The sequence below is a fragment of the Dipteris shenzhenensis genome, chromosome 7 (genome assembly GCF_047967505.1).
Source record: "Dipteris shenzhenensis isolate YYH24624 ecotype China chromosome 7, Dip_SZ_1.0, whole genome shotgun sequence".
Lineage (NCBI taxonomy): Eukaryota > Viridiplantae > Streptophyta > Polypodiopsida > Gleicheniales > Dipteridaceae > Dipteris > Dipteris shenzhenensis.
In genome coordinates, this window is record NC_141602.1 from 43,935,731 (window position 1) to 44,007,819 (window position 72,089).

Consider the following 72,089-nt stretch of genomic DNA (forward strand, 5'->3'; position numbering starts at 1 on the left):
CTCTCTTTCTCTTTTCTTATGTTCTCTTTGTTTTTGGGCATCCATCCAAAGCTCAGCGAGCTTGAGCTCCTTACACTTTCTGTCATGGCCTACATCGCCTCCAACGTATCCTTCGTTGATCATCAACCGTCTCTCAATCGAGCCATCCACTCTTCCATCCAAAATTGGCTCCGGATATCCCTTCCTCATTTGCATCACTAGCCATTTCTATCATTTCTCATATGAGTTTTGTATCCTCGATTGATACACCCTATCAATTCGTGCCTTGCATTTGCATCATAACACAAATTTCTCTATTGATTGTGTTCTTCTTAATTTGTTTGTTCAATTAGTACGCTTTGCATGAAGTGGACGCTATTTTACTATAGATTTTTACTTTCTATTGTGTGACATATACTACAATCGTGTAGCAAATACGAGCAGTATGCGCCCATATGCGCTATTTCCTAGTCCTTCTCCTTGGCATCCTTTTGATTGATGCAAGCTTTGCTGCAGTTGTGCGGCTTTATACATAAATATTCTATATCAAGAGATATTACTCTTAATGCGTCACAACTTTCAACTTTAAGCTCATCAACGGTTGTAACCGGATCAAGAGCTTCGTCTGTCGATTCATGGCGAATGATGATTTTCGATCGACCCGTTACTTAGTACTCTTTATAGGAACAGTGCCATTGGTTCCAGCTAGCACCTTGTATTTATCTTTCCTTGTGAAGTTTGTGCACTCAAAGCTTGACATTCCCGCTAACACCCTCAATATGTAAGTTGCTACCTCGTATAAGGTTTTTTCGCCATACATTTTGCACCCCGTCTACCTCCAGAATCCTCAAAAATTCCAGGAACTCATCAGCCTCGTGGGATCATAAGAACTTCCTCTCCCTCGTGTTCATCTAGACCTGCAGCGGCAGCAGCTCCTCTAATTTAGCCAACCCATCCATGCTTTTGGCCTTGGCTATCCACAGGTGGGCAGCCAGAGCCTGATATCGGAAACAATGAGTGTGTTGGTAGTAGATGATCCGGAATTGCAACACAGTTTCCAAGTCTTTGGGTGTGATATGTGAGCAACCAACAGAACGATTGTTCATATGGCCACTACGACAGTTGATGAAGACGATCGCTCCTCTTTACGAGTTGCACAAAGCTGAAGGAGCTCTGATCGTTGGCTTTTCTAGCCGAAAAAGCATTAGTTTTGTCTTGTGTCTGTTTGTTTGATGCCGTCGTTGGCTTCTCCATCATTCCATGGTTTTAAGGTCATCGAGGTGGTTGTACAAGTACGTGTAATGAGGAATGGTCAAACTATAAAAAATAAGGGGCGTCGAGCTTCAAAGAGCTGGGGCAAGGAATGTGCAGTTGTGTCCAGGAAAAGCTAGTGACGACGAGAGCGAACAATCTTCCAAGCTAAGGGAAGCATAGAGCCATTATTTGTCTGGCACCTCGTGAACTACAAATAGATGAAGTGGTAAAAAAGCTAAGAGGGTGCCTCCAATAAAAGAGGATTCACACCATTAGATCTTCACTAAAATCAAAGTCTATAATTATGACAAGTGGCTTCATAAGGGAAGAGAAAGGGAAAACTTCCTCTTAGGCTGCCTACCGTAACTAGACGACATCAGGAGGGAGTGTGAGCGGTGGCGGTGGCGGAGTGGTGCGACGAACTCCGGTGGCCGTCGCCGCGGCGCGACGGGGTTGGTGTAAACCCAAGCAAGAGGGAAGAGAGAGAGGCTCAAAGAAAATATCAATGAAAGAAAATTAGGGCAGCTACTAAAACCCTTCTAAAACCCTTTCAACAACAATCAGTCATCTCTCTCATTTTGTGTGTTTCTGAGACACCATCAGAGCACAGAGGGAGCTTCAGCCCTACTTCGCCATAGCCAATTTCTTCGAGTTTCCATATTTTCTTCACGATATCGTTTAGCAGCAAGCTTTTCCTTTCATCTCTCTCCCTTTCTTCGTTCATCGCTCTTCAGGAATTTCTCGCCACCAAACTCTCCTGAGGTTAGTGCGATTTTTGCATGGCTGCCTGAACTTTTTGGTAGCAGCGCCGAGTCCCCTCCTGGCTCGGGAGAGTTTGAGTAGTAGCGCGTTGCATCATAGCTGTGCATTCTTTTCGTTTTGACATGGTTGCGCGACAGGCCGGTGCATTGCAGAGAGGCACCCTGCGGCTGAAGCTGCGCTTGCTCTGCAAACGAGAAGAGTTGCCTTCCTTTCGGGTAGTTTCTGAAAGGAATTTAATCGCCTCTGAACAGCTTATCAGGAGCTGTTTCTCGGCAGCTCCTTACTTTCTCCTGTCGGCCCAACGAGAAGAGTGGACTGGAACGGTCCTGCCTTCGCAGCACAGCCGCATTTTGTTCCCTAGTCGATGATCTTGCTGTTGTATTGCATTTTGTTGTAGCTCCTTCACCTTAATCCCACAATGTCTCATCAGATTTTCGCTAGGTTTGCCGCCTTCTCCTGGCGTGCACTTGCTGCTCCTAGCTCTGCCAGTACAAGCTCTTTAAGGGTGGAGCGCTTGCGGACCGGTACTCTCTTTCGACTTGGAAGCCGCAGGCTGCTTTCATCCGGTGGTAAAAAGCGCACGGTTGATGCCCCACTCGATTACCTGAAAGGGGAAGACAGGCCGCGAGTTTATGCCGTCGGAACTGCACGCAGTAAAGCGCAGCGGATGGTCGTAATTTCATGCATTAGACAGCAGCGCACATACTACTCGGGAAGAGCAGCTGAATCGACCACGACAATTGTTGAGCGTGAGAATACTCAGAGGGAAAGAAGCGAGGGGACGCCAACTGATTTCGAAATGTCGAAAGAGCCGAGATACAGCAGAGCAATTGGTGGGGAGTCTTCTCGCTTCTCTAATAATTCTGTTAACCGCTGGACGCCAGCTGGGGAAAAGCTTCATGGCCGTATGTCAAACGGTTTCAGTGAAGCTCGAGCCTTTCACTCTGCCGTGGGTGATGATGAATCAGATGATACCGATGAGTATACCCTGGAGAAAGAGGAGTCGAAGAGCAAGTCTAAAAGTTCGGTTGCAATAAGGAAGAGGCGAGTGGCGACTGTCGAAGAATCCGACTCGGATGACGATTTGAGTACACGAAGAGTCAAAAGGGCGAGTGCTCCGAAAGAGAAGATGAAATCTTTGGGGATTACGCAAGGTTCGCGCATTGGAGCGAGTAGACGAGCAAGCATGGATGAAGGGAACACGTCCGATGATGATTTTGAGTATGAAGCCCCTGCAAGGAAAGCAATTCGTAAGGAAGCTTCTTCAGTGTCTGAATTAGAGAGTCTGAGAGACAGAAGAAGCGTTTTGAAGAGACAAATAAAAACACCAATCTCCAAAGAATATGATTCAGAACCTGATTCCGAGCCTGATTCTGAAGGACCTGAAGATGACGATTCCAGCCCTTCACATCTAACACAGACACGGTACTGCTAAGCCTCTCTCATCAGCTATTCTTAACGCCGATCTATTTATCTTTATTTCAAAGAAGCATATCGTGGTGCTGTAATTTTTCTTATGCTATTTCACTGTTTACTTGTGCTCCTTACATCCTCAAGTTTTACTGAGATTGATTGAAGTAGTATCTTTTTGCTAAAGTTTTGTGCTAGCATTGGGTGAATAATTTGTTGTACTCTCAGAACATGGTAGTTTCTTTGGGATAGTCTTTGGCATGCATGTATAGATTCATTGCAAGTACCTTGCAAGCTTGCCTGGCTAAATACTTAACCTCATGGTATGGAAATCCACTCATGTAGCATGGAACTCACACATTGCTTGTGTGTGTGTGTGTGTGAGAGAGAGAGAGAGAGAGAGAGAGAGAGAGATTCCTCTTGCTTAGAAACCATTGGAGGGCTACTCTTGTTAATGGGTTTGCTGTGCATGTGATCAATGCCCAATCCTTTCTCCTTCAAGCTATACTTAGGCTCGTAGAGTTCTGCCAACCTCATTGCTTCTTTAAGAGTGCTAGGATTGAGGGCTGTCACATCAGCAGCTATGCTGGGATGGAGTCCGTAAATGAATTTAAGTAGCCAACTTCTTTCGTCAATATCATGGACAAACATTGGATAATTTTTTATTTAGTTCCTCACAGAGCCTTGCTGAGATAGTTGATACCATTCACAAACAAGTTTATCTCTAGCAATAGAAGATAACAAATGTCTGAAACATTTGCTCCTTAAATTCCTAGACTTAATTCCCAACCAGAGAGAGAGTTTCTAGTTTTTTGAGAGATTTTGTTTCTTGACTTGCTTGTTTATTTTTGCTTAGTCACCTGCTTCATTTCTTCTTTATTTCTTGTTTTCATTCTCTTTTGTTTATTTGACGTATTTTAGTAAGCACTGGGTTTGCCCAAGAGACTCCGCGGGTCTTCAGAAACCCAGTATAGCTGCTTATGCTTGGGCACTGACGATGACATAAGTGTTGCTTTGCTTGCTAAGTATGTCTTCCTTTTGTTTTTCATAAAAGTTTTTGTTTACCTCTTTTTTTTATTCTCTTTCATTTTCTCTTTTATATTCTCTGTAGATTTTTGATCTTTAGAACAACAAAAAATCTAAATTTGTATGATTGGACTTATTCTAGTCTTACAAAGGTATACTAATTCCCAACCAGATGTTCAGATTAGGTATAGATGGAATAGAGTAGGTCAGATTAGATGGAAAAAATCAAAAGCCCCAAAATTTTAGGGAAATCATAACTTCTGATAGTGAAAAATGCACCTGCTGGAACCAATTTCGAGGCAGGATGCTCTCTCTCTCTCTCATGCGTTTGGGTTGGTGTATGTTTCTCTTTTTGTCCCTCTCTCCCTCTTTGTGCGCTAGCTTACTTACTATCTCTAGTTGCTTCCTTGAGTTTGTCAAGATGTAGTAGTGTTCACATGGTCTGAAAGTTATTTTGAGAATGCACTAGCCTTAAAAGCTCTTTTTAGTGTTTGTTATTGAGAACGTTGAAGTCACACCTATATGGAACATTTCCTAATCAGTCCATTAGTTTGCTTATCTATGATTTCCATTGGACCTTTGATCTTAACTAATTATTCCATACATGTAACTTAACCTAAGGAGATAGGTAATTGAAGAGCCCTTTATTTTTCAATTGACAAATTAATTTGACAAGAAGTAGAGGAAGCAAACCACAAAGCAATGGTTCAAAATTTTATGCGAAGAAGGGATTTGAACTCAAGACTTCTTCTACCTCTCAAGGGGTCCTATCACAAAGCAATGGTCCAGAAGTAGAAGAAGCTAATGACAAAGCAATGGTTCAAAATTTTATGCAAAGAAGGGATTTGAACTCAAGACTCCTTCTACCTCTCAAGGGGTCCTATCACTATGCTACATAGAGATGTTTAAAAAAATTGAATAAAAGGGACGATATAAATGATTACCCTCATAAAACAAGGCACATTTTACTCAAATAGGGGGAAAAGGATTGCCTCGTCAATGTCTCCTCCTGACTCTTCTCCTTATCCCTCCTCCCCTTGCCTTTCGACATCTCCCTTCGTCCCCTTTCAACTAGTTAATGAATTTATGATTTCCTTGGGGCTTTTTTGTAATTAGGAGGATTTATTGAGCTATGTGATGCAATTTGCAGCCACCTTTGCCCCATATGTGCCAAGCCCATTAGAGATTATAGGGATGGCTTAATTAGTCCACTTTCCCTGCATTACAGCTTTCAGACGGAAGCAATTGTCTTCCCTATCTTGAAACTAGCTCTAGTTTGCATGTCCTTTGTTGGTATTCCAAGCAACGGTCTTTGAAGATTTTGTAATTTTCTTTTGATACTTAGTCCTCAGAGCTTGCAAGAGTCTGGTGGTGATGGCTTATTTCATAAGTGATGATGGAGCTTTCCATTGTGGCTTTGCGTTGCTAGACTCTCTTACGTTCATATGACTTTTACATGTTGCTTCAATGGATTCCCTCCCTAGTTGCTTGCCCCCAAAATAGGGCATAATAACATTTCTTGAAAGTGGGACTCTAGTGGAAACTAAGTAAAGGATATGGCAATGGGGCACACTGCCAGACTATTCTCAAGAGTATGCTCACAGAGTTTTTTCAGCCGGACTGCACAGGTTATTCCTTTGTGGGCCTCCGGCAAAAGAGCTAGCGGCACGACATATTCGATAAAGAACAGACACACAGATCACACTTGGACACATCTCATCCATGTTCAGGGTTGGGCCGGATCGATAGGGGTCACCATAGCCCTAGTTTGATGTAGAGTCACTGCCAAGAGACCACACCAGCCAGTGCCCACAGATAGTCGACAATACTCTATCATTGACTTTATACTACCATTGTCCCATTGATTGCTGGGTACACCATGATCTTCTTCCTTGAGGGGGAGGCTCCTGCATCTGTGTTACTGAACCGGATTTTGTGTTGTACTTTGATGACACATGATGATAGTCGTGATGGGGAGGGTCACCTTGATGTTATGTTATGACCTTCATCTGTGATATTGAACCGGATTTTGGTTTGTATTTTGATGACACATGATGATAGTGGTAATGGGGATGGTCACCTTGATGTTATGTTATGACCCTGTTTTGATGGTCTTATGACTATGTAGTATGTAGCATGGGTGTTGATGCTCGTTTAGTAGCTGCATCCTTTCAGCTTGTTGTATCAGGTTTCTCATAGTCTCATAGATCCATTGGACTCTAAGACTTTAATAAACTCTCTCTCTCTCTCTCTCTCTCTCTCTGTCTCTCTGAAACGAAGCTAATGATCTTCAACACCTCATGTCTTGTAGTACATTGACGTTATTGAGATGAGCAGTGAAGATAGTGCAATCCTACACGTACTTGGGGGTAGTCTTCACAGGGCCAGTTTTCAAGATGGTTATGCGGATGAGCATGACTCACTCGTGAACAAGAACCTTTGGCGCGACTAGAGAGGCTGTGCTTTCAAGTGTACTTTTAGGACCCGTTGACAAAGGTTTGGCTTTTTGACACTCTAGTGAGGTTCACTGCCATGTATGTAGTATCTTTCTGGGGGAGTGACCTTTCGGCGACAGTGTGGAAGAGATTTGAGTAGTTACAAGTGATTATGGGTTCTAGGATGATCCGTATTAAGCCCTCCGTCCCACATCATATCGTACAACACAATTTACCTAGACACCTCTTTAGATTGATGCTATTTTTCAAACATTGATATTACTCCATAGAGTATGGGCCTTATCTCACTAGAACCTACCGAGGCTAGCACTAGAGTCATCCATACGATTACTAGGAAGCTGGGCTGATACATGATATGCACGTGTATCCACATGGCTTGCCAGTCACGGTAGCCAGACGGACTGGCTCCCTCCCTCCCTTTGAGTATAGCATGGATGAATAGCGCGAGTCAATCACTTGAGATGAGATTAAACATAATCACTTGAGATGAGATTAAACATATCATACAGTTTGTTTTCCTGCAACTCTATACATCTCGGGCTTGGGGAGGAACAAGAGCTTGCTACTGAGATCTAGTTCTATCATGATCATTTCGTGAGAGTATTGAAGGATGGACTCAACATTAGACCCGAATACCTTGAGATAGAGGAGTCTCACATGCATTGAGGATTGCCATTGGACAGATGCGGGTCTTGTTACATCAATTGGGGATGGAGATAGGGAGAGATGCATGCACATATGTAGAGAGTAACGGCTTTGGAGGTTATGCACACTAGAGACAGTTGAGACAGAGGAGCATTTCTTATGTGTTTGCCTCGCCTACTATGGACGTTATCGCTACCTCTTTTAGGAGCGGTATGGCTTTGGTCCACTCTTTTGATTGATCCACTTCCATGACCAGATCTACTTTGGGCTCTATTTGATCAAGATGCGGCGACACATAGTGACGTAGCTTCTTAGCTTTTCAGCTCTTGTTAAAAAAAAAAGATTTTGATCCATATAGCTTAGCATAGCATAGCACTTAGCAAGGACCCTAGCGCGCCCTTTGCTTCAGCTCTTTGAGGCTTGTATGAGTTTCTTTCCATTTGTTGTACTTTCTCATAGGCTCTTGAGGCCGCCCGCGGATGTTAATATTTATTTATTTCTTTTCTTTCTCTCTCTCTCTTCTAGAGAAAAGAAGTTTCTATCAATGCTTGAAGAAAACAATCATACAAATGAGTCAGTTGCGAGGCATTGATCGTGGAAGAACACTAAGATTAAAGAATTAGTTATCACCTAGCCTAGTTTCAAAAAACCCAGCCCATTGCCTAGAGAATCTCTAAGCAGTGGCCAACAACAAGCTTGAAGGACTATACATCCAATGAATGCCTTTCTTAGTGAATATATGTAAGGCACTTGTTCTCCTCAGCGGATGTTCAAGATCTCGAGTGGGTTAAGCTATGGGTGGGTAGTTGATCATTATTTATCATGGAACCCTTTATGTAGAATTGGATATACTCGTGACATTGTTGCAAACCATTATTACTAGGCCTCTCAAGAGCCAAACTAAACATTGCTTGTCATAGGTCTTTCTTTTGAATATTTTAGAGTCATACTTCACGAACACTTCAGAGGTTAGAGCATATCATTGGTTGCCTTCATATAAAAAAAAGAAGACTTCATTTATGAAGAATTATTGTATGTTCGAACACTTCAGAGGTTAGAGGACATCATTGGTCGCCTTCATATAAAAAAAAGAAGACTTCATTTATGAAGAATTATTGTATATTCTATCTAATACAAGTATGCCTAAAGGTTCCTATGTCTCAACTTGTAGTGAGGAGATAGTTTTTCAAATAAAACAAAGAGATTACTAATACTAAACTTGATTCAAGAATAGATTGAGAAATGATAGGGGAGTGATGCTACTCTTTCTGAAATAGTCACATGTGGAGACGGGGAGAATTAAAAAACCCATGCTTGTGACCAATACCGATCTTATGAAAGGAACTTTTGTTCTGCTTGTAGTGAGGAGAATAGGTTTTCAAATAAAATAGAGATATTACTTGTACTAAACTTGATTTAAGAATAGACTAAGAAATGATAGGGGAGTGATGCTACTCTTTTTGAAATAGTCACATGTGTGGAGACTATAAGAAAACTGGGAGAATGAAAAAACCCATGCTTTTGACCTATATTGATCTTATTAAATGAACTTTTTCTCCACTTGAGTGTGGTCGAAGTAGTGGGTGGGACATGGGGCCTTCCAAGAGTGTTATACGTGAGCATACAATTGCAGGTGGAGTGGAGACATCATTTTTGACGCAAACCTCATAGAGAGGTGCAAGGCAAGGATGCATGGGGTCACTCATGCGTTTTAATTCAATGATCTTGATGCTTGTGTATATTTTTCCTCGGTCTCGAAGAAATTGATAGCGAATGCTTTGTGTCGTGATTCTTGACTAAAGGAAGTTATAAGGTCTACAATAGTACCCACCATATAATATGTATACTTTTGGGCCTAGTATAAGTTCTAGAGTGTGTTTAGAGTCATTAAGGACCACAAAGACTCTGTTTATCATGCTTGGAATCAATATTGATTAAATGTATGCAAAGAGCTTGACATACCTCCGATTTTTGAGCTCTCTGCATACATTTAGTTGAATGGGCTACACAGAGAGCTTAACATACCTCCGATTTTTGAATAGAGTGCGGGTTTAATGACAATAGTCTAATCAAGTATGAAACGTTGCGGATGTAGTTGCTACTTATGCTCTTCAAAAAGTGAAATGTAAGGCTTACTTGGGTGCATAGGACCAACCTTTGGCTTAAGGAGTTTAAGCTCTAAGTGTCAACTAATTACCTTGGCAATGGAGTTTGCTTCAAGCAAGAGTTGGAGCACTAGTCTTGTCCAATAGAATGCTAAATTTGGGCTAGTCAACTCTCAAAAGATGCTCTCTTGTGATCAATGTGGAGGGTGCAAGAATGACTTAATATTTTGTTGGATCTTATCTTGGTAAAATGATCGTGTCCAAGTGGCAGAGTACCCTTATGGTGAGGCTACCTACATGCTCTTAGTCGTAGAGGGTGGTGGTGTGAAGAAACCTAGGAAGGATGTTTGATTGTTCTTTTTTGTTGCTCTTTCTTTGGGAGACCTTTTTGAACCTCGCATAGTTCAAAGAAACGTTTCAATACTTAGAAACGTGAAACGTTTCAAAACGTTTTGAAACGTTTCAAAAAATAGGGGGAGTTTCAAAAATTCAGTTTGTATATTTGGGTCTTAAAAAATGCAAATTTTATGCCCTGCATACAAATAGTATGCTGAAACTATGGAAACTAAGCTTAAAAATCACAAAATGCCTTCATACAATGCCTATAATGCCCAATGATTTTGTAAGTACTCTAGCCTGTAAGTTGTTACTAACTAGTTTTTACAAAAGACTAGAGAGAATTTAAATCTAGAGACTGAGCTATGAACTTTCAAAATTAGTAATATAGAGACTAAATCTAGATTACGAAGTTTAAATTTCAAACTTTTAACTAAAGTTTACTGAAATATTTATCTCTTTGATTTAGGTTAGTACAAGTAAAGGTACTCCACGTTTCATTGGTAATGAAACGTTTCGAAATGTGTTACAAGTTTCGAAACGTTTCGTTACCAATGAAACGCGTTTCATTGTGACTATGGAACCTCGTGAGGGTACTGGTTTAAACGGGCATTGAAGGAGTTTGATGGATAGCGACTTGGGTAGCATACATACTTCATTGGGTGCCAATCCTTGTTAATCCAGACAACTCAAATGCGACATCCTGTTGGGATACGGCAGCCTCATTACGGACACCCGCTAGAAGGAGAGGTTTAGTGGTTGAGGACTCATGTAGTAACTTCCCTACTACTTCAGTGCAGTGAAATAGTGTTGGAACATTGGACTGAAGAGAGAAGATATTTTTACAAGGGTTGGTGAGGGTTGGTTCTGGTGCGTCTGTTAAAAAGAGTCATCGTTGGATTTCCGATGGCTTTCTCCATTAGTCAATTAAATCATAAGACTGCTTTGCCATTTAATTTGAGCCTGTTTCTACTTATCTAAGAAGCATTGGCTTGTCCTATTATGAAGGGCCCAGCTTAACAGGTTCAAAGGGAGTTATTGTGGACATTGACAAAGCTGGCTGAATGAGATGCAGCTTTTTAAGTACAGGCTTTGCATGAAAGTTTGGAGATGATAGGGAGCTTAATCATCTCGCTCTTTGTCTAGAGATGATGGGCCAAACCATTTGAAATCGTAAAGCTTGTCATGAACATATGAATCCTGATATGTAGGTCCTTTGTAGGATTGTTGCTGAATTTAGCTTCTCATGAATATATGAATCCTCATACGTGGGTCCTTTGCTTTGGCCCTTGTGCTGAATTTAGTTGGGAACAGCTGTTTCTTCTTTCACCTTATTGGATGATCCTTTTCTGTAGCGAGTTGTAGGAATGCATTCTCTCATTTCAATTTCAAGGTGTCTAGTATGCTATTTTATTTTTTGCTTTTGTATCCATGTGTTTGTTCACATAACTTTTGTTTAAGCTGAGTGAACAGCCTGTTCAAATTGTCCTTTCAGTGGGGCAGAATGATTGTTTAATTGGGGAATTACGGGGGTTGAGTGTTGTGGTGATTTGACATTCAGCACCAGCAATCATCTATTTTGTAAGGGGAAGTCTTATAGTTGACAGGTTCTCTTTTGTGTGGAAGACACTTCTAGTGAATGATGTGATGACGCTTTTTCAGATAAGTGGGTCCTGTAGCTGCATGGTGTTTTGTAAAATGCTTTTCATGTCTGATTCATGTAGCTCTAATCCCAATATCTGTGACGCTCGAGTAATATGATTTTCCGGTCTTTGTGAATGTGCAGGTTTGACCAGTTCAAGATATCTCCGCTTTCAATCAAGGCATTGCATTCTGTACTGAAATACGAAAGAATGACTGAAGTCCAGGAGGCTACTTTTCCTGTGATACTGTCAGGTACTATAGTTCTTCTCTCAGTGCTTTTTTTCACCTAACTTCAAAGTTTCTTGAGTTGGATGAAAATTCCAAGACATTTAATATGAAACGTGGATTTACCTAGGCTGAGTTTGCTAGATTAATTGTGGGACATTTGTGGATAAAGCAGGGTTCCCTAGTCTGTCTTTTGCTAACTATAGAGGTACATGGTTTTGCGTTGAATATGGGGATGCTGGAAAATCCTTTGGAGTGGTGCGGTATGTGATTTTTTTCTTCAATCTGTGTTACAAATTCAACAGGACTAACGATGGGTCAATCCTGGATTTAATTGTAGGCCAAGATATACTGGCCAAAGCAAGGACTGGCACTGGGAAAACTATCGCTTTTCTGGTGAGAATGTATAACTGAATTATCGTTAGTAGGTTTTTGTGCACAATTGTTTTCCAGGGGAACAAGATTTGCTTACCCTGATTTCTTTTGTAGCTGCCAGCTATAGAAGCGATCTTGAAGGCATCCAGAGCGGAGTCTCGAAATCCAGTAAATGTTCTTATTGTATGCCCTACACGAGAGTTAGCACAGCAAGCTGCTGTGGAAGCCAAAACTCTGCTGACATACCATAAGAACCTTGGGGCACAAGTTGTATATGGAGGCAATCCAATTCGGACCGAACAGATGCAGCTAAGCAGAAATCCTTGCCAGGTATGTGCAGGCGAGTTTAATAAACATATCTTAGGAGTTTATGTCTTTGTGTTTTGTTGTTCTAAAAAGACGGATGACTTTATTGTATTATTCTTTTACTGGTCTTTTCCTCCTTAGGGACTCGGGAGATATTACTTGCTGAGTGTATTGGTTATATTTTGTTATTGAGGGATTTGAAGCTGTTTGGGGAGCTTAGGACCGTGTGTTTATAAAGTTGGAAATAGAAATATGATAGAGATGATCACATTAGCTGTCACTGTTTTGCTGTTGTCATTCCTAGTTATGGTTTTGGATTGTGATGAGAGATATTCATAGCTTCGCTTCCAAAGTAGCTCTCTCTCTCTCTCTCTCTCTCCCCCCCCCAAAAAAAAAATAAAAATAAAAAATAAAAGTAAATAAAAAATAAAAACTAAAATAATGCATGTCTTGATCTACGTCACACCCTCTAGCTAGGAAGATCCCCTAGAACTTGTGGTTTGGTGAGATCCCACTTCATACATGAGTAGGCTTTGGGACATTTGACGACGTGTGGGACACAATGATCTTAGACCACCTTATGGCTATAAGATGCGTCTTTTCTCTCACATAGGCTAGATGAGCTGATCCTCTCTTTTTGGGGAGGGGATTCCACCATTGCATGGGGCTTCTGTTCAAGGGGAAGTCCATCTTAGAGTCGGTGATTTGGCACACACATCCCACGCTGCTATATGATAGTCTAGGTTAGGTTCCACTGGATATGTCCTCGGCCCACACCCACCATATCCATCTTGTGTATTGCATGGAATGTGTTAGCTGCACTACGTTGACTCCATAATAGAAGAGCCTAGGACAATGATGGACTACTGGTTGAGCACTTCTTACAAGGGCAAGAGGTCTTGGCCTTGATCTTAGCTCAATGACGTATGCCATGGCTTCATCCCCGCATGGAGCACCACCACCATTGTATTGATACACAAAGCAAGGAACCCTATGCATATTGGAAGCTACTACCGCACATGATTGGCTACACAATGGCCAAGATCTACGGGTCTGTACTCGAGAGGATTAGCACTTTTACGGAGGTGTAGAGGTAGCGGGCTTTGGGACAGGCTAGGTTAGAGAGATAACACTCTACTCTATATCACCTTTCACTTTGTGGGCCATCATCAAGAGGCAAAATCGAGGTATCAAAAAGTTACGCTTGTTTTGTAGACTTTCAAAAGGCCTACTTAATCTCAATGGCTATAGAGAGGAGGATGATAGAATAAGCTCTAATACCATGTATGTGGGGATGCATAGTAGCTAGTTTATGCTATACACGATGGAGTTTTATGGTTTTGAACCTTGTGACTATCATGATATTGAAACTGCACTAGGTGTTGTGTTTTTAGAGGATGAGTTTGGGCATGTTTTTAGGTTCATTAGATTTATTTGATACCTCTTGGAAATCACTGCAGCCACATGGTAGCATTTGTGGTGATTTCCAACATGGTCTCAGAGCAGGGCAGCCTGTGGAGTGTGGTGTAAACACGTGGCATCTATGCGGCGAGTTCTTGATTATGGTAGCTGCCATATGGTAGCATTTTCTGTGATTTCCAACAATACCATGTGATAATAACGGAATGAGAGATGACATTGTAGACCACACAACAGGATTGCTTGTAGACATACATATGTACATCCAATAATAAAAGAAATGAACTTTATACAAGTGGGTCTTAAGTTAGGTCCCCATACCTTATTTACTAACTCAATCCAGACACTAACCTATGCACAATAACACGAGACTAATACTGAACTATTCTAACAACCTAACATGTTGTCATTACTCTCTCTCTGATTTTCAACAATACCATGTGATAATAACGGAATGAGAGATGACAGTGTAGACCACACAACAGGATTGCTTGTAGACATACATATGTACATCCAATAATAAAAGAAATGAACTTTATACAAGTGGGGTCTTAAGTTAGGTCCCCATACCTTATTTACTAACTCAATCCAGACACTAACCTGTGCACAATAACACGAGACTAATACTGAACTATTCTAACAACCTAACCTGTTGTCATTACTCTCTCTCTCTCTCTCTCTCTCTCTCTCTCTCTCTTTCTCTCTCTCCCCCTGCCCCCTGCTTGTCTCCTCTCGTTCATAGCTTTTTGGGTACATTTTCTGTCTTTTGTTCTCCTGGTTCATTGATAACCTTGTGCTGAAATGCTATGAACTGACGAATGTTTAGCTAGTGTGTTTCTGATTTTTATGTACAATCTTTCTTTGTGGGGTTCATCTTGTTGTTGCTGATGCAGAAGGTCATGGATAAATTTGTTGAGTGTTGTTGCAGATTCTTGTAGGTACTCCTGGAAGACTGGTGGATCACATACAAAGAACACCCGAGTTAAGGTCGCAACTGAGAAGTGTAGGATTGTTTGTGCTGGATGAGGCAGACCACATGTTAGACATGGGTTTTAGAGAGAGTCTGCGTAAAATTATGGCTGCACTACCTTCACAGCGGCAGACTCTCTTATTTTCTGCCACCATTCCAGAAGAGGTCTGCTATATAGTGAATGCAGATCATATTTTTTTGGTACTAGCTGTTTTGATGTACCCTGGCTTGATTTCTTTGATGTGTTGCAGGTGCATAGTATGGCAAAGTTTGCTTTGAAGGCAGACCATAAGTTCATTGATACTGTTGGAAAGAATAGTGAGGACACTCATTCTAAGGTTGGCTTAAATCCTTTGCTATTTTTCTTGTTTTTTGGTTCTTTTTTATACCTTTTTGTAAAGACTGTGTGTGTGTGTATGTGTCCCTCTCTTGTTCTAGCGAAGTTATGTTGGGATGTGTCTTCCTTCAATATCTCCATTCTTGCCTTCGCATTACAATATTCTCAATCTGTTATTCTGTATTTTCGTCTTATGTATATTGTTGACTGATTGTATCGTCTTCACACTTGGATTTGTGTGCTAAAGGGGTTCTTGTTTTGTGCCTCAAACTTTTGTGGACAGCATTTTCTAATATTGCAGTTGATGCTTTCAACAGGTGAAGCAGCAATGTATTGTAGTGCCACTTGAAAAACAGCTTTCAGTTTTGTATTCTGCGCTAAAGTCTCACATGGAAGTGGAGCCCAATTATAAGGTTTGATGATAGCTGATGGCACTAATCATATAGTAGCCGTCTTTATAAAGATGCAATTTGCAAGGAAACCAAAATGTATGTTAACCATCGAGTTTTCAAGCAGGTGCTTGTTTTTTGCACAACTGCCAGGGTAACAGCACTCATGTGCCACCTGTACAAGGATCTTGGTTTTAATAGTAGAGAAATACATTCAAGGAAAGACCAACGATATAGAACTCGTGTGTCAGATGAATTTCGGCAGTCAAAAGGTGGCATCATTTTGTTCACATCTGATGTATCGGCGAGAGGAGTTGATTATCCCAACGTGACACTTGTTGTTCAGGTAGATTCTTGGATATTGCCATGGAGAAATAATCTGGTTGCTCCCTTTGTACATTTAAGGCAAATTAAAACACAACTTTATCCGTAGTTATTCAATAGACATGTTATTTCAGAGAATAAGATAATGTAGGAGAGTAGCACTTTCGGCATAAGAAACTCTCATGGTTTGAAAGATGAGCGAAGGATTTTAAAGGTAAACCTTCTGATAATAGAGCTAACAGTAATCTATGGGGGCATGTGGAGGAATCTATACTTTTGGGGTACTCTATACACCAATGTGATTTGAGATTACTGCATGTTATACTTAATTCATGTGGTGATTCACAATAGCAATTCTGTCTTTTTTTTCCGAGTCGTGTCTGTTTGATGTTAGGAGGGATGTCAGCAGTAATTCTATCAATTTTATGAAAATTGATGTGTACTGTTCTATCGTCTTGCCCATCTAGTGCAACTCATTCAACAAAGTATAAGTTACCACTGAAATACACATCCTGCCTCCCCTCCACCCAGACTTGCAGAAACTAACATCCGTGAATCCACACCCACACATGGAATCAACGTAAAGGCTAAATTTATAGTTTTGCTTCCAAAAGTGTGAAGTCGGGGGGATCCTCCAGGGTTTTTTTCAAGTAGGTATAAAAGGTATCCAAATCGAATGAATTTAGTTGCAAAAAGTTCCATTGGTAGCTTAGGAACCCTAGGTGTATTTTTAGGGTGAGCATAGATTTTGTCAAGCCTTAAGGCTACACCTTAAATTTGGACGTTAGAACAATGAGAATTTGAATTTGTATGAGTGGATACATGCTAGTCTTAGAAAGGTATATATACACACCATAAAGGTTCTTTTGTATTCTTACATTGCTCAGCTTCTCACAGTTGGTGGGAAAATAGGTAAGGATAATGGAAAGGATTTTGAGCCCTTAGTAGTGTTTTGATATTCTTGATAATTATCAAGGAACGACATTCCGACATCCAGAATGTCTGAAATGCCGTTCCAGGAAACAAGGCGGCCCCCGGAACCACCCTTTTTTTTCATGTTTGAAAGTTTCAAATGGGTATTTTAGAGCTTATATAGAAAGTTTAAAGCTGTAAAATCTTAGTTTCTTTCATTTTCTAGCATAGTTTTATGTCATATGATGACATGTCATGATTGATGTGGCGTTCTGGTTCCGGATCCCCCGTTCCCCCTTCCCGGAACATTCCCGTTCCGACACTCGAATTTCTAGAACGTTCCTGATTGACTGATTTTACTTACATGTTGGAGAATGAGGTCTGCTGTGACCTGTGGAATTAGTTGATTTGTCAATGGCAAGTGTTCTATTTGAGTTCACATTGTCTGATTGAAATTTCAGATGGGTGCACCCTCGGAGTTGGAACAATATATTCATAGGCTTGGAAGAACAGGGCGTGCAGGGAAAAAAGGGGAAGGCTTACTGGTTCTTGCCCCTTGGGAAGGATTTTTCCTTGAGAGATTACATAAGTTACCCATCACGAAGCTTCCCATTCCAAAGCTAAGCTCAAAAGTGGAAAATCAAGTGAGTACAGTCTTGTGTCCTCCTATTTATGTTTGTGTCTTGTCATTGTATCATCTTCTTTTTGCACAGAAAAATGGATTATGGATTGCACTTGATTAGCTTTGCTCATCTGTCAATCTTTGTTCCTTCAAGGTACTAAATCTTCATCTGTTTGTGTGCTGAGATACCTTCATGAACTTGCCTTGCTGGTGACATGGATAGGGCATGTGCAGAAATGGAGCCTTCATAAGATTATATGGTGTAACATGTACAAGATGTGCTTGTTAATAATCCCACATGCACATGCTTGCTATTTTGCTACTGACCGTTGTGTGTGTATGTGTGTGTGTGTTTTTGAGAGAGAGAGAGAGAGAGAGAGATAGAGAGAGAGCGGAGGGCCTCACGGGCCTATGGGTCAAATTACACCAAATAGAAAGGGAAACTCATACAAGCCTCGAAGGGCTGAAGCAAAGGGTGTGCTAGGGCCCTTGTCTTGTTGAGTGCTATGCTAGTCTAAGCGATAGCTATAGATCTCAAAACTCATAAACTCAAACAAAATTCGAGTTGAGAGTTCGGCATTGAATCAAAAACCGAAACACGGCAACCATAGTAGCTCTTGGGTGGGCTGCAAATATCTCCCGAATCTGCGTTTGTCAAGTTGTCTCACGTTGTGGTGGAGGGCGTGGTCTCCTCGACCTTTGTATCTTGTGGGCTATGTCAAGGGTAACTCCTTGGCTCGGGCGATCACCTCTGAGGAAGGCAGAGATGGGACGAACCTCGATGGTGTGTGCCTTGGTCACTCTGCGTGTCGCGTGTGGACTTTGTGTCCCTCGGTCGACAATATCCTGTCGTCTCCCTCTATTGATCCACAATGCTTGTAGGTCAGCTAGCTCCTCCTCCTCCTCCGCCGCCACACTATATTCTGAAGTCGGCTAAAAGGCATAGGAATTTGAGACATGTTGCTGTGCTCGGTCTGCCTCCATAGTCTGTGATGTTATATTTGCCTGTTGCTGCTTGATCTGTTGTAGTATCGTGCCTTTATGCTGTCTCATCTCTGGACCCTTGCATGTACCCCAGTATGGGGATTATACTAATTTGGGTGATGCCTTTTTTGTGCCGTAGAGCACTTTCTTGACATATGCCAAGCCACCTTTCGGCTCAGTTTTCTGCTTCTGCGCAGGCTGAGCCGTCGACACTGGGCAGACCTACGGGTATGCATCTGTTCAGTACCGCACCTGTGAGTATGCCTGGATGTGGCTTTGGGTTGTAGGGCAGCTGGGAAAGAGGTCAGACCTCTTCTCAGGCTTTTACTGCATCATCTTTTTAGAGGGATGCCTTTGGGAGGCAGACTTAGCCAAGGGTGCATGCTTCTATGGCTCTGAGAGTGCACACTTTTAGCTAGGCGCAGCCTGTGCATCAGACTGTTGGGGTTACTAAATGGGCAGCAATTGACCACGGATGATATGCTTTCAGAGGCCTTACGGTCTTATTGGGCTTTGCCTGAGGATGTGCGTGATGAGATGCCTTTTTCTCAGTATGTGAGTCTTAAGTGTGAGGATGCCCCGTTTTCTGGTGGGTACAACAAGAACTATGCAGCCAAGAACTTCAGGGGAAGCTCTCAATCCATAAGTTTAAAAGGGACACTCGCACTCCAATGAGTTGGAGGAGTGGCTCACGAAGCTGGAAGACTATTTCTACTTCTACCCCAAGGCTAATGAGGAATGGATCATCTTTGCAGGTATGCATATGCAGGACTATGCTCACACGTGGTGGCACTATATGAGGGATTCACCTCAAAGGCCAACCACATGGAGGAGCTTTAAAGAATTGATGGTATCTCCACTCATCTTGGATCAGTACTCGTCTGAGTTCTATGCATTTTGCAGACCGGTATGGTCCTAGAGTACTAGCAGTGCTTCGCAAGAATTATTCATAGCGGGGGTACTCTCTTCACACCTAGCATTGCTTACCACCCTAAGACGAATGGATACTTAGAAAGGGTGAACAAATGGGTGGAGGAATACTTGAGGTGCTTTTGTCATGATAAATATAAGTCTTGGGAAAAGTGGTTGGCTCTTACTGGACTTTTCTTACAACATACCAATTACCTTTTTATTGGCATCAGCCCTTTTGAAGCAATGTGTGGATGCAAGGTTGGGATGCTGCCTTTAATTGCTAAGATGGCCCGTGAAAAATCAGCAACCAAGAAGTGACTTGGAAAGAATGGATGCCCTTCTGTAATTGGCTAAGAAGCATATGCAGGATGCCCAAGCCAAGCAATAGAAGTATACGGATGAACGCTAGAGGTATCTGTCTTTTGAAGAAGGAGATTATGTGCATTTATGGCTCCATAAGAACCGTTATGCCTCGTTGAAAGGTAACACCAACACGAAGCTTGCTCACAGGTATTATGGTCCCAACAAGATCATCCGCAAAGTTGGAGAGGTGGCATATGAGTTGGAGCTACCCAGTGCCTCGAAGATTCATAGCGTTTTCCATGTGTCCTTGTTGAAGATGTATGTAGGACAGCATGCCCAAGTTCTTCCTGAGCTACCACCTATGGATGAGGAGGGTCACATCCTCTATGTCCCGTATTGTGTCATGGGTTTCAGAGACCATGTGCTCCGAAATAGGGTTTACATAGAGTATCTTATCAAGTGGCATGGATGAGGATGAGTATTCATGGCAGCTAGAAAGCATTGTCCATGACAACCCCTATATCCAAATGTGCTGAGTAGTAGTCGTTTGCTGCACCTTTTTGGTTAGCCAGGATGTAAAATTTTGAGGGCAAAATTATATGAGAAGGGATGGCTGTAATAAAGGGGGAAAAAGGGCTATTTTAGAGGCCTTTTAGGTGGGAAATGTGGAGGGGACTATATAAGTTTCCATCCACCACTCATTGTACTCACTTTTGAGTGACATCTAATCCTATCTTCTCCGTCCTCCTTTCTCCTACGTGCTGCCTCTCAATCTCTCTCTGTCTCTCTCTTCCCCTTACCTCTCTCTCTGTCTCCCTTCTCCTCTCCCTCTATCCCCCCCCCCCCCCCCCCCCCCGCCCCTCCCACTCCTTCTCCCTTTCTCTCTCCCTCCCTCCTGCCACCTCTATCTCCTTCCACCAATCTGCCCCTGCCTCTTTCCTTACAAATAGAGCAACCACACGTGCATTGAAGTCAATTACTTCTATGAAGCATGGATTGGTTGGAAGCTAGTGATCTCACACATGCAAGTATTTGGGTTTTGTTGATGATGCGACAATAATTCTTGATGCTATTGAGGAAATGCACACTTTCAATAACTTTGAAAAGATAGCATGAAGGATGCTCAAGACAATGTTGGTGATGCAACAATAATTCTTGATGCTATTGAGGAAATGCACACTTTTAATAATTCTCATGAAGGTAATCTCCACTAGGAGCATTTAGAGATGACAAGAGTCTTTCTTTCGTTAGAATTTTCATAAATAAGGTTTAAAAAATCCACTAGGAGCATTTAGAGATGACAAGAGTCTTTCTTTTGTTAGAATTTTCATAAATAAGGTTTAAAAAATATTCTTCTGAAAATTTTCATTATCGAGTATGTTGTAGGAGCAAAGTTTGAGATAGTTGAAGCAACTTTGAATGACTACAAGGATAAAAATGCTGTAAGAGTGGCGTGTGGATATGATGGAAAATGGTTGTTTTTGTGCCCTCGAGGTTCAGATCTACAAATAATTTTATTAGAACATATCAAAGGAAAAGCTCACATCACTTCTTCCAGCAAGAAATCAATGGAGCCATGTTGAGTATTATCAAGGGTTGTTGGCCGACCTAGGAAGCATTTTGACAAAGATCCACGACAAACATCATTGGGAAGGTTCCTTGTACAAAGAAGTGGCACCCCCCTGGGAAATAACAAGCCAAAAGACTTCGTGCCCTGCAAATAACGGAAGATGCGTTTCACTGCCTGCCAATGCATAGTTTTTGACTGTGCATGTACCTACTCACCTGAGATACTGCAAACTGAATATCAGGTCTAGTGTTGCAGAGATATATGAGGCATCCAACAGCCTGACGGTAAGATATGGCATCAACTGATTCTCCTGCATCATGCATTGTGAGTTTCAGCCCCGGCTCCATGGGAGTGGCTATGGGCTTACAATCATGCATGTTAAATCTGTCCAAGAGTTTTTGCACATACTTGGACTGAGACATAACAGTGCCACGTCTCTCTTGAGAGAACTGGATCCCCAAATAAAAGTGAAGTAGCCCCAAATCTGACATGTCAAAGTTGGTCTGCAAATCAGCTTTGAAATCTGCAATATTATCTTCATTGGACCCTGTGAGCAGTAAGTCATCGACATAAAGAAGGATGACTAAAATGTCCACCCCATCCATCTTGATGTAGAGGGTGCTCTCAGTGGGACTATTGTGCAGCCCCTTGCTTGTCAAAAAGGCATGAATCTTGGCATACCATGCACGAGGGGCCTGTTTCAGCCCATACAAAGCTTTGTTTAGCTTGCATACCTGAAGTGCATTTGTTGTAATTTCAAAGCCTGGAGGTTGTTTGACATAAACCTCCTCCAACAAGTCTCCATTTAAGAAGGTTGTTTTAATGTCCAACTGATGAACATTCCACTCAAAATGTGCAGCCATTGCACTAACAGATCGGATGGTGGTCATCCGGGATGTAGGAGCAAACGTCTCCTCATAATCTATGACCTTTATCTAAGCATAGCCTTTAGCAACCAGCCTTGCCTTGTATCTGTCAATGGAGCCATCTGGCTTCCGTTTCACCTTGACAACCCATCGTGTACCAATGGCATGTTTACCTGGTGGCAAGTCTACGACATCCCAAGTCTGATTTTTCTGAATGGACTGCAACTCATTGTGCATGGCATTCATCCAATGCATATTGTCCTTTGCTTCCTCGAATGTTGTAGGTTCCTTCTCATCGAGAAGAGTTCCTGCATATGCTGATTCCATTGAACTAGCACCTTCCATGTGCCTTGCTGCACTGCGAGTCCTGCCAGGTAATGGAGCATCAATCTTACTCTCCCTGAGAGTTTGTAACAGCCAGTTTGGGACTGTTTTTGCTGCATGTATGTCTGCAATTTCTTGCTGAACCACCTGTTCCACTGCCTGTGGAGGTGGCAAGACATCTTGTGGCTGAACTGGAGCATCGGGAGGTGGCTGTAAATTCTAATTTGCATCAGAAATATCAGCAGGGGAACCCAAGGCAATGGGTAGCAACCCCTCAAAAACATTCTCTAAAGAAGGCGGCGAATGATATCACATCTCTACTGACGTTGATCTTGCGTGTAGCAAGATTGTAGAGATGGTACCCTTTGCTTTCTGCAGTGTACCCAACAAATATGCACTTAATTGCCTTATCTGACAATTTATGCTGAAATTTAATTGGCACATGAGCATATGCAAGGCATCCAAAGACTCGGAAATGATCCACTGAAGGCTTTCTCCCATTCTAGACCTCATAGGGAGTTTTTGTTTTCAAAGCCTTAGTGGGAGCCCGATTTAAAATGTAGTTGGCACACATTAGACCTTCAAGCCAGAATTCGTGAGGCATGTGTTTGCTTTTCAGCATGCATCTGTCCATCTCCATAAGAGTTCTATTTTTCCTCTCAGCTTTGCCATTTTGCCGAGGGGTCAGCCTCACTGTGAGCTGATGCACAATATCCTTGCCTTTCAGAAAAGCATCAAAATTTGCAGACAAGTATTCCCCACCTCTATCTGTGCGCAGTGTCTGTATCTTGAGTCCAGTTTCATTTTCAACCATGGCTGAAAAGTGTTTAAACACCATGAATACTTCTGATTTGCGCTTCAGCCCATAGACCCAAGTGAAATTGGAGTAATCATCAATAAAGTAGAGATGACCACCCAATGATGGAGTCCTCATGGGACCACAGACATCACTGTGTATAAGCTGCAATGATGGCAAGTGAGGCCTGGAGAATCCTAAAGGACTTGTGAGACTATCAACCCTGCAAGGATCCTCATCCTGAAGAATCAGTTGTTGACCATGAGTTCGGAGGAAGATAGAGTGTGCATGACCACCTCATTGCGGTGAAAATCATCAGGGAAAGCTAGCGACAATTTTTCACAAGCTAGACACGGAACAGTTGGGACAACCGTTATAGAAGAGTGGGAGAATAAAGATGTTGGGTCAAACAAGCTGCCATTTTCCGAACAGCTTTAACTGAACCATCCTTTTTGAAGGGGAATCTATGCATCTTGCCTAAAATGCACCCTTCACATGCATGTGGAGGAGGTATCTCAAGAGGTGGCAATGCATCAACCACAGAGTGCTTCTGAAGTGTCATCAAGCTGTTGTAATGCATGTGGCCATATTGGGCATGCCATAAGTTTGCATTCTGCATGGCAGCAGTAGGATTAGAAACTGCAAGAGCATGGGCTGCTTTTTTCTCAAAAAGATCAAGCTGAAAAAGCCCACGCAGCAGAGTACCAGATAATCTCAAGGCATAATCATTTTCCTTGTCTCGGACAGCACATTTGTCATCCTCAAAGATGACCTGAAATCCAGCCCTATTAAGAGTGGACACTGAAAGGAGATTCTTGGTGATACCAGGCACATATAAGACATCTGAAAGTCTGAAAACTGAGCCATCAATGGCAGTAAGCTCAACTTCTCCTGTGCCACATACTGAATATGACGAGTTATTGGCACAAGTGACTTTCTTACCAACGGGAGGTGGATGCAAGGAAGTAAAGAGACACTTCCTAGAAGTAATATGCTTGGATGCACCGCTGTCAAAATACCAAGTATTCAGTGTTTCAATGACACTGAAAGCAGATGCATTCGTAGAAGAGTCATAACTGCAAGTCAAAAAGGCATATGTATCATCATTATAAGTGGCTGTACTATCCCGAGCATTTGGAGCAGCCAGCCTAGAATCTGAAATGCAAGATAAAAAGGCATAATCCTGTCCAACAAAGTTGGCTGCAGCATCCCCACTGTCAGATGCATGAGGAGCTGAATCTGAAACAGCTATACCGGAGATGTTTTTCTTCTCTTTTGCAAGCCTTTTCCTGCATTCTGCAATGTGATGACCTGGCTTTTTGCAGTAATGACAAAAACCCTTCTTCTTGGGCTTACTTGCATCATTTTTAGCCTTTTGTGAAGGCTGTACTGACCCACTGGAAGGCTGATTTACTGATGTCTTTGCCTGTCCCTTTGTTTTTGACTTGAACTTTGAGAGCATAGCTTGTTCACCTGCACGTGAAGCCAAGTTTTTCTTGGTCTGCTCTTCCTGAAGCAGAAGTCCTATCAACTCATGAAAAGTGACAGGATTTGCACCCCCCTTCAATGATAAGTTCAGCGAGGTATGAAAGCTGAGATAAGACTCAGGAAGAGAATTCAGAGCGGTGGTAATCATCTCTGAATCAGGAATAATCTCATCTATGTTCAATAATTGCTCTCTGAGATCCTGTAGCTTTGTGAGGTGGACTGACATGGAGTCACCCTCTTCCATATGTGTATTACTTAACTCTCTTTTTCCATATGTGTATTACTTAACTCTCTTTTCAAGAAAGATACCCTTGCATCATTCCGGGCTGCATACATGCTTTCTAAGATATCCCACGCTGCCTTCGAGGTCTTACACGACCGGATAAAGGAATGATAAATCTTTTCACTGAAAGAGAGATGCACGACAAAGCTAAGGCATCCTGTGAATCCCATCTCTTGCACTGGAGTAGTGGCTGTAGCTGCACCACCAACTTGTCCTGCAGCTGCACCCTGTGCACGACCTCTTCCACCTATTTGCTGGGGAGGGGTAGCAGGTGCAATATCTGCTGGTCGGATCTCACCCCCATTCACATAATCCCATAAATTGCGAGAAATCAGAATATTGCATACCATAAAACTCCACAGGGAGTAGTTGGTACCATCCAACTTGTCTTCTTGTGAAAGACCACCGAACTGAAAATCATTCTGATTTTGCTGGGCCATGTCTGAGAAAGAGATTTAAGCAGATACAAAACTGAATTCCCTTATTGGGAATGAAATGCACAACTCCCAAAAAACACAGCCAAGCATTGGTTGTAAATGCAACTCAGATTTTTGCACTTGCACTATCAGAAATCTGTCCAAGCATCAAAAACTCTCCAGAATCTGCCAAAAGTGCTGCAAAACACTTCAAGAAAGGCAAATATGAACTGAAATCTCCAAAATTGCTCTCCCAACACAAAAGCCCTAAAATAGGCTTGAAATTGCAACCAGAAAGAGGCAAATTGGCCAAAAGCCCCAAATTTTGCAATTATTTGCAAAGTCCTAAATTTTGTCTGCAAGATTGCAATTAGAACAAAAAAGCCCCAAATTTTTGAAGTAGATTCTGCAACTTGATTGCAATGTCTGCAACAAACAAGATGCCCCAAATGTGCTCCCAAAAAACTAAGCCAAACAATGGCTGTCTGCAAAATGTGCTTGCCAAAGATCACCTGCAAGTTTCACTTGCAAGGAAGAGCTTGTGCGCAAGTACAACCTGTACGGCCAGGTACACACACTTAGAGTAAGAACCGTACAATTGTACGATCGATGGTGTACGGACACTCAACGATGTACGGACCAGCTGTACCGAATGTCTTGTAGATGTAAGGCGGTATGGACGACGAACTGTTTGCAGGTCCAACTGGTACGTACGGCGATGACACAGCAGCTACGACTGGTACGTACGGCGCTGGTCGACTGTACGATCTACGGATACCCATCGTACGGGCAAGTAGCGAACAGGAGACTGACGTGTAACAAACTTGTACGGACGCCTGCAACACAAGAGTTGTACGGAGCAACAGCTACCTAGCGAGCTTCGGAAAATGGGCGTACGGCAGTACGGACGAACTGCCAGTGGAAGGTACAAACGAGCAGCGACGGTACGTGTGGGTACAAATTTCGTACAGTCGAACGGATTGTACGGACAAGCAAGTACGTGGGCTTGAGCTTTGGATTGCTTCGAGCTGTACGGATGGGATGTAGCAGCAGGAGCTTGGACTGGAGGCAAGGGCTCAACGAGGCTCTGATATCAAATGAAGGATTGGGAGAGAGAGAGAGAGAGCAAGAGAGTGAGCTTGAGAGCTGAAAGCTTGATAGCTTGGTTGCAATAGAAGAGTGTAAGAGTACAACTGAAAGAGTGAGAGATAAGGTTTTGTCACTAGGACAAGGTGGACAAAACCTTAGTAGTCACTAACCATAGTTAGTGGACTAACTGCGGTTAGGGGGAAAAACCTCTTAAAGAGGGAAAAGTGTCCCTAACTAGCTTATTAAATTACATTGGTCACTGCTGAATTATATCTATAATTCTAACAATAAGAGTGTGTGAGTAGGTGTGCCAAATGATTGGGTCTAGACAAGGGATGTGGATCTCCACTTAAAGATCCGCTTAAGAAACTCCCACAAAAAATCCTTGCAATTGTTACTAAACAAATGCTCTGTAGTTCTCCCTCATTTTAACAATGAAGTCGCCCTTCTTCTGATGGACTAGGCTACAATACTCGTGTGGTCTCTATCGCAGTGGGAAGGTGATGCTTGGTCTTGAATTTGAGCTAACGGTGCAAGGCCTTACTCTCGTCATCGTACTAGTTATTGGAACATACAAATCCAATTAGTGGTGGATGCGTGGATCTAGTGGTATGAGGAAAAGACTTGATGGTGGCATACTAGGAAATGGGAGATAAGTGTTGCTTTGTCATCTAGAGGTGGGATATCATCAAGGGCCTTGCATAGTGGAGGGGCCAGCGGCGTAGGTAGGAGCTAGTGTATGGTCAAATTGAATCTCTTGGGAAGTAGTGTAAGTGGGACATGATGTGCTCTATAGTGGTAGTGGGCTGGATAAGCTAAAGAATAGGTACATATGTTCAGCTCTAGGTAGTGGTTGGGGAATAAAGAAATCTGCGAAGGTAAGGGATCCAATGGTATGGTCCCTCCTCCATGTGGGAAACAAGTGAGCCCACCGGAGGGTGCATCTTGCTCGTATTGATAAAGATGTGCCCATACACGGTAATAGGGGGATTGATGATCTGCGAATACTTGCGAGAAACATGCCTCATGTATGTTAATGTCAAGCATCATAATTGATTTATGCTGAAAATCAATACTTGGCAGCATTGAAGTCTCCAAGAAGGTCCTTTTTGCATTTCGAGAAATCCATGATATCCTGGTGTTAGATAATGTATGGAGATGTCTCTCCATCCTCTCAAAGATCCTTGGCAAAATGTACGGTCACAAGAGGAAAGTAGCAGAGTGCAATGCAAGTATCTCACATTGATGTGCTCTTGATTGGGATCCAGATAAACTTGGTGTGTGTGTCCATACCCAACGTTGGTGTCTGAGGCGAGAATGTCAACAAAGAGAAATACACCGCACTTTCTTTTCGGGAGAGCTCACACATGATTGTCGGTGTGAGGATCAAAAAAGCAAACCAAAACATCATAGGAGCAGGGGCAAGACCCCCGTGAATGGGTCAATTTGTTATCTAATCACTAAGTGACAGAACCTATGAATGTTGCCTAGCAGACTAACTTTGCCAATCATCTAAGGATTGAAGAGATATCTCAATTGACAGTGGCTCTATATAGGGTTGGTGTCTTTTGTGGTCTTTGGGTGGCAGCTCGTTGTTTGACTGTTGTCATTCCAGAGTTTGTCTCCCCAAGTCGAAGCGTTAAGAAGAGATATCTACAGTCCTCATGCGAGTTAAGTCGAATGCGACTCTATCATGTCATACTCTTTGAGTCTCGACCACATCGCGTCCCTTGTTGCATCGATCTCGGTTCATCAGATTGGAAGAAGTTGGTGATTGTCCTTTGGTTGGGCCCTCTTGGTCTCACCTTTGCAATCGAAGGAGTTAGTTTCTATGTGGTTGGGCCTCAAGTAGGAAAGCTGCCATGTGTCCTTGATCAATGCGGGCCAAAAAATGGGAGAGGTTGCTCTTGAATAGATAGCAATGTTGTCTTGTTAGTACAAAGGGCATTTGAATGCAAATTGTTCCTATGTCTCAACCTCCTACATATTGCATAGAGTGCAGATCCGTCTCTTGTGTGGGTATGCCTTTGTTTGTCTCATCTCAATATGTAGTTGACAAGAGGATACTTAGAATGGCCTAATTGAGATCCTCAAGGCATGTGGGAAATGAATTATTGAAAGCTTGCGTGGTGCGGAATAGCTCAAGCATCAAGGATTTATTGAAATGACAGTAGTGTGTTCAACAGTTTTTTTTTTCAAAGACCCCCCTTGGAAAAGGAGTGCTTGATTGGGCTATCCTACTATCCTTATCCTTGAGAAAGAATAGCCTAAAATGGGTGATCATGCTCTAAACTTGGTGGAGAAAATTATCCATCAATTCATAAAATGTTCATTTTAATGCATTTAACTTTATTAAATAGTGCAACAAACATGTTAAATATCTAATTCATGCCTTGCCATTTGATGTGATATGCTACATGAACCCATTTGGATTTGCCAATTAAAAGATACTGGTTGTCGAAGTTTGGCAGTTTTTGGCAATCAACATAGATTTTTTCAAAAAAATCTGAATGCCATGGCCATTGAGTTTTTTGCCCCAAATTCGAATGAGCACTCGATTCAAATGCCCCAAATTCAAATGAGCACTCGATTTTTTAACATTTGCCTTTAAAAAAAACTGTGTGTCCATACGGAGTACCAGGCCTGCAAATTATGAAGTGTCCAAGCATACCAGCTCCTTTGATCCCCCTAATGCTCTAGTGCCAAAGACGAGGTCAGGACCAGCTAAGTGAGCGTGTGCCGCTTGATGTAGTCGTGCCAAAGTACCTGAGGTTGTGAAGGTGTGTGACTACTTCACAGGATGCCCAAACTTTGCTAGCAGGATATGGTTGGCAACAAGCCATTTGGGGGGGGACGGGGGGGAGAGAGAGAGAGAGAGAGAGAGAGAGAGAGAGATTAATGTCCGCGGGAGACCTCACGGGTCTATGGGACAAGGTACACACCAAAAAAGTTGCAAATACATCTGGGTATCCAGAGAGTTGAGGGAGTGCTCAAGGCAACTCAGCCCCAATTATTTAGATGCATAAATAGCTACTAATTCTATCTTAGACAAATGGCTTGAATAACATCAGTTTAAGACTGAGAGTCTTTGGGTTTAGATTTGAAATCACGAATCAAGGCTTGTCCATCAGGATAGACTGCCCATTTTCTAGCTTTGCGTGCATCCTTCACTATAGCAAGTTCAACATTTCTTTGTTTGAGCTGAGTCGGAGTGAGCTCCTCGGATATCCATATCCGTGGACCTTTCAGCTTGTTTGTCTGTTGGAGAATCTTGGTTCTTTCTGCCCTCTCTGTAAAATCAACTTGTACTTATATTCCCTTCTGAGAGATACAACTGATGTCAGTTTCATCCCATTCTATCTGTGGTATCTCCTTCTTGAGACACTTGAGCTTTTCTTCTTCTGTGTATCCCTCAGTAGATACATCAACTGGCAAGCCAAGGCAATCCTCTGGCAGCCCCCCAATGCACAATATTTCCTTCTTTTTTGCTATGTTTGCCTGCTCTTTTACCTCTGTGTAGAGATCTGCTTTGTTGATTTTGTTGTTGGCTATAATAGCCATCTCTCTCTTGGCTGAACTGACATGAGTGGTAATCATCTCTTCGACCGTGGAGACAAGTGTTGGTCCTGGTGGAGATGAGCTGCATTTTTGTAGAAGTTCAGCAATGATCTCCTGCTTACCATCATTTTCCATCTCCTTCACTTTCTTCCCAAGAGCTGCTACCATAAGCCTGAGCTCTCTTACTTCCTGCTGTAGATAGTAGATTTGCTCCTGCAGGTCTGATCCAATCCTTTGCTTAAAGTATAGTGCGTTCGGGCTGGGTGTTGCTGATGTGGCTGCAATACAGAGTGCGAGGGCTTGCTGACTGGTGTGGTGGCGAACTGCCCAGTTTGAGGTGTATTAGATATCTCCCCTTCTGCTCTGCTCTGGACGACCTGGACAAAAAGGCTGCTCTGCTGCTGTACGGATGGAGGCCACGGCTGCACGATGAAGGCTGAATGCGGCTGTACGGCCTGTACGGGGGCTTGAGGGGCTAGACGACGGGTGACTGGATGCCGACAGGGGGGGGGGGAGAGAGAGAGAGAGAGAGAGATGTGTCACACAAAATAAATATACAAAGTGACTACCACTGGCTATTCACACAAAATAAATATACAAACCCCACTCTCACTGGATATACAACCCTCTCTTTGCCTGCTTAAAGAGGTATTATACCTGCTTAAATGCACGCTCAATCGGTGCCATAATATACTTGTTTCATTGGCCTACTTGGCCTACTAGATGGTTGGTTTGCAGGAGTCGTGCTGCTTTGGTATTTCCCCCTTCTGTCTTCCCGTCTCTGCTCCCAGGTCTCCCATTTCACTGCTGGCAGCCCTGGTCCATTCTGCCACGGCTGCTTGTATCGGTTGACAGAGTAGAAAGTCATGGCAAGGGGATGCTTATGGTTTTTTCACATGAAGTAGTTTAATGAAATGCTTTCATTAGGAAAGTAACGGTTTTCCGGAGGAACTTCTTTTTCAACTCAAGTAGTCTGTTTCTTACTGAGATTGATGACTCCTTGTTTTAAAATGAGCACATTTTATACACCAGTTAGGCATCAGTTTATAGGCTGCTACTCAAATCCTTGTCTAGGATGTACCTTCGGAAATTAATAGTGTGTCAAGAGGATGCTTATGGTTTTTTCACATGAAGTAGTTTAATGAAATGCTTTCATTAGGAAAGTAACGGTTTTCCAGAGGAACTTCTTTTTCAACTCAAGTAGTCTGTTTCTTACTGAGATTGATGACTCCTTGTTTTAAAATGAGCACATCTTATACACCAGTTAGGCATCAGTTTATAGGCTGCTACTCAAATCCTTGTCTAGGATGTACCTTCGGAAATTAATAGTGTGGAAGTGCATCTGTAGGTTGGGTTGATCATCTGATTAGACAGCATGTTTTGTTATCATCACATCTGTCTGTTTCTTTAGAGAGGCCATTTGCTAAGATTTAAGCATTTGTGTGATGGGAACTTGCCTTGCAGGTTCTCTCTACTGTCTCTGACATAGATCTCAAGGTTAGAACAATGGCGTACCAGGCTTGGATCGGCTATTATAAGTCTCTCAAGGGCCTTTCCTTGGAGAAGGCTAAGCTGGTCCACTATGCTAATCAGTTCAGTTTTTCTATGGGCTTTGAAGAGCCTCCACTGCTACCAAGAGGGCTTGTTGCAAAGATGAGTCTTTCAGGTGTTCCAGGTATACGAATTGCTCGATGAAAAGACCATCTCTAACAGTAACTATCGACTGGGTTTACAGCCCCCATTTGTAAAAAGAGGATGTTGCAAGTTCAAAGTCGTTTCTATTGCTCGTCTTTACTCATGTACAATAAATTTACTGGTTAAGGCAAGCTTTATGGTCTATTTATCAATATTCAATTCGAGTTAAAGGTGGTGGCTAGTGCCAGTTTGAGGCCCAGGACATGGTGCTAGCATTTTGTTTGTACCCCTCTTGGCAGATGGCAAGGTTTTTTGGTTCATTCACTGCTTATGCTATAAAATTTTAGGTGAAATATGTATTTATGGCCATAAGGTTGAGCTCTACTCAATGCTTCCTTTATCAATTCTCCCATCTTATATGCTTTGGTACTTTTGTACTCAAATGCTGTGATATTGTTGTCTTATATGTCAAGCAGGTTCATGCACAAAAAGAAGTGCACATCCAATAAGGTCTTGTCTTCTTTATAAATAACTCTCTCATTAGACATAGAATACCATTAAGTGCAGATGTCGTATCCTTAGCATAGGAAGACAATTTTCAAGGTGGGAAAATAATATAGGAAGGTTGCTCATCCTTGTTGTTATGGAAAGATTATATCTCGCCCCCTCTCTGAACAATATGCTCTTGCAAATATGCTCCACCACAGCCATCCACTTAAAACACAAATGAAAAGGTAATGAAAAAATGCCATCTTTTGTCGCCATTCTTGGTGTAGATGCTGTCACTTAAAGAGGCAAACTCAAAAGGAAATGAAAGTGTTCTGATTCCTTTTGTGGTGATGGAGATGTGATTGATGGCCATACACGGTGTTTTATCATGTCAAATTTAGCTTTTTACACATCAATTTTTCATGGACAGCTTGGTGTCTATCAACATATGTAGGTGGATTCACGTCTTGGAAAGTGATTCTCTTTATTTCCACATCCCTCATGGGTGCCTTATGTATCTTTTTTTCATTGAAGGTTACATCATGGCTGCATATGATCTTTGTTTCTTGGTCCTAGAGACGATAGCCCATCTCTCCACTTTCACCATAACTCAGAAAGATGCATTTCTTAGACTTAGGATCTAGCTTGTTTCGAAGCTCTTTTGGCACATATGCATGTCTCATACCAATCATTTGGTTTATCTGTTTCGTTTGGAGCAATTTTTATATTGTTAATCATTTTTTGAAGTAAAGCATGCCATGTGTCAACATTGTAGAACACCTTGACACACCCAAGTCTCATTGTTGAGCTAAGGAGTTATAGGGGATGACTAAACTGGCTTTTGGCTACCCTGGAATGTACAGAAAATGGATTTTGCTACATAGTGTCATGTGACACTGAAGGATTGCAGATTGGTTTTACTTGCATATGATTCACTGAAAGTTGAAGCATATGATTGTCCATAGGATGTTTACTTTGTTAATCTTACTAAACATCTGGACACACCCGAAGTCTATTGAATACCTAGGCGCACACAGGTTTCTTCCTGTTGGATTAAGGACTTTAAGGGGATGATGAAACATGCAATAGTATGGGCATCGATAAGCTCATAATTGTTTCAAGAATGTCACTTAGAGGCTCTCTTGTGAGGGAAAGTAAAAATGAGAGTAGTACAATGTATCAAATTTCAAAACAAATGAGTAGTACAATGCATGCAATTCCAAAACAAATGAGAGTAGTATAATGCATCAAATTCCAAGAGGAGAGTCTCCACAAATTTCTTGTAGACAATTTAAAATCACCGAGTTTATGTAAACAATTTGGTTAAGAGCATATATTTGAGTTAATGTTTGGTTGGTTAATGTGTTTGGTTTTACAAAAAAGTTGTTTGGATTGCAGGCATGTGAGTAGCCTCGTTAGTTTTGCTTTCCACTTGATATTTGCGGATTGTTGGGCTGGTGTCAAATCGTTTTGTAACGCTCCTACAATGAGAGTAGTATAATGCATCAAATTCCAAGAGGAGAGTCTCCACAAATTTCTTGTAGACAATTTAAAATCACCGAGTTCATGTAAACAATTTGGTTAAGAGCATATATTTGAGTTAATGTGTTTGGTTTTACAAAAAAGTTGTTTGGATTGCAGGCATGTGGTGAGTAGCCTCGTTAGTTTTGCTTTCCACTTGATATTTGCGGATTGTCGGGCTGGTGTAAAATCGCTTTGTAACGCTCCTATCTACAAAGAACCTTAACTTGCGAAAAATGACCTTGCCTCGCTTATCTGTGACATACGGTAGTTGTCAATCAAGTTGAGGGCTTAAGCACATGGAATGGTTTAGGATGGGAATAGCATGGATATGTAATTCTTAGTCAAAACCATCCCAATCAAAACCATCTCCTATCTACATAGAACCTTAACTTGTGAAAATGACCTTGCCTTAGCTTAGATGCATATATATGATAGACAATAGTTCTCAATCGAGTTGAGGGCTTAAGCACATGGATTGGTTTAGGATGGACATAGCATGGATATGTAATTCCCAATCAAAACCATCTCTCAAATAGCTATTAAAATGAAACTAGCTTGGGACAAAATGAAATTAGCTCGGGACGGATCCATTTTGATCAAATTAGGCTTGGGCTACACCCATATACTCATCCATCTTATTTCGTTGCCCCTCTCATAATACCAAGCATTGGCACTCCTCCCTCAATGTTCAACCTCCCCCTTCCGCCCATATGTTATTGCCCAACCCTCCCCATCTCGGCCCTTTCCCTCTCCCCCTCCCCGTCCCCCTCCCCAACCTGATTACTAAATAACGGCTTTTTGTCAAGTAGTAACGTGACATACTAGGGTAACATTAGTGCACCAGAGGCTGAGTGAGGAGAGGAAAGGTGAGTGGAGGGAGAGGCAAGGAGGTGGCGGAGGGAGAGAGAGGGACGGAGGGAGGCGGAGTGGAGACTGAATGTAGTGAGCTTTTGTTACCCTCAGAGCTTGCTTAGATGAATCTAGATTATAGGGCTATGATATTCTTGGCTAGGGACTTGCCACTTTTATTTGTCTTAGAAGTGGAGTTGCATAGCTTATTTAGGGAATATAAAAAAAGGTGTGATTGTTTGCTATCTTTGAGGACTTTAGTTCCACCCAGAAAGTGTTTCACAACCAATCTATTATGATTGGATCCTTTGTGTAACAAATTTGGTTCCCTTAAGACCATCTTCAAGGATATTAGTTCCACGGAGAATGTTAGATGGTCATTATTAGTTGGGTGCAAGTTGTATTCTACTTTGTAAAGGTTAAATCCCCAAATTTGTCACATTGCTTTTGTGTATGGTCTCTTCTTTGCACATTCTCCCTGCATGGCCTTGCCTTTGACTTCCTTTTGATCATGCTCATGTGCACATCATGCCTTGTATCACACAATTAGGTTGGATTCAAAATTGAACATACCTTCCTTGAAGTCACCACACCATCTAGACATTTATTCATGTTGATGCTGCAACCCAAGACATTCCATAAACATTTGGACATAAAGCAGATATTCATACAATATGGATTTCACATCACCCTTCCTACTGTTTGCATGCCTTGCCCATATGCTTAGCCTTTGATTGGAACGTTGTTCGGTGGAAGTCCCTACCCTATCCATAGAGGACCCCTTAGGATGTTTGGGGGTCAAACTAGCAATAAAGGCATTGCTGAATTGTCCCAATTGTTGGCATGTACCAAACACTTGGAAAGAAGTTGTATACAATGCTTCGCCACTCTTGGAGAAATGTTTACGAATAGATGCAAGAAGTTATCGTAGACAAAGAAGTATGGAATATTATTGAGTTTCCAATATTGCATATACAATCGACTATCATTAAACTCTAGGAAATTGATCCCATTGGGGCTCTCTTTATAAAACATGGGTTATCCTTGAGTTACTTTTAAACCATGAATCAGTCAAATATCCTAATGTTGCTATCCAATTGATAATAGTGAAAGCTTTAGGAAAGAGAGGGTATTTGGGCTCAACTCAAGAAGTCTCCAACAACTGCTTCCATCTGGTAATAACTCTAGAAGGATGCATCAAAGATTTAAATATCACATATATATCCTATTGACTCTTGTAAGAAGAATCAAGAAATGTATGGGACACATCGAATACTACAAAATGTGAGAACTATTAGTGATGAGCACCTATGGTAGTAGGAATGCAAGAGCCCCATAACCAAAGGCTAGGATGGGTCAAGAGAAAGCAAGGAGAAACATAATATAGGATGTTACATATAGGATTGTTTGTCTTAAGCGATACGCACAAAAGCTTATAGGTGGTGACTTCACAAATGCTACTTTGAGGGTTGGAGATAATTAGGGGCTAAAACCAGATCCTAAAGTGAAGAGGAGGCAGTCGGCAATTAAATCTCTCCAAGATTTTCAAAAGTTCCAAACTACTATGGAGAATCTCATCCCTCGTGCCTCACTTTGACGTATGGTTCATGAGATCATACAACAATACAAGATCAATACAGGGTTACAGGGTTTCGTACAATGCTATGGGGATAGCCTTAGAGCAAATTCTTAGCAGGGTTCTAGAGGACTCTAATCTTTGTGCTATCCATGCAAAGAGGGTTATAATAGTGCTAGCATAGTACCTTCAATTGGGCCCCTCTCTTAGATTATAACTTATCTTCATTTAGCTTTAGGCCTATTTTGATGTACATTTCATGGAATATAATAAAGTCTTCATGTTTTTTTCCATTTTTTTTGGGGAGATTTTGGTTTCTTGTTGTCTTTTTGCTTGATGTTTCAAAATTGTAATTAAAAAATCAAGATTTCAAGATTTAGATGACTGATTCAGGTTTCCAGACAAAAGGAAATGTTGATTGAGGAGAAAGAAAACACAAGTTTTTGCTTTGGCACAAATTTTGGGCCTCTACACACCCTCCAGAAGCCGAAATTAGCGCCATGGTAGGAAATTATGTTTTCCTACTCAAAATGTCTCCATGATCAACTTTGCCTTTTGTGCCAAAGTCAAATTTCTTGTATATCTTTTAGAAATTTGAGTTTGAGCCTTAAAAGAAGTTTAAGAGATGCATTAGACAATCCATTAGTTGTGTAGTAAACCCATTTTATATAATAAACCTAAATATATGTTAACTTACACAGTGTGTGTGTGTTATCAAGATATGGTATTATTAGATATCAATGCTCCACCCTCATGTAACTACGCGGGAACCAGCTAACTCTACTTGTAAGTCCCCCATATGAGGAGAAGGCATTTGAGTAGCTCGGTTATCCGATAGGTCCTGGTTTACACCAGATGGGCGCCATGTGTGGCCTGATGGCTGGACAGAGTTGGCACACTGCCAACTAGGCTATATGCAAGTGTGGGAAGGCATCCCATGATTGATCACACTGAGGGTAGACAGAGCTTTTCTCGGGGTAGCCCACTCTCTGGTTGCGAGGCTCGTTTGGAGGCCCAGATGATCCCGGATGGCTGTGGGCCGAACAGAGGCTGTAGGTTGGTTGCGCCATGGTTCTATCGTGTGGTCGGTGGCCCATTTCGGGACCGACCCCCAGTCGACTGTTTTGGGCGGATTGGGTCGGTCACCAAATTGGATCTAATCGACTACGATTGGTGGCTATATAAGAGCGACCCCGTGAAGCCCATTTCATCATCACTGGCTAAAGCAACCCTGATTCCTTAGCATCCAGCCTCCATCCTCTACTGTTTTCAGCTTGCCATCGAAGCTTCTTTCACAGGAGCGCATGGTTGGGAGGCAGCGCCATCTATTGTATCAGTTCTACAGTAATCAAATTTTGATTCTCCATACTATCTGGTTTTCTCTCTTGTGTACGAGATCCCGTTATCTCTTGAGCACAGACGTATTATTTTCTTACAGGTATTGGTACAACCACAATCACGTGTGCTACAAATGTTCCAAACTGAGCTATATGATCTTTATGTGGGTATGATCCTAAAATTGTTCCAAAGATACTAATACAATGTGCTCCATGAATATGATGAAATTTTTTGAGACACTATATTTATGGCCAGAGAACTGAAGCAAGTAGCAGATGCCATGGCTGATGGAAAAATGCTAGGTGAAGATGAACTTCTAGTGGAATTCTCTAAATCCTTTTGGGAAAGTGTTGGTCCCTATTCTATTAATCCTTTTGGGAAAGTGTTGGTTTCTATTTATTGCAGGTTTAGAATGAAAGCTTTAACTCTTCTTCCCTTCTTGCTCCTATAAATGGGGGAATTATCAAGCTTATTCCTAAGGAGGGCCCTAGAGATGAATTGAGAAGCTGAAGGCCACTCACCATGCTTAATTGTAGCTATAGAAGTTTTGCAAAGGCCCTCTCCCTTAGAATTCAGACCTAAATGGACTCTTGGATTCTCAAAGAACAAAAGGGGTTTATTAAAGGAAAACACTTACTAGAGGTGATTATCAACTTTTGGGAACATTTTGAGTTTGCAAAGGAAATGTTGGGGCCAAAGGCCCCAACCGAGAAAAGAGAACACAAGAGACTCTCAAAGTTGCACAAGAGAGAGACACAAGCGAAGAATGGAGAAGAAGAATAACTCATTCTTTGCATTGCATGAACACCCATAAATAGAGAGATACACCACCCTTTGTGCCACAAATGTGCACCCCTTGGCATCCCACAAACACACCCTTTGGCACCATGGTACCACCCCCGTATACACATGGCACTCATGGTGGACTGTGAGAATCCACAATTAGAAGTAAGATGTCATATGTGCAGGTGCAAAGGAGTAGGGCATAACCAGAGGGAGAGAACCTATGAGTGCATGAGTGAAAGAGAATAAAGAAAGTAGGCATGGAATGCCCCCATTTGAAGAAGCTCCAACAATGTCGATGTAGTTCTTGCCTTTCCATCAATACTCGCCAACACACTTGCAACCACAGAATACCGCATGTTCCTCTTTGCCGCATCACCTCAAAAAGTACACGCTACCCTTTCATGGATCAGATGCACGATCGAGGCGCTACATCCGAACTTCCTTGTTGGTATGTCCCTATAACTGCATCTACCTCCATCTTCAGGACAACTTGAAGAAAACTCGAGGTAGTAAATTGAAATTGCAAGCGCGCGACAAAATAAGGCACAAAAAATTTCTCGTGATTGTTGTTTGTTTGTGACTGGAAGCTACTTTAAAATGAGGCATGAACTCAGGCAGCAGATCCTGATCTCACAAGAGCCGAGAGAAAAGAAGCGAGGCTGAACAATCTGTGTCGACAAATGTTAAGCAGTGTTAAGTGGTCCTCAATCGATGTACGCAAACCGAGCTTTCACAGCTTTCTGGGCTTCCTTTGGGCAAAGAGAGCAATTGGGAACTAGTGAAAGAGAGAATTGTTTATCACAGATGAGGCCCACGGAGGTCGGCAAACGCAGAGAGGCGAGACCAACTTGGCCATGTTCACGACCAGTACGTGTTGCATGTTGCTAGATCTGTGTCTTCAAACCACCGCATCTCCGCAACAGACGAAACAAAGACCTATTACGCATCGCCCATATACGACCTCCGCACATTCATCTCAAGCCAGCCCGTCACGGTTGCACCCCAAATCGGTCTTGCAAATGGCATCGGCAATATCACTTTGGCTCTTTGAAATCTTGCCACGGGATGCCGGTCATCAAGATTAATTGCTCCCATTCAATCAATGCCTCGTCAAGGATAGTCGTCGTTGATGCCCTCCTTACGATCGTCATTGTTGCTACATGGTACCGTTGATTGACCGTTGTCGCCATTGTACACTGGCCACAATATCTCCGCGGTCATCAACAAGGGCCTTCTTCAGTAACACCTTGCAAAAAAACTATTGGGACCTTTTCCTCGTGATTTGCCATCCTCGTTTGAGTTTCGATAGCCTCCAGCTGTACTAGCATGCAGCACAAATTCGTTTCATGTTGCATTCCACCAAGAGGAAGTGGGTCGGGTTATCGTGATCACGATGTGTTGGGGCCAAAGGCCCCAACTTGGAGAAGAGAACACAAAGAGACTCTCAAAGTTCCACAAAAGAGAGACTCCAAGTGAGGAATGGAGAAGAAGAATAATTCATTCTTTGCATTACATGAACACCTGTAAATAGAGAGAGATACACACACCTTCGTGCCACAAATGCGCACCCCTTGCCATCCCACGAACACACCCTTTGGCACCATGGTACCACCCCCCATATAGGAAACTAAATAGGATATTTATTTCCTAAAGGTTGACTTTGATAAATCATATGACTGCTTTAATTAGGATTTCATAATTCAATCCTTGTTGCAGGATATCGATACTGCCCCCATCTTTGTCTCTTTTGTGAGACTACTTCTCTCTATTGCTTTAGCTAAAGTTTGTGTAAATGGGGAGATGAGTCAACCTTTTGGCTTGAAAATATCTATAAGATATGGTTGCCCTCTAGCTCCCCTCCTTTTTGCAATTGTTGTGGATTCTTTGAGTTGGCTTATACACAATGAGGTAAAGATTGGTACACTTAAAGGCATAGAGCTTCCCTTAGGCAAACAACTTATTGTCAACAATTTGTAGATGAGATGAACTTCACACCAAAAAACAATCAACGACAGGACATATGAAGAGCTCGTGAATGCCTTTATGTTTTCTATGTGGCCTTTGGTTCTATAATAAACCACTCAAAGATAGGATATGCAACACTAAGTGGCACAGAGCAGGAGGTTTTATAAGATCTTGGATGCCTTAGAATACCTAATGGCTTAGTTTTTCATCTCCTGGTATACGAGTGGGGTTTAACATTTCTATGAAACAAAGGTGGGAATGGTTCCTATGCAAGTTCAAGAAAGAGCTTGATAGGTGGAGGGGCTATCAAGCTAACCTTGCTAACATACTTGTACCTTTGAGCATCAAAGTACGATGATTACCTTAAAGGGTGAGTGAGATATTCCCCATATTCTGCTCATATCTCATGCTAGAGCTAAAAGAGAAATACATAAGGGAGTGAGTTGCACTGTGATATATGCTAGGGAAGTGAAGCTCGAACATAGTGATCATGAACGTTGACATTTATAATTCCTTAAGCAATTCAATGATCAATTTGCTAGTGATGATCGACATGAGTTGCCTATCTCTAGACCTGAAGATCATACTATTGAGTTGATTCTAGGGTCCTTGCCTCCATGTAGATCTCCCTATCAATTGAATAAGGTGGAGCTAGGGGAGGTAGAAAAGCAAGTTGTAGAGTTACTAGAGAAAGGTCTAATTAGACCAAGTAGTTTGTCTTTTGGGGCTTCAATCCTTCTAGTAAAAAATAAGGATGGAACCTTTAGGATGTGTATTGATTATAGAACCCCTAACAAGTTGACAATTAAGAATAGGTTTTCTATTCCTAGAGTTAACGACTTGTTAGACTCCTTGAAATGTGCCAGGGTATCCAACAAATTGGATTTGAAGTTAGGATATCATCAAGTTAGGATGAAGGAAGAAGACGTGCATAAGACTGCCTTTAGAACATAAATAGGATATTATGAATTTATACCTATGTCCTTTGGGTTGACTAATGCACCTCCTACCTTTTGTAGGCCAATGAGAAGAGTTCTTTGACCATACATAGGCAAGTTTGTAGTTGTGTCCTTTGATGAGAATTTAGTCCTATTTTAGTTTATAGCCAAAATGAAGAAGAACACAAGCAACATCTTGCACGAGTGATGGAGTTTCTTTTTGAGAACCAACTCTTCTTGAATATAAAAAGGAATGAGTTCTTAAGAAGGAAATAGAATCTTTGGGCCATGTCATCAATGAACATGGAATTCAGGTTGATCCAGCCGGGAAAAATCTTTTAGCGAGCTTTTTAATGTGAGCTTTTTTACCATTTCCTTTGTTTTTGTGAGCTTTTTTTAGAAATCCATACATGTTTTTGTTATAAGAAAGCTGGGGAGGTTAGAAAGAGGGGGAGAGGATATAGGATATGTTCATTTTCATAGCATGTGGAAGGGGTGGAAGAGTGTATACTATGCACAAGGGGGGGGGCAGATATGAGCGGCAGTAGGAGGCAAAAAATTATGGAAGATATGTCCATATTCAAAGTAGAAGGGAGGAACTATGGGAGATATGTTCAGTTTAAAAGTGTATAATTTGAAAGTTTTGACCTCATATTTGGATTCCTCATTGAATTCTGGTCATTTTGAGTACCAACATGACCATATTCTGATAAAAATTGGAAAAATGGTGTTTTTGTCATTTTGGCCTATTTTGGGCCTATTTTGAGTCTGCGCTAGCGCAGACTCAAAATAGGCCAAAATGAATTCATAACAAAAACACCATTTTTCCAATTTTTATTGGAATATGGTTATGTTGGTACTCAAAATGATCGGAATTCGATGAGGAATCTAAATATGAGGTCAAATCTATCAAATTATACACTTTGAAAATGAACAAATTTCCCATATGCTCTCCCTTTCCCTTTACATTTAGTAGATGAACATAAGTTTCACATTCCTCATCCTCTCTCTCCTCCTTGCACTCCTCTTTGCATACCTTATAAGTTCCCCCTCTAACTATAATAACGAATATATGTTCCAACTCCCCTCCCCTCCCTTCTCCATGCCACTTTACCCATGCAACCATCCCTCCCCTTTTCCTTTATCTCCCCTCCCCTCCTCTCTCCTCTTAACTGCAACCATAACCCAAACTTTCCACCCATCCCACTCCATGAAACCCTCCCTCCCCCCCTCTCTCTCTCAGGTGAATGAAAAGCTCACAATATTCATGAAAATGGAAAAAAAGCTCATGACAAAAAGCTCACCAAAAAATCACACCCGATCCAGCCAAGGTGAAAGTTATAAAGGAATGGCCTGTCCCTACGAATGTACATGAACTAAGATCTTTCCTTGGTTTATATAGCTATTATAGGAGATACATTTTGAATTTCTCTAAGATTGCATCACCACTTATAGATCTTCTTAAGAAGTAATCAAAGTATCATTGAGTGATAGACATTTGAGTGCCTTTTAGATTTTGAAGGTTGCTTTAATGTCTAGCCCTATGTCAGTCTTGCCAGACTTTGATAAGCCTTTCTTTGTCATATGTATAGATGCTAGTGGTACATCCATTGGAGTTGTACTATTGTAAGAGAGACATCCCATAGCTTTTGAAAGTTGGAAACTTCAAGGTGTTGAACTTAAGTATATCACATATGAGAAGGAACTATTAGCCATAGTTCATGTTCTGAAGTTATGGAGACATTATCTTTATGGATCCGCCCGACTTCAAGGTTAAGATAGATCATTAAACTATTAAGCATTTTTTTTCTCAACCAATAGTTTCACCTCATAAAATCAAGTGGGATGGATATCTTCAAGGGTTTGGACAACCTGAGTTAGAATATCAGCTTGGTAAGGAGAAGATAGTTGCAGATGCACACTATCATAGACCGAGTGTAAACTATGTCTCCATAGTGAGAGAAGAATCTCTTAGTGCAATGAAGGATGCTTACAAAGGTGATAAAGAATTTGGGACTATTTATGATGTGTGACTTCAAGGACAAGGTGATTCTTTTTGGGGATATGCAATTCATGATGGGTACCTTCTTAGAGGACATTTCATATGTGTACACCACTTTTAGACCCCTAGTTTTTGAAGAGATGCATAGTGATGGACATAAAGGTATTAGAGGAACCATTGGTAGGATTGCAAGATATATCTATCAGTTAGGATTGAGAAAGGACGTAACTACTTTAGTCCAACAATGCTTACCTTGTCAAAAAGTTAAGAGTGATCATGATAAGACACCAGGATTACTTCAACCACCTTTACCCATACCTAGTGAAAGACGAGCATATTACCATGGATTTTGTGTCAAGATTTCCAAAGGCAAGGGCAAAAAATGAGCAAACCTTACCATTGTAAGATAGACTTAGTAAATAGGCCCATTTCATCCCATGTAAGAAGAACATCACTTCCATAGAAACCGCTAAGCTATTTATTGAAGAAATCTTTAGATTACATGGATTACCTAAATCTATCACATCAGACAATGATCCCAACTAACAAAGCCATTTTTGGCAATCTCTTTTTGAGAACTTAGTAACTAAATTGCACTATATCACCCATCGGCTGATGGACAAAGTGAAATAGCTAATCATGCTATTATCCAGTTGTTACGAGTCATCTATGATGGAGGTATGGCAGACCATGCATTTTGGACCCTGTTGCATAGCAGGACAGGCATTCGATTTAACTATTACAACTGTCAATACCACAGTATTGCTCTATACATGATGAAGGTGCTTCTTGATTCCTTCCTCCCTCATCCTAGGGTTGCAGATATTCTCCTTCATCTCCTCCACTCTTTGCTTACTCTGTGCAATAGCTTCATCTGAATCCCTCAGCATCTATTGTCACAATTTCAAGATCAGGGAGGAGAGGCTCTCACACTATGTTGTAGAGGGGGAGGAAAGATTGTGTGAGGAGCTTTCGGTGGATTGTGTGGGGTCCATTATAAGAGGGGATAGAAGTTTTAGGAAGAGTGCAAGGAGATAGAAACAGTTAAGAGGGATAGGAGATGAAATAGTGAAGGAAAGGGAATAGTGGAGGCTTGAGTTTGCAGTCCGAGTGGAAGGGAGAAAGAAATGGTCTCCCTATTCCTCAAGATCACACGCTCTCTCACCTATACTACAAAAACTCACAAATGAGCAAACACAATAACCATGTGCTACAATTCTTGACGGGGAAAAAACACGTCTTCAAAGCAATAGATCACTTCTCACAAAAAGTATACAAGAAAGAGAAAATACTAAAAGACCCTAAAAGCACTATTGGTTTACAAACGATTATCAAAATAAAAGAAGGTATACTGGTAGAACTATGTTCCAGCAATATCAACCAAAAAGAGAGATTGGTGAATGGAGCCAATGAAAATTTTATGCCATCAACAAATCACATGGACAAAGGCATTGTGTGGATACTTTTCTTGATATAGCAAATCGAAATGCAAATGAGAAATGATACTATCAACACTTTCAAGCCACGCATAAACAAAGAGTGGACACCCATGTACTAAACCACAAAGACGTGCAGATAGGGCCATACAAAACTAGCATTCTTACATGAGATCAATTCCCTATTGAACCTACAGTAGCAAGAACAATCCATAGAGATCAAGTACTAACTTTACAAAAGCTCGCATTCTCTCCAAAAGGAGTTTGTTTGCATGGCCTGGCATACACAGCCTTATCGCGGGTCAAAAGATGTTGACAATTTGTACTTGCAAGAACTACTTCAAAATGAGAATTTCCAAGTTGAAGATGATGTACAAAAAGAGAGGTGCAAAGTACATTCAAAAGCAACTTGGAAAACATTGGCTCAATTAAAATCTAAAAAAAGAGGAAATTATAGTATGCTTCTTCAATTACTAAATACTAGGTCCCTATCACCTGCAACCATTGGTCCTTTTGCTTCTACAACTATTTCTCCCCTCCCTGATAAGTAGTTTCCTCTCTATCACTTGCAAGCCTCCCCAACAAGCTATGGCTTCATGGATATAGCAAACGATCTTCCTTTGCACACTAACACACCCATAATGATCTTAGGAGCACTGCAATACCAAAGCAACAATGTGATAAGTGCAATGCATAAAATACACAAAATAGAAAGCGCATAGAATAGAATATAAAGAGAGACACTGCTATACGTGGTTCACTCAGTGTGGGCTACGTCTACATAAACATAGCCAATCTTGCATTTCTCTTATTCAACAAGCCAGAAGATATAAGATGTAAGCAATATATCTATTGCTCTCATGCTATGTGAGCCACATGCTATTTTACACTTTTTGACCACACAATCCATGCACCAATTTTCATGTATTTTTGGCCAAGAGGACACTACTCTCAAACCCACCAAGGGGGGATCTAAATAGTTGTCGTCAGGACCCCTTAGAACCCCTCAGTGTGACAGTAGTAGGGGGAGTCTTACACCCGTATACCTCCCTGAATAGGGTGGGTATAAACATGCTTGGTCCAAAGCATAGCCAAAAAACAACCTATGAAAAGAGGACCACACTCTACATACAACAATTTCCCACTTGGAGACTGATCATAGCAACTCTACCTTTACTACACTCATTGAATTCTTTGGATCTGGCTATCTCTCATATTGTTCCTTATTCTTAAAGACCGATTGAAGTTGACCAAGAGCTCAAATTCTCCCTAGCTACCACCTTCATCAACTTGTCTTTAGGATTTTGGATAGTGTGTACCTTTTCCAGCTTCAACTGCCCATCCTCTAAAACCGATCAGATGAAATGATATTCGAGTTCTATATCTTTGGTTTTTGAATGGAAAGTTGAATTCTTTGCGAGATGAATACCACTTTGGCTATCACTATACAAGCTACAATTTTCTTGCTTCTTCCCAAGTTTCTCTATAAACCTCTACAACAACCAAATCATCTCTTTACTGGCCTCAGTAACTACAACATATTCTTCTTCTATTCAATGCAACAACATTTTGCAACTTTGAGACCCAGCTTACTGCTGTTCCACTTATAGTGAAAACATACCGAGTGGTTCTCTTTCTTGCATCTTTATCACCTTCCAAATCTGAATCAACATATCCTTATAGAGAAAATTTTGAACCTTTAAAACATAACTCATGAGTAATCGTACCTCTCATATATCTAAGAATAACTAAAGGAGGTTCCAATTACCATGTTGTCTCTTAGCAGGTTGCTCCATATGTGGTCTAGCTAGGAGCCATAAGTAGTGTTGGGCTTAAACTATAATTTGAGGTCAAACATGTGCATCATGTTTGGAAGATTTGTTGATTATGGTGTATTTTTACCAGTATCTATGTTAAAGTCACCAACAAAATTGTTGCAGAATTATTTGTAATTTTGTTCATGAGTATATTTTAAAGGTATGTTATGAACATATTGTATTTTATATATGGTGGCCTAAATATGTTGAAAATGGAGAAATTTTGATCATTTTTAGTTAGTATGTCAATGGATATTATTTCTATTCCTTGCTCTATGTATTTAGTAATTTCCTTTACTGTGATATTGTTTGTGATTACTATGCATGATCTAGAGTGCAAATAGTCCTCTATCATGTAAAATTTAGGTGGGATGAATTGATGTGGGTGTCTTGTTCTTGTTTCTTGTAAGCAAATAATATATGAATCCATAAGATGTGTAGTCAATATAATGTCGAGAGATTCAAATGAAAGAAAACATTAAATTCCCACACACACACACACACACACACACACACACACACACACATGTGTCACTACAAGGTATTTGTCATTTTTCATAATACCAATGAAAATTACACTAAATTTGTCTTTCAAAGGGCAAAGCGTTTGTGTAAGTGTCGATTGTGCCATCGGTATATATCAACACTAAAAAAAAGCTTTTGGAAAAATTTGTGGGGCAAAATAGGGCTTGTTGTAGCTTCCGTCTGCCCCACTATGGTTTGTGTTTTATTAGAAGGTAAGTATTACAACATGCCATCTGAGGTAGAAACGTGTAAAATTGCCTAAAACTCTCAAATCAAGTCTTATTTTAAAATTTCCCTTTCGAAGAGGGTAGTACAAGCAAGATACTTTGCAAACTGTGGGTTCTTATAGTATTGAAGGGCTTCCCATAGTTCCTCCTGCAATATGAGCATCTTGTGAATGACACTCTTGGGAACTCTATGTTCCTCCTCCAAGGGATCAATCTCATCTACGAGAATATTGCGTTGCCGAGGGATCCCTTGCGAAATGGCTTCATCAAGCTTAGGACAAGCGGCAGAAAAAATGCCATTACTACTGTGGCTTTGCATCTTTGTTCCTCTACTGTTCCTTCACTTGAGATCTGCGGGTTTTTAAACTAGTTTTCTCTCTTGCTATCCAAGTTATAATTGCTCACATATTCTAGTTTGTCAAATCAAGCTGTCTTGACATGGTCAATGACATAATCCATTGAGATCTTTGCCATCTTTGAAGACCCATGTACTGATAGATTCCCCACACATCACATTAATGAATATGATAGGTTAGTTGTATCATAGTTAATGCTAGAGGAGCTAGGCATTGGCTAGAGGAGGTAGGCACGAGGTAGGCACTGGCAACGAAATGCATTTTCATCAGTTTAGGATTAACTACAATCCCCATAAAATATAACTTTAGTGAATCCCAAACAACCACCGCGCTTGGTTAAGTAAATCCCAATCAATAAATACCAAACTAGGGAAAATGTAAATCCCAAACAATATACTAATCCCAAACAACCACCACGCTTGTTTTAGTGACAATGACTGTGCATGAGGGACCATCTAATCCATAGGTTCAGATTAGCTTAAGTCGTCAGAAGACTGTAATAGCAATGATTGTGCATGAGGGACCATCTAATTGATAGGCTCATATTAGCATTGAGCCGGAATTAGACTGTAATAACAATGACTTTGCATGGGGGACCATCTAGTTCACAAGCTTAGATTAGCATTCAGTCGGTTCATCAGACTGTAATAACAATAGTTCTCATTCTTATGATAGTCTGATGAACCGACTCAATGCTAATATGATGTCCTGTTTTGATCTTGCCTTTCTTTAGTTGACTGTAATAATAATTACTTTTCATGAGGGGCCATATAGCTCACACGCTTAGATTAGCATTAAGCTGAAGATAGTAGATTGTAATCTCCAAAAACTCCCACTGCATGTGTAATATCTGACCTTGTGCATACAATTGCATAAATCAAGCTACCAATTGCTGATGCATATGGAATCCTTGACATATTATAGGAAATCTCCTCCTATGTCTTGGGACACATGCCCTTGCATAATCTGAAATAATAAGCCAAAGGTGTAGAAACATTTTTTGCATTCTGCATTTCAAACCTTTCCAATACCTTTTCAATGTACTCACTCTGAGACAATGTCAATTTGCGATTTTTCCTATCTCTTGTTATTCTCATGCCAACAAGGATTTGCTTTGTAGCACACAATCTTCCTTGCAAATGTATTTTCCAACTTCCTCTTGAGCACATTTGTATTCTACATGCTAGATCCTACAATAAGCTCTCTTAAGCACATTTATATTCTGCATGCTAGAGCCTACAATAAGATCTCTCTTTCCCCTCTCTTTTTCTTCTCCCTTAGTTGTCTCTTTCCCCCCTCTCTTTCTCTCTTTTTCTCTCTCTTTTTTCTCTCCCTTCTTTCTCTTTTACCCCTAGCTTCCTATCGCTTTTCCTCTTCTATTTCTCACCCTTCCTCTCTTGTTTTCCCCTCTTTCCCTCTCGTTTTCCTCTTGTTCCTCTCTTTTTCCTCCCTTCCGCTCTCCTTTCTCTCCCTTCCCATCTTGTTTCCCCTCTCTTTCCGCATTCCTTTCTGTATTTCTGCATTCTTTACTGGATTTCCAAATTCTTTTGCATTCTTTTTGCATTTTTGCATTCTTCTCTGTCTTTTTCCCTCGCTTCCTCTCTCTAAACCCCCTCCCTTCCCCTCTCATTTTACCCTTTTCTTCCTCTCTTTTTCCCTTCATCCCTTTCGCAATTCTTTCTTTTCCACATTTTTGCATTCTTTTCCATTCATTTCCACATTTTTGCATTCTTTTCTGCATTTTTGGATTCCTTTCCGCGTTTCTCCATTCTTTTCCATTCTTTTTAGCATTTTCACATTTTTTTCCACATGTCGGCATTCTTTTCTACATTTTTGCATTCTTCTCCTTTCTATATTTCTTTTGCTCTATTCTTTTCCTCTCTCTCTTTTCTCATGTCTTCTTTCTCATTCCTCTCTTCTTATTTTTGCATTTTTGCAGTTTTATTTCTTCATGGTGCACATCTTCTAGTTTAGAGTAGTCTGCCCATTCGAGGAGAGGCCATGTATTGATGAGTCCATAGGACTTAGGAATTTGTCTTGCAAATGAGCCCACTCAAGATGTAGAGATATCAGCCTATCCAATCTCGGATTGCCGCTGAATCTCATGCCTCTTCTACACTGCATCTCCCTAGTGTAGGGCCATCAACTATGCCTACTCATCAATAGGGATCGCCTACCACAATTAGTGAGGTATTGTTGCCTGGGGGCCGATGGCATGGCTCTATGAACAGTAAGAAGGGTGATTGTTGTGGTTCTAGGAAGAGCAAGAAGGGTGGTCGTTGAGGTTCAAGTGTTGCCACAAATATAGATGAGATGATGTTGCTTACCACCATTGGCCCCTTGTCCACCCTTGTCACAGAGTGCTCTGCTACCCCTCACTCCACCACCCTTGGCTATGCCACTCGCCCTAGGAAGAGTAGGAGTGCTTGTTGTGGTTCAGATGTATGTGCAGATGTAGATGGATTTGCACATTCTCGCCTCCCCATCTACTATGGGGTACAGCTTGCCATTGGCCCCTTGCCCACCCACTCCACCACTAGTAGCTCCACCCCTTACTCCACCCTAACTCGCACCACCCTAGTTTGATCCACCACCCCTCGCTCCACTGCCACTCCATCAACTCATGCTTTAGGCAAGGATCTCGTGCCTGAGAACCTTCACTACTAGATTAATGACATGCATGAGATTATTCAGGATGCAAAGAGGCTTAAAGTCATCACTCATATGAGGCACCTAATGACCTCATATTTTCACTGGGGTATACATAATAGTTCTCAAGGAGAGATTTCCAAACCCCCTAAGATATGATTTTGATGATGAGTACATGAAAACTTGCATGGACTTACTCCAACATTGTAGGTTGGAGATAAGGGATAGACTAGGTATGGAAGGCCTAGGCCTACGTGGGTGCACAAAGAGGATTGGAAGCTTGCCAAGAAAGAGATAAGAGAAATTTAGACAAGTGTGTGAATCAAAAGAGAGCAGCACAGAGATGTCTCGATGCCATAGTTTCTTTGCACCTTGGGAATCATGGAAGGGCAAGCAACGAGGCTATCAAAGTGGCATGCATGGGGAGTGCCTACACCTCAACATTAAATTCACTCTGCTACAAATTATAATCAAAGCAGCTCGTAGAGATTACATCATGCTTGCAAAGGGTTGTCAACAAGGTTCAAGCTGCCATAGACAACTCAACACAACTTATAATAGGTGCATCAATAATTCGAGGGCCTGCGACTTTAACAAGGAGAGAGGGGGAGGAGAGGGGAAGGCAATAATGAAGGCCAAGGGTGGAGGGGAAATATTGAAATGAAAGGAAGGACATTAATGATGGAAAGAATAGTCACGGCTCAATGGGAGGGAGAAGGACATTAATGATGGGAAGAATATGGGGAGGGAAGTCCCTTCAATGGTGCTTTTTGGTGCTACTAACTATTTTTTGTTTTTCTCAAATCTCGTATGTTCGAAGTTAACTATATTAGGAGAAAAGTGAATAGTAATATTGATTAGTTAGTTTAAAATTTAGGTTCGTTTTCTCCTCTTCATTTTACATTGCCTGTCCTTGGTCCCACATCCATTCTAGATGTCTTCTTACACAAAGTGGATTTTTTATTTTAGAATGCCAAATTTTATTTTATTTTATTTTTTTGCAAAAAAAAGTAGTTGTATATTATTTACATATTAAGCTTTATATACCTTTGAAATCTTAAACGATTTTCCATAAAAGACCTTCACATATAGAGTATGAAAGAACGTGCTAAACAAGAAGAGAAATGACAACTGCTGATCTTTACTCTTCTTCATCTTGAACCTTTGGGAAGTTAGGGGTTAGGATGCTCATGTGTGGATGAAGATGCACAAATTGAGAAGCATTGGCCCTCCAAATGGGGTGGGAGGAGTGCCCACGTGAGTGTATTTTTGCTAGACTCTTCCTACATGCTCATTGCAAGCCACAAACACCATATCCATGCAAAATGCTCATACTACACACCATGAATGATGCGACAGGATACAACCCCTCATGCCATTTGGGATCCCATCCCTTGGGCATACCCTACTATTCTACCCTTAGCCTATTACTCTTTTATGCCTACCATTGAGTAATGCGATACCCATGCAAATACTACCCTTTCTTAGCCATCCTAGGACCTAACGCATATGTTCAAACTTTATTCTATCGAATTGGCCAATTTACAATGTTACAACCATAAGGTTATCTCCAAATTCCCTAGAATGATCCACCCAAATCTAATACAGTCATGCCATGGCCTCTTGCTTAGGGAAGCAGATGTCCTCATCTGTGTGCCTTCAAATAATCTTCAACAAGTGTGGGGTAATCCTTCAAGTGATCTTCATCGAACCATTGACTATCTTCCATAGGATATCCTTTAAGCTTTACCAAATATCGAGATCTCTGTCTATTCTTGGTAGTCCTAACATCATGGAATAGTATACGTTCTAGAATAAGTAATTCTACCCCTTTTTCGAGTTTTGGTTCCTCTTCTTCAATGGGCTTCACCAGTGGTTCACCTTTAAGTGTCTTCAAGATGCTAACATGGAAACCATTCTTCATCCTCCAGCTACTAGTAGGCAATGTCAACCTGTATGATGTTGGAGTTCCCTTTGGATGTATAATCTCTAAAACTTGGAAAGGTCAATAATACTTCACTACTAGGTTTAGAAACTTGGTATCTCCTCAAATTGTCTTTATACGCCTTTTGTCGATCTTTAAAAGAACCCAATCTCCTTTCTCATACTATACATCTTTTTGTTGCTTATTTGTAGTCTTCTTGTAGACTTCTTGAGCTTGTTGAATATATGATCTAATCTATGTAAGTACTTCCTGCACATCTTCAATAAATTGATCAGCTTTTGCTGCCAAAATCCTATATTCTAAATGTGCCATGGGTGTGGGAAGGACTTGGCCATAGATGATCTCAAATGGTGCCTTGCGGGTAGAAAAATGGGTTGAGTTGTTAGATAAGTCAGCATGATTATGTGTTGACTACAAAGCACTCAACAACCTTACAGTAACAAGTTCCCTATGCCGCACATGTCAAAAAGTGTAGTAAGTTGCAATAAGCAAAAAGGTATAATATAACAAGTGAAGTGTTCAATAAAGTGAGGGTGAAACTGGGCTTAATAGAAGAGAGGCTAGACTAGACAGAATATACTTATCCCAAGATTTATTGAGCAAAGTATGCTCCGATGGCTTGCGTGCTACCACCTTGTGCACGTTTTTGTCTTTGGGGTGTTTGTGCATGCAAGATCGCTATGTAGAGAATGTCATTTGCCATTGCCGAGGTCATGGATAGATCAAATGTGCATGCCTGCTATAGATATCTATGATGAGAAAGTAGATATTGCAGCTCAATTTGCCATTTGGGTCACAAAATGCAAAAGACAAGGAGCTCAAATTGAAGAAGTACAAGCCTGAGCCTGACTGCAAGGAAAAGGAGCCTAAAGGGAGGAATCAACCCCATTCAAGAAAGGAGCAAGAAGGGCCAAACGTGCAACCAAGAAGCTCAAATCAAGGAAAGAAGAAGCGACATAAAGGGAGGGGCTGGGCCCTTGAAGGAAGGAACCAGCCCCCTTTGGGAAAGGAGCAAGGAGGGCCAAGCCTACAATTAGGGAGCTCAAAAAAGGCAACATGCTCAAAGCAATGTGTAACCAGCCCCTTGATGGAAAGGAGTCCTTGAGATGTAATCTGAAGGAATGGAATCTTTGAGATGTAATCTATGTGTAATCTATTGAATAATTAATCTTCTCTAGAGTTTACTTGGGTAATGTATCTATTTTAGGATAGCACCAGCGCATTGGTTTGCTTCTATTATTATGAGGATATTAACTTAACTGCCACCAGCACAGTGGTTGGTTGCCAGCATGGTGGTTGGTTGCACACTAGGAATATAACTACCACCAGCGTGGTGGTTTGCTTCTATTATTATTATTACAAGATAAGATGAATGGCATACAATTCATTCATTTAGGAATTGTGGATTAGTTATGGGATTTCATATTTCTCAATGTAAGTGCAGTTGTTAGGATATATATATATACACACACACACACACACACATACACATACAATAATATATGTATATGTATATATATGCAATATTATAATATTTCCAAAGTGACTAAAGTGATGAGCTATGTGACTAGATAGTCTCCTTTAACAAGCCAAGGACCATAATGTGAGACAAAAGATTTTGATTAAACAACTAATGTGAGACAAAAGATTTTGATTAAACAACTAATGTGAGAAAAAAGATTTTGATTAAATAGTCAAATGATGAGATGGACATTTTGCTTGTATGAAAGAATAATGAGAAGGTTGGGCTCAATGAATGCTCTTCGTATTTAAGTGTAGTGCAGGCACAACTAAGAGCCCATCATGACATCTAGCCCCAGAACTCTGTATACTGATCCACCTACTGCAAAACTATGGCATACCCAAAAGACTTTGGAATGCTCATGTTGTATCTGAGAACAATGTTGCATGACCTCCTCGCAGAAACATACCTGGAGAAGAGGGAGGAAAATAGCTATAAGGAGGACATGCTTCACACTTGGGTGTATGACTTGGAGTCGGAAAAGATGGTGACTATTAATTACCCTTGCTATCATTCTTCCTGGTCCTTTAAGGTACTTGTCAAGCTTATGATGTAGGTTTCTTTTGGTAGGACATGATGGTAGTGGGAAGTTGTATAGAGTGCTAATACTAGGATGAAGAGGACCTCGATAAAAAGGAGGAGTTACTATGGGCGTACAAGTTAGCAGAGGCAAGCAAGCAGTTACTATGGGCGTACAAGTTAGCAGAGGCAAGTGTGTAATGCGGTTGCGATAGTTCATTAGACTAGCCTAAAGAGCTGGGAGATGCTTGCTATAGAGAGGTTGATAAGAGGGAGGGGAGAAAAGAGAGTGGGAAAGAAAGGATGGAAGAGAAGGAGAGAGGGGAAAAGAGGGGGAAAAAAGAGAAGAGAGGGGAGAAAAGAGAAAATAAGAGAAGAGAGGAGAAGAGAGGGGAGAAGAGAGGAAATAAGAGAGGGGAAAAGAGGGAGAGAAAAGAGATAAAAGAGAGGAAATAAGAGAGAAAGAGAGAGGGGAGAAAGAGGATGTGAAAATAAGAGAAAGGGGAAAGAGAAGAGTGAAGGAGAAGAGATGATGGAAGAGGAAAAGAGAGGGGAGAAAGAGGGGAAAAAAGAGGAGAGGTGAGAAGAGAGGAAATACGAGAAGAGAGGAGAAGAGAGGGGAGAAGAGAGGGGGAAAGAGATAGAGGGGAGAAAAGAGAGGGGAAAAGAGAGGATGGAAGAGGAGAAGAGAGGGGAGAAAGAGGGGGAAGAAGAGAAGAGAGGGCAGAAGAGAGGAAATAAGAGAATAGAGGAGAAGAGAGGGGAGAGGAGAGGAAATAAGAGAGGGGAGAAGAGAGGGGAAAAAGAGGGAGGGAAAAGAGAGAAAATAAGAGAGAAAGAGGGAGGAGAAAGAGGAATCTATGAAGATAAGAGAAAGGGGAAGAGAGGAGAAGAGAGGATGGAAGAGGAAAAGAGAGGGGAGAAAGAGGGGAAAAAAGAGGAGAGGGGAGAAGAGAGGAAATGAGAGAAGAGAGGAGAAGAGAGAAAAAGAGGGGGGAAAATTGAGGATGGAAGAGGAAAAGAGAGGGGGAAAAGAGGCAGGGAAAAGAGAGGAAATAAGAGAGAAAGAGAGGGGGGAGAAAGAGGATGTGAAAATAAGATAAAGGGGAAAGAGAGGAGTGAAGGAAAAGAGAGGATGGAAGAGGAAAAGAGAGGGGAGAAGACATGAGAAGAGAGGAGAAGAGTTTCTGCAAGCCAATGCATTCATGAAAAGAAAAATAGGAAAGAGAGGAAGCACGGTCTTACCTGGAAATGATGTGTCTTGGCATCAGATGATCTCACTCGGAAGAGGAGATGTTTCGTGTTTATTGCCTTATAAAAGAGAGGAAACATACCATTTTAAGAAAGCTAATTAGTGAAAGGAAGAGATTGGAGAAGCAATATCCCAAAGGGTACGGATTGAGGAGACAAATAGAAGCCCACAACAAGGAGAAAGCACAAAAAAAAAGGTAGAGCTTTCATACTCTTCTCTTTCATGATTGTTTTTCATGGATTGTTTCTTCCTTTAGAGAAAGAAAAGGAAAGGAAAGGAGGAGAGAAACTTTAGAGAAAGGAAGCGAAAGTGAAAGTAGAGGAAGCAAAAAAAGAGGAGAGATAGAAAGAAAGACAAAGAAACCAATCAAACTTGAAATAGAAGGGAAAGAAAGGATTTCTTACCTTGAGATAGAGAGGGAGCTGCAACAAGTCTTGTAGGTGTAGAGGGACAATGTAGGAGAGGATGGAGAGGTGGGAGGGGGAGGGAGGAGGCGGGAGTGAGGAGGCAAGGGTTGCAGGCGATTGTGAGCTGAAAGCAAAAGCGAGGGAGGAGAACGCATGAAAAATTGATTGGCATCATGGGACAAAAGCACGGGTTTTGGTTCCAAGAATGAACTGGTATGAGCATCAGTATAAAAGTGGGTATATAAAAGCAAGGCGTCGGTATGGACATCGATATGGTTGTTAGTATATACCAATGCCCATATCGATGAAACATGGGGTTTTTTGGGGTTTAGGGTTTTTTGGGGGGCTTGGGGGAATTGGAAGATTTTGGGGGGTGAGTGGGTGATTGAAGTGATTTAGGCCTCGAGGTGTTTGGTGAAAGAGAGGGGATCAGGGGGTTTGAGGGAATTTGGGGGATTTGGGTGTTGGGGGGATGGTTGTGGATGTGTGCAGGTGGAGAGCATGAGTAGTGATAGCTCATCAGATAGAGGGCAACCTCTTAGGTGTTTGGAGTGGCTTCATGAGAGATTGCCTTGTCCTTGCACGCATTGCAGGCGAGGGTATTGGTCGACATGCTAGTGCATCATCAGTAAACCAATGATATTTGAATGATTCATGGATATTTATATTACCTGTCCTTGTTGCACATATTAACCTTGCATCATTATATTATATAGGATGAAAAGAGAAGTGAGGGAGCACGTGCACCACCACGACCATAGTTCGATCAAGATGTTCTTGAGGATGATCCCTCTAAAAAAGGACGAGGATATGGTGAACATGATGGATTAATTTTTTGGAGTCACCACAGGAGATGGGGGTGAGATATCTGAGCTTGAGACCATGATGCAAGATTTGGCATCAACACTATTGTATAATGGTGTGAGGGAGGTGCAAGATGTCAAAACTACAAGCTTGCCCCTCGATCTTGAATTTGCAAGCAAAGTATGGATGGTCAGACACAAGTGTCTCAGCCTTGATCTTAGCTCGATCTTAGTATCTCATTTGTAATTTTTTTAATTAATTACTATCTCATTCACAAGTTTCTTGGATATGTAAATTGCAATGGGTTGCTCCAAAAGATGTTGCTTGTCCCAAATACCATGCCCAATTCTAGAGATGAAGCAAAAAATATGTTGACGATGGTTGGGATGGATTATGACACCATCCATGCTTGCCCTAATGATTGTATTTTGTTTTGTACGAGTATAGAGATTTGGTTAATTGCACAGAGTGTGGAGCACAATGACTTGCTGGGGGAGATGAACGATCCCAGTGAATATCCTAAGACATTTTGCCATCATCCCCAACATACAACACATGTTCAAATGCCACTCCATTGTGCGATTAATGATGTGGCATGCTACACACCAGTCCACTAATGACACTTTGACGATCTTAGCAGATTGTGCTGCTTGGAAGCACATAGACATGTGGTCGGCAGACTTTTGGAGAGAGCCACACAATTTACATTGCGAGCTCGCAATGGATGGCGTGAACCCTTTCGGCTTATGCTCCACATCTTGGTCGACATGGGCCATAGTCTTGGTGAACTACAATATCCCGCCATGGCTAACAATAAAGAAGGGATACCTCATGCTTGCCCTACTTGTGCCAGGGAAGTACAAGACAAAAGATATGGACGTGTACATGGCACACTTGATCGAGGAGCTGCAGAACCTATGGAGGGGCATACATGTCTTTGATATTTCTAGAGCCCCAAGGCGAGAGCCGTAGACATGTGCATTAGGGAAATTTTGATGTGGACCATGCATGACTATCTAGTATTTGGGGAGTGCACAGGTACATGCTTTTGCATGCCTATTGATACCTTTATGATCCTATTGTGGTGGGATCTATGCATGTCTAATGATCTATGTGTCCATGCATATATGTAGGACTTAAAACACAAGGGTACCATGCTTGTCCTATTTGTGGCCCTAGTTTTAATGCATGACACTCCAAACATATGAGGAAGATGGTTTACGAAGGTCATGCTCAAGATCTTCCACTTGATCATCTTGCACACATGAAGGTCAACTTCATCCACCACTGGTTCATAGGAACGCAAGTCAATGGATTCGGGATTGGAGAGCTAATAGTGAGGAGCCTCCTCTTGGTATGGACTGGCTGTCTATCTTTCACAAGCTTCCATATTGGGGCGAGTTACAAATCAATCACCTCTTGGATCCCATGCATATCTTCAAGAATGTGGGGGCTTCTATTTGGGCACACTTGGGTTGTGACAAAGACACAAGGGGAGTGCAAGAAGACTTGTACGAGATGGGTAGGATGCCTCACTTGTGAGCCCAAGAGCATGTGCTTAGAACTCAAGAGCGTGGTTCTACAACTTACGAGGGTGGTTCAGAAACCCAAGAGAGTCCTCCACAAATTGTTCTCCCAAAGTCACCATGGATCCTTTCCAAGGTAGAGGAGACAAGGGTCAAGGTGATCAGACACCCATGGGACACATGCATTGCCTAAGGGGAGCATTTACAGGGGATAGTAAGCTTAATGGCCTCATGTCCCATGATTGGGACAAGGTCTTACAGGTATTCTACATGTTCGCTTGAAAGAAGAGTAGAACTAAGATTTTGATGCTTTCGTGTAATTAACTTATATGATTGTGACACATTGTTATAACTCCTTTGTTGCTTCGATATTTTATCCTGCTAGACCCTAGACCAGTGAAAGTGATACCTTTTTTCTTCTAGAGCATTGTAAATAGGTACACACTAATGAATTGATTAAAAGCTAATATCTTCATTTTCAAACAAATGCTGAGTATAAATGAATATAACTACTAGCACCTAATTTGTATCTTCAACATAGGTGGTCGTTCATTCAGGTCATTTGGATCCAAGATGGTGGTACATGGTGCAAGTTGCTCCTTGAAGCAAACATACTTTTGAAGATAGGAATGTGGATACAGAGATGCCAATGATGCTGATGGATCTAGGGAAGAGGATGAAGATGACGATATGGGCCATGAAGAAGGTGACAATAATGACACTGTAATGGAGGAAGGTGGAGATCACGACTTTAGGGAAGAAGAGGGAGAATAGGAGGCTGGTGAACTAGAGGATCAAGTCTTAGGTAGACATATAATAGGGGATGATGATGTAGGTGATCAATTGTATGTAAACCTTGAGATAGAAATATTTGGCATGCAAGACATAGCTCAAGATGAAGCCGTCGATGTAATGCTACTGATTCATAGTTTTGACATCGACAAGACTTCTTATGTGTAATTTGTCCCTCACATTTTTATAGTGACATTTTGTACATTACTTTATATTTTAAGTTCACGATCAATATATGAGTGTGTTTATCTCAATTTTGGTGTACATATTCTTATATTTTTTATCTTTCAAATGACCAAACTTGAGGTTAAAATTCATTTTGAGACCCTTGGAAATGACGTTTTGTAAAAATGTCGGTATGGAAAATTGTACCTAGGTGGTAGCAGTTGGTATGGTAGTTGATATATATGTCTGTATATACCGACCCCTATACTGATAGATATATTGACGACCACACTGATGGCTATTTTAACATCTATACTGACACCTTCCTTGCTCGCCAACCATACCGATGATCTTCATGCTCACACCTACAAAGTGTTAGAAAGAGGCACGTGTCTTGTAGTGCAACCACCGGACTGGTTAGTAAAATAACAATATATTGCTATTCTGTTGTAAAATATATTACTATTAATTTTTACTCAACCACGCCACCATGTTGGACAACAAGTAATGTCTATTCAACCATGCTGGTTTAGGACAATCACATTGAAATTCAAAAATGAAAAGCAATATATTGTTATTTTCTAATTATGAAATGTTATTTTTTAATTATGAAATTAAGAAATAAAAAGCAATATACGTGTTCTTGTCTAATATGTAAAGTTGAGACCATTAGGCTAAACCACCTTGATAATTGGAATTGTGACTATCCTAAACCAGCCCGGTAGTTGAAATTAACGGGCCTCCAATGTTGTGCTAAAGTGATGCACAACCATTTGAGGGCATGCTTCATAACTTTTTTTTGCTTTGTTGAAAACCAAAATGGATTGAAAGTTTGGTCAATCACCAACAAAACTAGTGATGTGAGCTAAAGTAGCCACGATTGCATGATGTTCCAAACACCGGGCTAGTTTAGTAAAATAACAATATATTGCTTTTCTATTGCAAAATATATTGTTGTTAATTGCTGCTCAACCATGCCACCGGGCTGATCAACAACTAATGTCTATTCAACCACGTTGGTTCAGGACAATCACATAACTGGTGATTGATCTAATCCAGCCATGGTTTAACTAATGTTTGTTCAACCATGCTGGTTCAGGACAATCACATAACTGGTGATTGAACTGAAGCAGTCAAGGTTGCATGATGTTCCAACCACCAGGATGGTTTAGTAAAATAACAATATATTGCTTTTCTATTATGAAATATATTATTGTTAATGTTTGCTCAGCCATGCCATCGGGTTGGTCAATAACTAATGTTTGTTCGACCATACTCGTTCAAGACAATCACATAACTAGTGATTGAGTTGAACTAGCATACGGTTGCATGATGTTCCAACCACCGAGCTAGTTTAGGACAATCACATTTAGTCCAAGCCTGGTTTAAGAAATGAAACAAGTAAACTATCCCAAATCTCAATCACAAACAACCACCAAGCTAGTTTAGGCACCATTGACCTATGTTGTACCGAGCATGTGTATGATGTGCTCTTCAAACACCTTACGTCCCATACGTTTTTTACAGATGTCCTTTCTATTATTGAAAGTCTTGTTTTTTAATGCCAAAGCATTGTCACTGTAGCAATGACTTTCGTACTTAGGCTATATCTCATTTTCTTGCGTTCTATTGAGGCCCATAGACTTCTCGAATTGGCATGATCGTGCATTGCTTTTGCTCTATGTTCAACTATTGGAGCCACATTGGTCCTTCTAATTGACAAAATCTTCCACATTATGCACCCAAGCCGTTTCTCCTTTGTTTCAGGGGACACCAACATAGCTAATGTTGCCCTCTTTCTAGCTAGTTGATCTAAGTTGTGCACCTCTTTCACATTCTGTAGGCCATTTCTTAGGTTAGAGAGCATCGCCTCTTTAGCGTGCATCTCCCGAAGTGTTGGTAGGGTTGTCACTCTACAAACTTTAGGGTGTAGGCTAAAGCTTGTGAAGACTTGAGAAGACTAGTATTCACTTGAATGGCCTAATATTGCTGCCTCAAATGCTCCCACCAATCATGACACTGCGGTTCATTCTTTGCTTTGATGGTGGCAGTGATTGAATGCGTGCATCTGCAACTGCTTCCTCCTATTGCTCTACAACTACTAAAAACCTAGGTAGAAATGGCAGTCCAAAAGTGACATTTCTACATTATTAAATGGCACTTTCTTGCCACCATTTCCACATGTGCAATTTTTTGGAAATGGCAACCAAAAGTGCCATATATTTTTGCCATTTCTATGTACATAATGGCAACCAAAAGTGGCAACCAAGAGTGCCATATATTTCTGCCATTTTTGTGTCTAAAATGGCAATCTAAAGTGCCATATATTTTGCCATTTTTACGTATTAAATGGCAACTAAAAGTGCCATATAGTTTTGCCATTTCCACATGCAAAATGGCTTCCAAAAGTGCCATATATTTTTGCCATTTTATGTCTTAAATGGCAACCAAAAGTGCCATATATTTTGCCATTTTTATGTATGAAATGGCAACTAAAAGTGCCACATAGTATTGCCATTTCCACATGCAAAATGGCAACCAAAAGTACCATATATTTTTGCCATTTTAATGTCTTAAATGGCAACCAAAAGTGCCATATATTTTGCCATTTTGATGCATGAAATGGCAACTAAAAGTGCCATATAGTATTGCCATTTCCACATGCGGAATGGCAACCAAAAGTGCCATATATTTTTGCCATTTTGATGTCTGAAATGACAACCAAAAGTGCCGTATATTCTACCATTTTTACGTATGAAATCGCAACTAAAAGTGCCATATAGTTTTTCCATTTCCACAATCGAAATGGCAACCAAAAGTACCATATATTTTTTCCATTTTTAATGCATGAAATGGCACTACTATAGAGACCACCAAGTGTGAAAGAAATGGCAAAAGTCGACATAAAAGTTGTCACTTATTATACTCAAAATGGCAAAAGATGACTTAAAATTTGCAAGATTTCATGTTGAAAATGGAAATAAAGTGACATACAAAATGCTAGTTATTATGTTATAAATGGAAAGAAATGGAATCACAATTGCCATTTCTTTTTTTATAAACAATAGCATTCAAAACGGGCAAAAGCATTTAACTTCTACTAGCTTTTAAAATGGGCCAAAAAGCTACATGGCATTGGAATCTTAAATGACTAAAATTTTACATTTGATACTTGGTATCCATGAATGAAATTTATTGTCAAAGTGTAAAAGATTAATCAAAATTCATAAGTGCATCAGTGCTTGTATTACACAATGTGAAGAAGTCATCTAAAATTATGAGGATAACTTTTACCTTTTATAACACACACATTTTGCTTGATAACAAATATTATTCTATAGTTGATTGAGAAATAAATAATTCAATTTTTACATAACAAAATAAAATATGAAATTATAAAGACATTACATGAAGAGTTTTCCAAGCAACATTCAAGCCTACGGCTTTTGACCCAATGTCTAAATCTCATCATTTGCTTTGAATATACAAGCATCCTTAATAATAGCATCATTAACTCGTACTGCTACCTAACCAACTCCTATTGGTATAGTATGAACCTAAATGAAGGATCCAAACTAATTATTGTCCCTATTCCAACTATGTCTTTTGAGTCCTTATGTAAGATCTTTACTCGTTGTCCCCTTTGAAAAGCATCAACTAACAAAGATACATTCAAGAGATTATTAGTAAAATATTTGTTTAAAATATCTTTATGAAAAATATCAAAAAAAGTTATGGTCATTGCCATACTAATTAAGAAAAATAAATAAATTTAACTTACTTGGAAAACATGTATGCCATTTGTTTGTGCTGCTATCTTTTCTACTCCAATTGTTGATTGATGAATCTTTTTAAAATAAAGTAAATATGATACTTAATAATGCTTCATGTGAATGCTTTATACTCTATTCAAAGATCCCTAAACCTTTTTAAAACAATATCTACAATAAACGCATGCACGCATGTGTGTGTGTGTCTGTGTGAGCATGAATCATATTTTTTGTGAAAATTATCATGAAGTAGACGTGAAATTTACCACAGGTAGAGCAAAAATGCTTTTTCTCAAATCATTAAGTTGTTCTTGCAAGGCATCCATAGCCTTGTCCTTGTCATGAAGCTTTCTTTGCAACTCAACAGTCTTCTCATGTATCACTTGGTCTAAATCACCAATTGCAATTTGTTTTTTGCCACAAGTAGTCTTTTTAGTAGGTACAACTAGTCTTGGACTAGAAATGTTATTATCCCCATTGTCATTTGGATTAGGATCCTACATAATAAAAAACATGAAATATATCAAATTAATATTATATTTCATTAATTAATAATTTCTATTCATAAAACAAAGAGAATATGAAGTACCTCTAATGAAACAACACCATTGGTCTCTTTAGACAATGCATAGTTAGATAGTATTCCTCTTCCTTTCATCCCATATCCTTTGGAGGTATGAGCTTCTAAAAACACCTCTCAATATGAAGGAGACCTTTGAAGTTTAGAGATCTACATGTTTAAAATATTTGTCATATATGTGGATTTATCAAAGAGTACTACTATAAAAACATGAATTATGAAAAGAAAGAAAACTATTAAACTTACAAGTTCTTGTTTCATTCCAACATAACCCTTTTGACCTAAATTTGTAATGTTTTCTTGGGCGTTTCTATTTCTCTTATTTCTTCCACTAGATCTCTAAAAGACAATGTTAAAATGTAGTTAAGGTAAATAGAATAAAAAAATAACATATGATACTTGCAATAAAGTGTGTGTGTGTACCTTGAATTCCTCTAAATTTACTAATGTCTTTATTCGTTTCCATACATCATCTGGTAGCCATGTTGGTTTTTGTGCATCATATCCATCTCGTAAGTAAACACTATAAGCCTAGCATCAACTCATAATAACAAACAACACATTAATAAAAACGCAACAAAATCAATATTAAAGCTATATTAAAGTAAACAAGTTTTTAATTGAATACTTAGAAAATTCACCTACAGCTCGTTTGTTCACTCTGAATGCTTTTGAGACTTTAGTTTTCCACCAATATTTGTCATTGATATTACATTCATATCGAGCTTGCAAATACAATAATATATAAACAAAAGTATTCATCAATATAAAAGAAAATTTAAATACTAAACATTTAAAAATAAGACCATTGAAAGATATCAAGAAAAAGTCAAGCCTTACATCAACATATCTTTTCACTACCTCCTTTTGAATGATTGGTACAACTTTAATTGATTGCAATGAGAGATCCATATGCCTACGGACGGCTTGAGTTATTGTTTAAGCATATGAATCTTTGTATATTCCACAAGGAACTTGTTCCTCATTTACATCCACCTTAATAAGATGTCCCATCTCAATAAATTTTTCTTTCTTGGCCTCTCTAGATGCCCTTCTAAGATATCTTTCTCTTTCTATTATTGCATCATCCTTTAATATTCTTCCTTTTTTGGTTACCGATGATGTAACTTCTTCATCATGAACATTATTTGAAATTTTTTTTAGAAAAAAGTTATAGCAAAAATTAGAAAAATAAGTCACAAAAAGATAATGCCAAGATATTGAAATCAATCAAAATCAATCCAAATAATAGTACAAATAAAGAAAGTATGGAATATTAAATACCTGATATATCATTATTCTTCAAATTATTAAGTTGATGTTGACAATGATAGCCTTCCATGTATGTCATTGGTCATTTTCATATCTTGATGATGATGATGAGTGGGCTATCAAAGAAGAAAGTGTCTCTTTATCTTGATTAAATCTGGATCCTCTTCTAGTTCTCTTACAATATTTTCCTATATTTTTTGGTATCCTTTCAGCCTAAACATTTGCTAAATGGTGAGCAACATTATTCATGATTGTAGTATCTATTCATTTAATTAAAAGTTAATTATTAAGCATACATCTTTGTCTCTGTCTTTATCTCTGTCTGTCTCTGTCTTTGTTTGTCTCTCTCTCTTTCTCTCTCTGCATATGCACACATATAGATGAATTCTATGTGATGCAACTTTGAAAAGTTTCAGAACATTCTCAACTAACATAATTGATTGATCCTAATTAATTATGTTATCATCATCACCGTTATCTTCAATATTCAACAAGTCTAACCAATATTCTCTTAAATTTTCAAGTATCATTTCAAGCCAAACATTATTTAAATACAAGGCAAGATCATCCATGAACAAAATCTTCCTCTCTCTCTCTCTCTCTCTCTCTAATTGTAACAAGATTTAAAGAAATCACCCAAGTGACATGATTGCTTAATCCTCATTGATTACATCATCATCATCACCATTATCTCCAATATTCACTAAGTCAGCTAAAATTGGTTCCTCCCCCTCTCTAGGTCCATCATAAGTATCTAATATATCATGTGGAAATGATGATGGGCATGAGAAATCTCTAGATCTAGAGAAATCAACAATGGAATCGCTATCTACCCCTGCTCTTGGAATGTGATCAAGCACAACACTTTAATTTTGCTCATTTGGGTTAGGCACATAAGAAAGTTATTGTACATGTGCAACCATGATAAAGGGTTAGTCATCAAGATTTGAAGAGCTCATTTTCCTTGTTGTGTTGACTAGTTGGAATCCATACTTATCTATTTTCATTGTAGCATTCTTTCCTTTGGTATCGGATTTGAACCAATCATAGTATTATAAGATGGTAGTGAAAGACCCAAAATCCAATTAAAGTATCTTCTCAATCTTTCCAAAAACATGAATAAAGCTTCGTGTTGGATTTTGATCTTTGATACTACTTTGTCTTAGCATATCAAAATATGTTACTCCACAATTTTGTGTTTTTTTCCAATATCTCCATCTTTTGTCCGTAGATGGTATCCATTGACACACATTTGTTGATGAGAAATTGCCTTATGATACACTTCCAAACTTGCATACTCCCCATGATATAAAATGCTATCGTTGACACAAGCATGGATATTATCATACTGTAAGCCAAACTCACGAATTTTACTTTTGGCCTCATATGATGATGAAGGAAGATATTATTCCGTGGAAGAATCTTATGTTTTAGAAGATAAAGGAGCTCACTAAAGCTAGTTTGTGACCATCCATGCACCACCTCTAAATTGTAGAGTAAAAGAGTAGTTGACAATAAGCTCACTTTGCATCCATCAAAAAGTGGTTTCTTTGCCTCACTCATCAAATCTTCAAATTTGGATATGTTATCAACCTCTTTCTCTAAATCATCATCACCATAACATGTATCCATTCTTTCTGAGTGCATGGATGCCTCCCCAAAAACTTCAAATGTATCTCGAAGCATGTCCTCGATTGCAATATCCTTATCTAGTCTATTTTTAACATTTGCATGCTGCATATATGTAAAACAAGTCCTTAGCCTTCTTAATGTAAAGAAAAAACTAATTTGAATAGATACACATGTGTATAAGCCAAAGAAACCTAACATACCTTCTCATTTTCATCAACTAAATTATTTTTTCATGCCCCTCTCTTTAGTAAATGCTCTTCAATTCTTGCATAACTTAAAGTTGAGCATCCACGGCATGCCTTGCAAGGACAAGGATATACTGTAACACCTATTTGGTGCATGTACTCTCTACATTTTACTAAAAGCACTTCGATTATATTTGCTTTATCTTCTAATTCTTTTTGTGAAAGCATTGTCCAACTCTTATCTGAGATGTGCATAGTTCAATCAAGATCAATATGAGAAGTTTCATAACAAAAAAGATAGATGTAACCTAATAAGATCAAATAAAACATTGAAATACGTAGTACAATACATTCAAGAAAGGTAAAAGTTATTCTCTAACACAAAAGGTGAAGTGGTTAATACACTTCAAATTCCAAATCAAAGTATATAGTCTTAAAGTTAAATAAATTCATAAAATGTGAATTTCTACTCCAGGCATAATGTCTTCATGAGCAACTGTCTCAATAAAACCTACATGTCCATCTTCTCTCCAAGATGGACATGTAGGATTATACACCCAGACTACATTCATCATAGAAGGAGCTATTAAGATACCCTGCTACATTTCCATCAAGAACATCACCCACAATGTAAGTGTTTTCTTCCTCCTCTATTGCATACTATATGCATTCGAGGATAATAGAAACATAATTGTTTCCATACTTCATGGTCATTGTAAGGAAACAAAGAAGTTCCTTTGGAAATCTTAGAGAGGCTAAAAAGACCCAAGCCTGAATCACTTAAAGATGTTTGTGAGACCTTATACATTCTTCCATAATATTGAATAGGCTTGTTTATTAAAATTGAGAGTTTACCCTTCCAACCACCATTTTTTGAAGGCTCAAAATATCTAATCCTTTGAGCCTCTAAACTTGGTGGTGGATAGTTCAAGTTAAATGAAATTCTTTCCATTGTGTTCATTTCATGCTCTACATTTTTATAGAGCATGTAATAATTTTCCCAATCCCACTGTAAAAACAAGAAATAAAGTACTTTAGATATTTTTAAGACTCTTATTTCTTTAGTATTGTGACATGAAGTTGGGGGTAATAAAATTCATGCACCTCTTCACTTCCTACTGCTTTCAAACTGAGTGATAGAGATATTCATCACTTCGAAAGAAATATTAAAAAGAAGCTTTTATACCAAGATACCATACCATACTATCCTCCCTTATATGAGAATGAAGATGGTAACATCCCAAGTGATGTTGTACTCAAGCATAGGGAGAAGGAAAGGATCAGTAGAGGCCATAATCTCAGCAAGCCGGTCTGCACCAAAGAGAAGAGTGATATGTTGTTGAAAGAAGATCTTGCAGCTCAACATGACATGAACTAATATATATCGAGGAGATTGAAGGGGCTGATTGGGTCGGATGGGTAGGTTATAGGGAAACATTGCACCTCCTTTATAGATACCTTTACAATTAGCTCAAAACACTCTGCAAACTATCATTAGACACAGATGCCTGTAACTTTTAGTAGAGACATGATATTAAATATTCAAACACACATCAAAATGTGCCTTGAAATGGGCTTCGCTTGATATAAGTTTCGTAAGAAACAAAGAAGCGGTCGAAAAGATATGAGTAGTTTATTGGATGGGGGTAAAAACTATCTGAAAAAGAAACAGTCACACACAGAGAGTAATAGATTTTTGGTTTGACATCTAATATAATAACCAAAGACATAAGATAATGCTCCTTGAAGAGAACTTCATATTGATATAAGTTTCATCCAAATTGAACCACCGAGCGAAAAGTTATGAGCAAAATACTGATAGGGGGTCAAACTGTCATAAAAAACACCTAGTACTCCTACTAGTGTCGACTTGGGAGAATACTACCTCCATGCTTAGACTTCATCAATGATCCAAGTCCCATAGAAGTTGCCTAGGAGGGAAGGAAGAGCTCCCTTTGTGGCTTGGGAAATAGATACACCATGTATACGCAATGGGCGGCCAAATAGGCAACACTTTTGAGCACTTTGGAAGAGAAAACAATGGAAAAAAGAGAGAGAACCTGAAGTGACCTTCATTACCAATAGAGTGAGACTCTACTCCAATGCAACTCAAAATACTACAATCACAAGGAAGAAGAAGAGGTTTCATATATACAAGAGGGAGCGGAAGCTCCAAGACTACTCATAGAGAGAGAATGAACTAGAGAGAGATGGACTCAAGAGTCTACATAAGAGAATATCTACAAGAGGGAGAGAAGGCTCATGGAAGAGGCTTGAGGAGACTAGGGACTATAGCAATATGAGGCCTAATGGTGGAAGAGATGATGAACAAGGGAGAGGAGGGCTCCTTTTATAGAGATTTTGTCACCCTCCTTTACCCATTTACAATTGCTACATGTAGATTCCTTTTCCCATCAATCACATAAGCCCGTATGTCACCATCCATGTCCTTTTTGGCTACTCTTGCCATGTGTCCCATCAAAAGATGCTCAGGACTCTTAAAATATTGAGAAAGTCAAGAGTCTTCCCACATGGAGCCCATAGGGACCTCTCTTTTCCATATGTCCACATCCTCCTTATTCCACATAGGAATTCTAGAAGGATTCTTCTTGACTCCACACTCCTCCATATGCCTTCCACACACTTGGCATGTGATCTCTCTTATATTATTGGAACACTTGGACATGAGCCCACCTCTTTATATGACTCACTCTTCCTATTTTGTAAAAACCCCATAATATCCCATACACATATAACTCTCACCCCATACCAAGGTATTTATCAATCATACACATGGTATTTACAATGATCCATTCCACTCATCCTTTCAATCCCATACAATATCTTAGAAAATAGAAATAAGTGAGAGTCGCTAGGCTATCACTTGATACTCAAACTCTTATCAAACATAGAAGAAAACAATACCAATGCTAAATAAAAATATGAATTTTTGGCATCACATCTTTCATGCCCAGCAAATCCTTTCTAGTGATAGAGAGGGTTTGTTGGCCCTCAAGGTGGTCGAGCATAGAAGAATTTAGGGTGATACTCATTGGTGCATCAGGGTATCACCATGCCATCAACATCCTCAAGCTGATAGGTTCCATTCCTGAACTTTTTTTTGACTCAATATGGTCCCTCCCATCGGCTGATAAACTTTTTGTCTAGCCGCTTGTTCAAACGGCTATCAAATCTCATGACCAAATCTTCTTCTGCAATATCTTTCTTCTTGCGTAATTTGGTATCAAAACAGGCTTGCACCTTTTTTGAGAAGCTTCCAAGTTTTGTAAGGCCTGTAATCTGCATTCATCCAAGGCTTCTAGTTGTACCAAGTATTGAGCATAGGCATCCTCCTATCTTTCTATTCTTGCAACAGTAGTGCGAAGACTATATATCTCCAATTCAATGGGCAAAATGGCTTCTATTCCATACACTAGTTGGAATGGTGTAAACCCAATAGCTAGCTTGTGTGTGGTTTTGTAAGCCCATAAAACTTATGCTAAGTGCCTATCCCAATGCCTTTTCTTACTGTCTATAAGCTTCCCATTGAATTGCACAACAATCCATTTGTTTTCTCAGCCAAGCCATTACATTGGGCATAGTATGGCGTGGACATGCTATGATTTATCTTTAGCTTATGCACTCAAAGAGAAATTTTGCAACTGTGTTTGCCTTGCTATTGACTATGGCCTTGGCCTCTGCCCACCAAGTTGCATAATTTGTGGCCACCAATAAATAATGCTTGCCCTGAGATGAGCGAGGGAGTGGTCCCACAAAGTCCAACACCCACCTCTCAAATGGTCCATATGCAAGAAGAGGCTTCAAGGGCCTAGGAATCAACTGTTGCCTTCTAAACTTTTGGCATACTTTACAACTTCAACACCATTCATATACATCCTTATGGAGGCATGGCCAAAAGTAACCTACATTAAGAATTCTCCTAGCTGTGCTTGTTGAAGCAAAATGACAAGAGCATTCATGACACATTTCTAGGATTCTCCTAGTCTCCATGGGATGGATCACCCGACGGAGCACCTTACCTTTTCCCAATTTATAAAGAATGTCATCAACAGTAGTATAGGGACAAGCCTTCCTTACCAATATCTGCTTTTGTTGTGGAGTTAACCCTCAAGGAAACATGCCTTCTTCCACATATTGTTAAACATCTTGCAGTTCTGGCCATCCAATGTCTACTAAAGAAACCACCCCTTGGTCTTGTACTACAATGTCTTGAGTAGCTAACTCATCTACCCTTTGATTTTCTTTTCTATTTATATGAACAAACTTGAAAAAATCAAATTCTCTACATAGTGCCATAGTCTTTTGATTAAGCTCCTTCAAATGAGGACTTCTTGTCTTGTAATGCCCTTGCATTTGTGTTATAATAAGCTGAGAATCTCCTCTTACTTCCAATTCTTTAACTTGACTTTGAACACAATCCTCTAAACCAAGAATCAAAGCATTATACTTAGTTGCATTGTTAGTTGTGATACCTGGAAGCTCTTGTCCTCTTGCCCACACCTCTTGACCTTTAGAATTCATCAAGACTATCCCCCTGGCTCCTTCTTGGCGTGAAGGACTAAAAGCCCCATCAAAATACAAGACAAAAGCTATTGGTGGTGTCTCCCTTTCATCATTAATGTCCTCCTTATATTTCTTTTCTTCTCTTAGAACCTGTTGTCTTGTGAGCAAATCTGCCATAGTGGACCTAGTGGTATTTTCAATGACAAAAGAGAAAGAGAACTCTTGAAGCTCTGACAACCATTTTGCAAATCTCCCCCCAAGATTAGGCTTGTGAACTAGATATGCTAATATAGACTGAGACGTAAGGAAGAAAAATGATCGAGATAATAAATATGAGTGAAACTTTCTGTGATTGAAAACACCAAAGCGAGGGCTTGCTACTCCATTTCTTCATACCTTGTTTCCACCTTTGTAAGCTGTCGGCTGGCATAATAGATGGGTTGCATTCTACGTGCCTCTCCTTTTTGTAGCAATACAGCACCAATTGAATGCAAAGATACACTTGGATTTACATAAAAGTCTTGAGACCAATCAGGGGGCTTCAATATTGGGCCCTTACTCATGGCCTCCTTAAGTTGTTAAAAAGACTCTTGTTGCTCCACACCCCATTGGAAAGAAACTCCTTTTCTTGTCAACAAGTTCATGGGATGCACTATCTCTATGAAATCATCACAAAAGCATTGATAATACTTACTTTTTCCTAGAATTCTGCGGACACTAGTGATACTCTTAGGACTTGGCAATGCCATGATTTCTTGAGCCTTGTCAGGATCCATTTACAGGCCTTCTTCAGACACAATATGCCCCAACGAGATTACTTTTGTTTGAGACAAATGACACTTGTTAGGATTTAGACACCCTTTTGCTTCATCAATCCTAGCTAAGGCCATCTTTAGCTTCTCGATGTGATCTATGCGCTGATAATAAATGCAAAAATCATCCAAAAACACCCTTATGAACTTTCTGAAGTAAGGCTCAAGGACTTGACTCATGAACC

The 72,089-nt window shown here is 40.3% G+C and overlaps 1 protein-coding gene across 1 annotated transcript; it reads left to right on the forward strand.

The window, feature by feature from the left end:
- Positions 1-1,793: 1,793 nt before the first annotated feature.
- On the forward strand, positions 1,794-31,934 carry LOC147900392 (DEAD-box ATP-dependent RNA helicase 26-like). The gene is made up of 11 exons (XM_087376713.1): positions 1,794-1,995; positions 2,426-3,420; positions 11,760-11,869; positions 12,183-12,238; positions 12,332-12,547; positions 14,871-15,077; positions 15,164-15,250; positions 15,567-15,662; positions 15,766-15,984; positions 17,336-17,518; positions 31,550-31,934. The coding sequence occupies exons 2-11, from the start codon at positions 2,663-2,665 to the stop codon at positions 31,778-31,780; spliced, it is 2,163 nt and encodes a 720-aa protein (XP_087232839.1). The 5' UTR covers positions 1,794-1,995; positions 2,426-2,662; the 3' UTR covers positions 31,781-31,934.
- Positions 31,935-72,089: the final 40,155 nt, after the last annotated feature.

What these genes read in the sequence shown, in the direction of transcription:
- LOC147900392 (XM_087376713.1), top strand. Translation starts at nt 2,663, where the DNA reads ATGGTCGTAATTTCATGCATTAGACAGCAGCGCACATACTACTCGGGA. An exon ending in GGAAAACTATCGCTTTTCTG is followed by an intron (nt 12,239 to 12,331) that starts GTGAGAATGTAT and finishes TTTCTTTTGTAG; the next exon opens with CTGCCAGCTATAGAAGCGAT. An exon ending in CTGCCACCATTCCAGAAGAG is followed by an intron (nt 15,078 to 15,163) that starts GTCTGCTATATA and finishes GATGTGTTGCAG; the next exon opens with GTGCATAGTATGGCAAAGTT.